The following is a 52,283-nucleotide window of genomic DNA, read 5'->3' on the forward strand; positions in this document are numbered from 1 at the left end:
AAGCTCACACCTCTCGATAGTAGACTGGCATTTAATAGAGGGATGTGGAGAAGAAGGGGATGCTGAGATGAAGCCATATATACACAGCCAAGAAGAATGAACAGCTGAATTTAAAAACTGTCAACAATTTCCAGAATTTAAAATCCTGAATCATGACAGGACACTAGTGGAATTCAGGTGTTTCTGGTACGTGGACTGCTCTCACCCAATGTGAGGTTGAACTGTTGACTTTGTGTACATCCTACATCACAAATGAGTCTGTCAGATACACTAAGCCTATAGGCTGAAGATGATGTCCCAACACTGTGGAGAAACCTCAGGTGACTGCCCAGGCAGCTGGCTGTTTCTGTCAACTCACAAATTTTTTGGAAGTTGCTTGCATGCACTTCCTGTTTTTATTTTTGTTAGCTAATATTATTCCCTTCTTGGGTCTCTGAGGGAGTTGAAGATTAGTTAGTTATGGTTGAAGATTAGTTAGTTATAGTTGAAAATTAATTAGGATAGAAAGTACATTAGATACATCTTGGAATTACCAAAATAGGATAGATAATGGAATTATTTTCTCTGATTTGTCAAATACCTGTTTAGGTATTTATTACTTGTATATTTTGTATATAGTTATTGTACTTTTGTATATAGTTTTTCTTTTGTTAGTTATAACCTTTTTCTTTTTTTCTTTTTATTAAAATAGAAAAGGGAAAATGTGGTGGTAATCTAATTGTACTGAAATATTATTTTGATTGTATGTTAATAAATAAAGTTGTCCGGGGGTCAGAGCTATTAGAGCCATAGCAAGAGTGTGGCAGTGGTGGCACATGCCTTTAATCCCATAGATCTCTGTGTGTTCAGGGATACAGCCAGCATTGGAGACATATACTTTTAAGACCTAGGGGGCTGTACATTCACACAGTGACGAGGCAGTCACATGTTAGGGTTTACAACCAATGAGAAGGCAGAACAAAATACTATAAATAGACGATCAGACAGGAAATAGGTCTCTTTCGGGAAGCTGGGAAACCGCAGGCAGAAGGGTGAGATTTTAGCTCTGAGCTCTGACCTCTCGGCTTTCTCTTTTACATTGTTTCTGTGTTTCTTATTTAATAAGATGGTTGGTTACATCTATATCTGGCGCCCAACGTTCGTGTTACGAATTCATGAAAAAGCTGTTTGCCTGTGGCCTTGTGAGCCCCAGCTCAGGCCCAAGTTACACTCAGCCGGTTGTGGTGGCGCACGCCGGTAGGATTTGCTGAAGGAGACAGAGGCAGGAGGATCCCGAGTTTGAGGCCGGCCTAGGAGGTTTGGGAGAAGCTTTGGCCCAGACTGAGCCACAAACAGTGGTGGGACCATGGAAGCAGTGGCTACTGCTCCACATTGCCAGCTCCTTCTCATCATGTTGGTGACTGCGGTGATGCTGCTACCTGGGACGAAGGGTTTACCGCTGCGTTTTCAGAGAAGAATTGCCAGGACCATCGTGTTACAAGAAAGCATCAGCAAAGGTCAGTTTGGAAAAGTTTGGCAAGAAAAATGGTGGGGAGAAATAACTGTGAAGATTTCCTGTACTAGGGAAGAATGTTCATGGTTCCGAGAGAGAGACATTTATCAGACTGTGATTGCTCCAAACCACAGAGGAGGCAAAAAAAAAAAAAAAAAAAAAGTTTGCATGAAACCATGACCATGCCTAACAGTGACTTTGAAATCTTCAAAAAGATGACAGGATCCTACAACGATGATTCTACATGGACTGTGGTAAAGCCATTAAGCGATTAACACCATGGAAAAATCGACTTTGGACTACAAACTGGTCAGGACAATTTCGAGAGGACTAGTTGAGATGATCCAGCCTGACAGACTACTCAAACAAGGACTTGAAACAAGCCCTGAACTTTCCTATTATGCAGAGACTGGACAAACGATACAGGACTTGATGATTAACCCCAAAATTTTCTTTTCAAGATTCCCTAAAGATATCTTCACCCCTAGAGAGCAAAAAGAAAAAGAAAATATAGATATGAGATAGATTATCGAATCTACTCTGAGAAAAAAGATAAAGAAATAATAGGATAAATAGATAGATCACTGAATCTACACTGAAGAAAAAGGGGAAGATATAAAAATGACAAAAGGTAGACTAATGAATCTATTATGAAAAGAAAAAAGAGAAAATATGGATATGATAAGATAAAAGGGAGATTATGGAATCTACTTTTAAAAAGGAACTACTTGTTTTAAATAAGATAAGTAATGAAAATTTTTTGGTCTGAGTTTATCAGATGTTACTGGACTGGACATTGTTAATATATATAATGGAGTTTTTATCTGAATCTGTCAAATGTTAATGGACTAGACATCATTAATGTAATTTTTGACTGTATATATTGTATATACTTATTGGATAGTTTTTCTTGTATTAGTTATAAGCTTTCTTTAATTTTAGACAAAAAGAGAGGAAATGTGGTAGTATTGTGTTCCCCAAAATATTGTGTATTCTAATAAATTTATCTGGGGTCAGAGAACAGACAGCCACTAGATACAAAGGCTAGAAAATGGTGGCACTCACTCCTAGCATTCCAGAGATAGAAATCCCTCTGGATCTCTGTGAGTTCAAGGCCACACTGGAAATAGCCAAGCATGGTGACACACGCCTTTAATCCCAGAAAGCCAGCCTTTAATCCCAGGGAGTGGTGGTAGAAAGCAGAAAGATATATAAGGCGTGAGAACCAGAAACTAGAAGATTTGGCCTGGTTGGGCTTCAGGCTTTTGAGCATCAATTCAGCTGAGACCCATTCCGGATGAGAACTCAGAGGCCTCCAGTCTGAGGAGACAAGACCAGCTGAGGATCCGGCGAGGTGAGATAGCTGTGGCTTGTTCTGTCTCTCTGATCTACCAGCATGGACCCCAATAACTCGCCTCAGGTTTGATTTTATTAATAAGAACTTTTAAGATTCCTGCAACAGTTCTTAATATTCTTTCTTGATTCTGTATGTTTAATGGTTTGAATATTATGTGGCAAGGGGACTTTTTTGGGGGCGGCTAGTCTTTTTGGTATTCTATAGGCTTCTTGTATCTTCATAGGTATTACCTTCTTTATGTTGGGAAAGTTTTCTTCTATGATTTTGTTAAAATTATTTTCTGTGCCTTTGAGTTGTTATTCTCTTTCTTCTATCCCTATTATTCTTAGGTTCAGCCTTTTCATGGTGTCCCAGATTTCCTGGACATTTTGTGTTAGGATTTTTTTGGCTTTGGTATTTTCTTTGACTGACGAATCTATTTCCTCTATTGTATCCTCTACACCAGAGATTCTCTCTTCTATTTTTTGTATTCTTTTGGTTAAGCTTGCATCTGTGTTTCCTGTTCATTTAATCAGATTTTCTATTTCTAGCATTCCCTCTGTTTGTGCCTTCTTCATTGTTTCTATTTCCCTTTTCAAGCCTTGAACTGTTTCCCTCACACATTTAACTGCTTTTTCATGGTTTTCTTGGCTTCTTGGGATTTATTGATCTTTTCCCCCACTTTTTGTTTTTCTTTTCCTCAATTTCTTTAAAGGAATTTTTCATTTGCTTTTTAAAGGCCTCTAGTATCTTCATGAAGTTATTTTTAAGGTCGCTTTTTTCTGCTTCTACATTGTGATGTGCAGGTCTTGCTGTTGTAGAAGGGTTAGGTTCTGGTGATGCCATATTGCTCTTTATGTTGTTGTATGCATTTTTACACTGGTATTTACCCATCTCTTCCTCCAATAGGTGTAAGAGGTGCCTATGTCTGAGCGAGGTGCTATTGTTCTAGTCTGTGCTTACTGTGTCTGTGTCTCCAGGGGCCTCTCTGGGTCCAGTCTTAGCTCTCGATCTAATTGGAGCTGGGAGATTCTGTTTTTCTGGGAGATGCTCTTGGTCCAATCCAAGCTAGCTGAATCTGTGACTCGGAGAACTGCTCTTGGTCTTATTAGGGCTCTTGGTCCAGTCAGAGCTGACAGATTCTGTGTCTCAGGAAACCTCTCTTGGTCCAATGAGAGCTACAAGATTCTGTCCAAGAAAGTCACTCTTGGTCCACCTAGAGCTGGCAATTTAGTTTCTGTGTCTCAGGAAGTTCCTGGGGTCACAGTCATATGGGTATTGGGGTAGGGCATGGAACTTGTAGATTGCGGGGTCCGATGGAGGGTGTTTTGTTGGGAGGGCCTTCCTGCAGGAGTCTCCCTGCTGGCTGGCAACTGGGGCAGAGTTGGGTGGGGGTTTCTGGGGACTGGATGTGTCCCAGGGCTTGGGTCCTGGAGGCAGGACTCTCTGGGTGGGAGAAGAGTCACTCACCTCTTGGTCCAATCAGAACTGGAGGCTTGGTTTCTATGTCTCAGGAAGTTACTGGTGTCACAGATGGATGGGTATTGGGGTAGGATGTGGAACTTGTAGATTGCTTGGTCTGATGGGGGGTTTTGGTGGGTGGGGCTTCCTGCAGAAGTTTTCCCTGCTGGCCATCAACTGGGGCAGAGTCAACTGGGTCCTAGAGTGATAAGTATTCTTTAAATCTGGTTTTATCATGGAATATTTTGTTTATTCCATTTATGGTGATTGAGAGATTTGCTGGATATAATAGTCTGGGTTGGCATCCATGGTCTCTCTCTCTCTCTTTTTTTTGCAACTAACTTTTTATTCTTTTATGAATTAATGAAATACAGACCATCATAAACAATGGTAAACAGAAGTTCTAATTTTGTTCCTTGGCCATCCATGGTCTCTTAGTGTCTGCATAACATCTGTCCAGGACCTTCTGACTTTCAGAGTCTCCATTGAGAAGTCAGTTGTTATTCTGATGGGTCTACCTTTATATGTAACTTGGCCTTTTTCCTTTGCTGTTCTTAATGCTTTTTCTTTATTCTATATGTTTAGAGGTTTGATTATTATGTGGTAAGGGGACTGGTTTTTTTTTTTTTGATCCAGTATATTTGGTGTTCTGTAAGCTTCTTATATCTTCATAGGTATTTCCTTCTTTATGTTGGGAAAGTTTTCTTCTATGGTTTCATTGAATATATTTTCTGTGCCTTTGAGTTGGTATTCTTCTCCTTCTACTATCCCTATTATTCTTAGGTTCGGCCTTTTCATGGTGTCCCAAATTTCCTGGGTGTTTTGTGTTATGATTTTGTTGGCTTTAGTGTTTTCCTTGACTGACAAATCTATTTCCTCTATTGTATCTTCAATGCCAGAGATTCTCTCTTCCATCTCTTATATTCTGTTGGTTATGCTTGTATCTGCAGTTCATGTTCATCTACTCAAATTTTCCATTTCCAGCATTCCCTCTGTTTGTGTCTTCTTCATTGTTTCTATTTCAGTTTTCAAATCTTGAACTGTTTTCTTCACCTGTTTAATTGCTTTTTCTTGGCTTTCTTTAAGGGATTTATTTATTTCTTCCAAATTTTTGTTTGTCTTTTCCTCAATTTCTTAAGGAAATTTTTCAATTCCTCTATAAAGAGCCCTATCATGTTCTTAAAAATCATTTTTAAGGTCGATCTCTTCTGCTTCTTCAGCATTGGCATGTTCAGGTCTTGCTGATGTAGAACCAGTAGGTTCTGATGATGCCATATTGCTCTTTATGTTGTTGACTGTATTTTTGCACTGGCATCTACCCATCTCTTCCTCCACTCAGTGCAAGCAGTGTCTGTGTCTGAGGGAGCCCTTCTTAGTCTGATGGGTTCAATGAGAGTTCTTGGTCTAATCAGGGCCCTTGGTCCAATCGGTGCTGATGGATTCTGTGTCTCAGGGATCAGCTCTTAGCCAATTGGCACTGGCAGGTTCTCTTAGTCCAATCGGTGCTAGAGAGCTCTGTCTCAGTGAGTAGCTGCAGTCTCAGAGGATGGGTTGGTTTTGGGGGAGGTGGAGCTTGTGGGTTACAGGGTCTGGTGGGGGATGGTGGTAGTCTGACCTGCCAGCAGGATACCTGTCTGCTGTCCTGAAACTGGGGTTGCAGAGGATGGTGGTATAGGGGTGCAGGGTTGTGTCTTTGGGCCCAAAACCTAGAGGCTGGGGTGTTGGCTACGAGAACAAAAACTCACCTCTTAGTACAATCAGTGCTGGTGGGGTCTCTGTTGTCTGACTTCTATGTCTAACCTAGTGGCTGTTCTGTTCTCTGATCCCCTGAGTCCCAAAACTAGCCAAGGTACAGTGAATAAGCAGAATGCTCACCCCTAAATGGGACATATACAACACAACTCCCTTCCCCGCAAACCTCAGGGAACATTGTGGAAGAGGGAACAGAAAGTTTAAGAGCCAAAGGTGATGGATGATTGTAAGAAAACAGTGTCTTCTGGATAGAGCAGGACACTTGAATATATGGACTAACAGTGGGTGTTACAGAATGCATAAGACCAAGTCATACCAAATCCTATCATGGGAGACACCCTGTTGCTAGGTTCTGACTATTACAAATAACACTGCTATGAATATAGTTGAGCAAGAGTCCTTGTGGGATGATTGATATTCCTTTGGGTATATGCCCACGATTCTTCCAGGGAATCTTGTCTCCACTTCATTTTCACTAGTGTGAGATGGAATCTCAAAAATGTTTAAATTTTTGTTTCCTTTATGGCTAAGTATTTTGAATACATTTTAACCCATCTATTGGCCATCTGTATTTCATCCTATGAGAACTGTCTGTTCAGTTCATGAGTCCTATTGGGGAAGACTTTTTCCCCCCTATCCTATAAGCTGACTCTCCATCCTGTTAATTGTTTCTTTTTCTGTTTATACCATATTTTTTTGAGGATGCTTTTAGCAATCCTTTAGCTAGATAATGTAAAGTGATTAGAAGTTGATCAAGTGTGTTTGCATAATTCTCTGTGGAAGGATTAAACTTTGATGCTTTTGACACATTTTCTGTGGTACCTACAGTGTAGGTAGTCTGGCTTTCTACTTATTTATAGGTTTGTGCAAGTTGCTGCCATTGACCAATACTATAATAGTAATTTTTAATAATCACTATATTACTCTCTCTCTCTCTCTCTCTCTCTCTCTCTCTCTCTCTCTCTCTTTCTCTCTGTGTGTGGGTGTATGTAGATGGACATGGAATTTCAGACAATCTGTAGGATATGTTTCTCTCTTACCATGTTCAGAGATTGAACTTGGGTGGTCACTCTTGTTAGCAAACATCTATCCTGGCCAAGCTATATCACTAGCCCTGACCACCATATTAAAATAGCAGAGTACATTGCATGCTCAACTACTCTGTGGTCGTGGCTCCAGAATGAGGAAATGCACGGATGGATCTAACAGAATTAGTCATCATTAAGCAGACCCTAAGCACAAATAAAATGTGATTAAAAAACAAGTGTTTGATGTTGTAAGCCAGTTAGGTACTGGAATGGTTGTTGACACAGTATACATAATTCGGGCACAATGTGATTTTCTACCTAGGGAGAGAGAGGTAACTTTAGAACTCAATTTTGTATAAGGAGTTTGGATGATACAGACTCTGGAATAAGTGGTTACAGTGGGTTACAGTCTGTGCATGAATCACAGGGACCCTCAACCATATAATGAAGAACTATTAATTCTCTTGTTCTTCTTCTATCCTTTAAAAATACTATTTTCCTTTTCCTTACTAAATAATGCAATTTTGAGTAAAGTATTATACAGGACAAGGCAGGGTAGGCGTCCATGGTAGGGTGGGGTGTGGGGAAGCAATGATCTGTCTGTGCAGAGGGCTGGCTTGACAGCAGAATTGGAGCCTGAGAAGTGAGGGGAAATGTGTCTTGAATGGGGAGCGAGTCCACAAGCAGCAGCCTGATGTGAGACTTCAGAGCCTGAGAGGTGACAAGGTCAGCTGTGTCTGAGAGTGGGCAGGAGCAGAGCCTCTGAGCTGAAGCAGGGGGAGAAGGCATCCATGCTTGAGGCCCCTTCTTGTGGGAAGTCATAACCCTGAATGAGTGAGTGAGCTGAAGGTCCTCAAGGTCAGCCTGGTGTGACACCTCAGCACTTGAAGGAGGAGAGTGTGGGTTCCAGTGCAGTGTTAGCTGAAAGTCAAGTTGGGGTCAGGAGACTCAGCAGACTGAGGGGAAGTTCCTCACAGAGGGTAAAACAGGCATGGATTCCAGGAACCAGGCAAGGTACAGAATGTGGGAGTGAAAAACACAAGGTGGGAACTTAGTTACTTTCAAGAGATCGAGGAAATCCTTGCTAGGGTGTGGAAGAACTGGGCTGTCAGAGTTCAGGCAGGTTAAGGGGAGTATCCATGCATCAGATAGAGTTGTCGTGGGTTCCACACACTGAGCAGGGTGAAGACAATGTCCCCATGAGGTGGGACAGTCTAGGGTATATACTAGGTACCTTTGGGTTGAAGAACTCTTCTGTGCATGGGGCTACTTGAGAGTGGTCTTAAAGCCTCAGGGAGGTCAGGAGGCAGCTCTACAGGGACCAGGCAGGAGTAGGAATCACAGCACAAGACGGAAATGGAGGCTTTATTGTAGAGGTCAGCTCAGACCGAGTGTCAGAATCTCAACTCTGTGAGGAGTTTGACTTCTCTAATGGTCAGGTTCCTCTTTTCCATTCCTTCCTGTTTTCTTCTCTCCCCCATTGAGTTCTTGGTGTTTCTATGATTGTATAAAGATCCTGGGTGCATTCTACACCTGCAGTTCTCCATTTGCAGGTCAGGGGACGGCACCTCATGGTGTATGCTCAGGGCAGCTGTCTGTTGCTGCCTCTCATCTCTAGCTGGTATCAGGACAATTGCTGCCACGTTTGTTTCTCGTTCAGGATCTATTTTAAAGAAGGGATGACACACATCTTCTAAGGCCAGGGGAAGATTTTCAGAAAACATTTATATTAACAAGAATCTCAAAAATAAATTTGATTCCTCAGACATGGATGCAGACTCTCCTCCAGGTAAGAAAGCATTTTCTGCTGCCCCTAATGAGTGATGATGTAAAGGACAAAGATGATGTTAGCCACTGGCCAAACCTATGGATCACTGGAGTCTCAACCAAGTGTGTTGCCTGTAGACAGATGTGAAAGGTTGTGGGATTGTACAATGGAGAAGGAAGGTGTTGTCTTCTACCATGTAGAGAAAATCCCACCACCCACATTATTGTATCTTTTCTACATATAAACACACATAAATATGTGTAACAAATTGTTTAAAAGTTAAACCATGGCATTCTGATTTCCCCCTCTCTATCTGGTGACATGTCATAGTCTGTTGGCATCTAGGTGTTGAGTAGTTTCTTTCATTCTCTCCCTCCTGTGATGGAGACAGAACCCAGGACCTCACCCATGGTTGGGAAGTATTGTAACTCTTTTACAAGTTGTGACTAAAAATGTGGTGACTCTGTTATAAAATATGACTTCTTGACTATTGCATCTTTGAAGTTGGAAGCAAGCTGGAAGACTTAAAAAGTATATAATAAAATACTATCCAATCATAATAAAACTGATAAAGGAGATATGATGATATAGAATAATGTTCATTGAGATGTGCTGGCACAAGCCTGTAGTCACAAAACTCAGGAGTTAGAAACATAGTATTTCCTGTGAGTTTGAGGCCAGGTTGGACTACATAATGCATTCAAAGTCTGCCTGGGGTACATACCAGAACCCTGCTTCAAAAACAAAACAAAAACTCATAGGAAAAAATCGTGATATAATGTAAAAGAAAATGATAGTTACAAATCAGTGTTTATGATGTTGCAATTGTGGAAAGTATACATTTATATGTAAAGGTTTAAACCTAATTGAAATATTTTCCCGAAATACTGACAACAATTATTCTCAGTGGAATGAGTGATTTTGTGCATATTGTAATGTTTCTGTAATTAACCTGATGTTTTCTGTTTTCATTTTTTCTATTATTTCGAACATCATGTTTTATTGTTAATCATGCACAAAAAGAGTAGAATAGGAGAAAGAAGAGGAAATAGGAACAGAGCTGAAGACATGAATTTGGTTTGTCTTTCAGCTCCTGAAAAGAAGACCATGAATCATGAAAGTTTTCACAGATTCTCCAAGTTGCTCCTCACCTCAATCATAATATTTTTACTGCTATTGAAAATCTTATTATCTGTTGCTATGATCAGTAAGTATGTCCCTGGGAGAAGTAAACAAAGACTAGGAAAGAGACCCATTAGATGGTAACCCAGAAACCTAAGACAGACACTCTCTGGAGAGATGGATGGCATTGTGAATTTCTCTCTGTTTCAGAATAACTCTTCTGTAAAAGTCATTCATTCTGACTAGAAAAGCATGTGTGTGTTTGTTGGTGTCACAGAGTGAAATCCTGGGGCATCTGTGTTAATTTCCAGTACTGAGGATGAATCTGTATTTTCTCAGCAGCAACATTTGAAAGCATAGACATGTATATTTTGAATGAGTAGAGAGAATAGAAGACATGGACAGAGCTATTCCAGGGACAGTGTTCCAGTGGAGTTCCTTCTAATCATTTATTTTTTGTTCCAGATTGTTTTATCCTTGAAAGCTAATTTAGAAAATAGTGGATTTCTTTGTTAATTGGCCTCAAATTTATCAAAAATTGAAAACAATACCCTTTTTGTATATGTTATAATCAGTCATTCAATAATTAAATAATACCCATTTACTGTATATTGGGAGTATGTCAAGGTGTCCAGAAAGATCTACAGTCTCCAGTCACAGGAAATTTAGAGAACAGTCAAGTGAACCAGTGCTTTAAAAAATTGCATGTGAAATTCTCTGCAGATGAGAAGTATGGAGTAAGCACAGAGGGCTAAGAAAAGCTTGGAGCAGATGACATCTAGACCTGTGTGTGCCAGCAATGTTATAGACATGTGGAGGCATGGAAAATATAGGCAAATATAAGTACACATTACTGTCATGTATAGTGCTACATGGAGAACTAAGTATGAAACTGTAGGAGCAGACAAAACTGGATTCAGATCACAAAATAGTGCATACCCTATTACACGTGCATCCCCTCTTAATGTTATTTTATTTAGAAGCTGTTGCTCAACCACTAACCAACTTAAAACTTAGTAGGTTAATTGAACTGTTTATTTAATTCTTGCTTGGTGGCTTCACAGAGACTGGTCTCTCTTGGGAGATTCCCATGGTCCTAGGTGAACATACTCATTCTCATGGAGTCATGCATCAGTTCAACTCAGCTTTCCATGGCAACTTAGGACTTGCAGGACAGATAGTGGTAGTAAGCCAAGCCCAACATGGAGCACACACATTTGCCTTTGTGTTTTTTAGTAGCCAAAGAACTCTTAACAGCAGCTCAGATGAGGTGATGTAGACATAGAGCAGTCTCTTGAGTAGGGAACTACAAAGGCATAGTCTAAATGGATATTCTTATAGGGAAGGTTGAGAAGTGTGTCCACTTTTTCTGTGTGCAACAGTCATGAAGATCCCCTGATGAATCTGAAGCAGGACATGATAAAATTAAAACTGTCTTAGAGAAGTTTGCTCTTACAAAGGTGTGAAAATGAAGAGAAGCAGAAATTAGGATGTTGATTCAGAATCCATTTGTGTAGCCTAGGTGATTCATCCAAGGATCATGCTAGTGATGCACAGGAGAGGAGATAAGTTGGACCAAAAGGAGGTGACATTTTGGTCAATACAAATAGCTGAGAATTAGAGGACACAGGAGTGAGATATGACTTTAATATTCTGATTTCATAAAGTCAGAAATCATGAAGTTATTTGAAGAGGAAGTAGATGAGTAGCAGGTTTGAGTTGGAATATAATGGTTTCAGTTTTGTTTATGTACACCTAAATCTCAGATGCACAGATTAGTTGATGCATATTAACATGATTTAGGAAAAAGGTGTACATTTTAGAAGACCTTCGCTTGTAGGCAGCAGATAACAAAAACAGACTAAAAAACACAACAACCACTTCTACCCCCAGCCCCAATAACCCAGGACAATGAATATCACTAAAAAAGAGGAAATTGCAGGAGAAGGAAAAATACAGAAGAAACTGGATGCAATGTTCCATTTTAAGAGAGGTGGGTGTAGAAGGAAACAGGTAGGAAAGACAGGAAACAGCAGCAAGCAGGACAAGGCAAACCAGATGGAGTCACTATCTCCCAACAGTTAAGGAGGAAGAGAAGGGGGCAGGGTTATGTGAGAAGTCCCACAGGAAGATGACTGATCAGTGGACATGAGGAGCCATTGACATCTAGTTCAGGAATGTTTGGTAAATGAGCAGAAGGGAAAGCCAGAATCTAGTGACTCCAGGAACAAGTGGGAGATGAGGAAGAGAAGAAAGAAATTTCAATTTCTTGAGGAAAGTGAGTTAGTTTTAAGTTAGGAACTCTGTGAACTTGTGGGGACCCTGAGAACTCAGAGCTAGCTGTGGTGGAGGGAGATACAGGAAAGAAGAGGCTGAAAACAAAGTCCTTTTGATCAGTGTCAGGCTTTTATAACTTCTGTGCTCAGGTAACCTGGAACTGCTCTGGATTAGCTCATTTCTCCATCACCTTTCCTGGGGTGCTAACATACTTAACGGAACTTATCACCTAAGATGTAGTCTTCAGTGTGTCCTCCATGAAATGTTGAAGAGTACCCAGGGTCATGGATCTGTCCTGTCCTTCCAGCTCTTCCTGAAGATAGCTGTGGTCATAAATCACTAGGAGCTTCATAATACTAGCTGTGGGGTGATGGAAAATTGTCTTTTTTTTCTGATAAGGGCTTATATAGCCCAGGCTAGCTGTGAACTAACTAAATAACTACCCAACCAACCAATTAAGTTAACCAACCAGCCAACCTAATTAAACTAACTAACCAACTAAACCAACTTGTATAGTTAAGGTACCTGAAAGTTCCATTCTTCCTCATTCTAATTCCCAAGTGCTAGGGCCACAGCCTCCACAATCTTTGGTGATGGGAATCTGTCCCAGCAGGCTCTAATGACTCAGGCAATTGGATAATTATGGGTTCTGTTTCTACAAAGAATATAAGAATGTAAAAGTGAAGAGTTGAGTCTTAGCACTACCAGGAAAATGAATTGTTTTTATTCTGTTTTACAGCTTTGTTTAAAAATCATTCTCAGCTTCTTGATGAAAAAGCAATTACAAAAGAACTGAATTACACTGACTTGGAGTGTACAAAACAGCATCCACTCTTGAAAGGTAAAACTTAATGTACCTAAAATCAGCATTTCCAACAAGATTCTTGGGTAGATCCAGCAGCATTCGGGATATGGGGACACAACTTCAAACCCAACACTCAGTACCAGCTGCCTGTGGAGTCCTTTTTAGAAGTCTCCCATCAGGTGTAATTGCGATGTGTGGCAGCCTATTGTGATACACTTTTAACAACTGAGCCATTTCTGTAGTCCCTCAAGTGTTTTCATAAATGTGTGTGTGTGTGTACATGTGTGTGCACATGTTCATGCGTGGTTTGTGTCCGTGTGTGTTGATCTTGTTGCATTCTCAGTACAGTGTCTTTTACTCAAGATTTGAATAAAGAATTTGTTTTTCTCACAAACTAACCCTGAGGGTGGAAGGTGAACATGTATTACATAGATTTAGGAAAGAGAGTGGAGTGCTTAACACTATCCATCACTTTGGCCCTGAGTAAGCAAATATTCTTGATTGTCCTTGACATCTGTAACTGAGATGTCTTTGGAATTCACCATCTGGCCCTAAATACACAATTTGTTTATTGTCTTTGTCAACAGACCTTTTGGGAAACACGTGTTTTCCTAGACCATTTGAGCTTGTCTGGGGTTCCTGTCTCTCTCAGCAGATCTCTCTCTCTCTCCTCACTCACTGGATCCTTTGCTGTAAAGAAGCCTGCAGTCCTATCAGGGAGTCGTTGCCTATGCCTACATCTTGAACTGTTGTCTTTGTTTTTTTTCCTGTAACAATTTCAGGGTTTCAGGCCTCACAGTAAGGTGTTCAATCCATTTAGAGTCTATTTTGAGTCAATTTTTACACAGAATGGCTATAGACCTAGTTTCATTCTTCTGCACATCGGTACCTAGTTTTCCCACTACAATTTTTTGAAGAGCCTATTTTCCTCCAATATATAGTTTTGGTGAAAATTTCAGTGACAGTAGCTGTGTGGGTTCATGTTTGTGGTTCTCTTTTGTGTTCATTGATCAATGTGTGTACTTTTGTTGTGGTACCATGCTCTATAGTGTAGCCTGAAGTCAGGTCTGGTGATACCTCCAACATCATTCTTTTTCCTTCAGGGTTGCTCTGGCTATCCAGCATTTTTTGCACTTCTATATGATTTTTGACATTGTTTTGTTTATTTATCTTATGAATAATCTCAGAATTTCTATGAAGATTGTATCCCTCTGCAGACATTTAGGGTCTTTACATGAGACTATTTTTCTGTTTCATTTAGTTTTTCTTCCTTGAGGGATCATGATATCTCTGTTGCCTTTAGGATGCAATATGCACCCTGGAATACTTCAAATATATTTTTCGGATATAAAATTTCCATTCAGCTCTTTATATCTTTCTTTGTTGATTATTTACATATTTTTAATACTTGTTTCCAGAAAGTTTTTGTTTTCTTCTTGAAACATCTATCATGGACATTTTAAAGTTTTTAGATAAACCTATAGTTTTTTTTTTTAATCTTGCTTGTTGTAATACATCGACTTCTACTTTTATCATCACTAATTAAAAATGTCTGTCTGCTAACTCTGAAATTTTGCTGCCTTGGTTAATAACATCTATTGTTTTCATGTATAAATATGTATATATTTATGTAATATGAGAACTTTCTGGTTCTTGGTATGATGAGTTCTATTCTTTGGAAACCCAGACTGTTTGGAATTATGTCCTCAGGGTCTGAGTGTACTTACAGTCTGTTTTCCTGACAGCATCCCAGTATGACAAAGGGGCCCTGACATTGGTATCGGCAGCGGTAGACTGGGGTTGTTTGGCACCTGACAAAGAGGGTTGTATCTGGAGAAGTCCGGAGCCCCAGCTTCCATGTGGTCTCCACATCAAGCAGATTTTAAAATGGCTTTATGACATTGCACTTACATTTCCTTCTTCCCCCCAAAACAAAGTCTGGAGCTGTTGCCCAAAGGATTGGAAGCCATTTAGTTCCCACTGCTACTTTCCTACGATTGACACTGCATCTTGGAGAGAGAGTGAGGAGAAGTGCTCCAGCATGGGTGCTCATCTGATGGTGATCCACAGCCAGGAAGAGCAGGTGCATCAGGAAGAGAGAGTGGGGCCTGGGTCTGGCCTGCTGTCTGCCTCTTTTTACTAAGAGGGAGTTTTGTTGACATGAGTGTTGCTGATGTGGCAGAAGGCTTTCCATCAGGAAGCTGGAAAGGTTGCTTCAGCCTTGGCATTCTACACCTTGCCCCTGCTTCAGTGAAGCTGAACAACCCACAAGGAACCATGGCAACAGAAATGCAATGCTGAGGGTGGAGGGAAGGATGAAATGTTTCTGTTGGAAAGAGCAGTTTGTGATTTCAGCACTCTAATGCTTCTTGTAGTACCCACTGCCTAACAGAGGAGGGCTCAGAGCTGACTAGGGAAAGGGGATCAAATCAGGAGAGTCACAGCCAACCATCAGAAATGAAATATATGAGGTTATGAATGGAGAATGATTTAATCTGCTAAATTCTCTCATGCACAACATTCAAGAATGGTGTTGGGGAAGAAAAGAGGGGAGTGAGTCTGAGATGAGAATTCATTATGATCATGGACAGAGATTGTTTCCAGTGTCATGGAAATCAGGCCTCTGAGTGATGACTTTGTGTCCTGGTCAGCCAGAGAAGATGGCACTCCTGGGGGTGGGGGTGGCTCTTCTATTCCTTGATCCTTTCTTTGTCTTCTCATCTCATTGTGACGAGAAAAAAGTCAGTCAAAATATCACAGTGTACCTCTAAAATGTATAATTAATGTGTATTAATCTATAATTTTAGAATTATTTAATGGGCTAGAGAGATGAATAGGATTTGATTATTATGTATTTCCATAGGTGCATCGTACAAAACACTATAATTTTGTGTAGTTAAAATACTTTTTAAAAGATCTTATAAAAATTCTGTAACAGAAAAAGAAGCACTCCCTCCAGGCTGAATGCTGTATCTTTCTTTCCTCTTAGGATTTCATCACCAAGATCCTGGATCCTAAAGCTGCTTATTATATTGGCCTTTTGGATCCAGGTCATCGACAGTGGCGCTGGGTTGACCAGACACCATACAATGAAAGTGCCACGTGAGTCCAGAGTTACCTATAGGAGTCCTGGATCCGGTAGTATGAGAAGACTTTAGGGTGTTCCAGCTGTTGGTTATGAAACTAAAACAGCTCACTCCTGGTGTGAGTGCTGGGGATGGAGTTACTTTATACCCATTTCCCCATCAAGGAGTCCTGTGTGACACATGTCACTGATACTCTAGGAGAGATGAGGAAACTGAGTTTGAAGAGTGTAGCATGATAAGTACCCAGGGCACCCAACCAGGTGCTACATCATGGTGAATTTTCTTATGCTTTCAGTCTCTCTATATATTTAACAATAGGATTTAATTTATTATTATTTGTGTGTATATCCGTGTCTCTCTGTGAGTGGGTGCCATGTGTATTTGGGTGCCCATGGAGCCCCGGAGAGGGTGTTGGATTCCCCAGAGCTGAGGTCACAGGTTTTATGACCATGTCAATATATTTGCTGGGAATAGAACTCTCACATTTTCTGGAAAAGCAGCAAGTGCTCTTAATATCTGAGCCATCTCTCCAGCTTTCATTTATAGAGTTACAATAAAAAATTAATGTCAAGATAATAACTGATTATTTCCCATAATTCAAATGTCCACATTCTGATATTGTTAAGTGTTGTATCAATCTAATTTTTGAAAACTCTAATATCTTAGTATATTCCCATGTTCTATTCTGATTTCTTTTGTGAGAAATAGGTGGTAATGTTATTCTCATTCTCAGTCTTCAGAAGGAGAAGTAGGAATCCAGAATATTAAGTCACATGTCCTAGATGATAGAAAAAAGTAGATTATCTAGATATATTTAATAGGTATTCAGTCTCTAAAATAAGATTGCTGTAAAATGGAAAATAAAAACTTCATTATGTCATGTGAATAAGGAGAGACCTTTTCATCATGTAAGTAAGCACATGGAAGGACAGTGCCTGGGTACTAAGACCTAGGGATGAAGTAGAATAAAGTAGACTCTGGGATGTGTTCTGGGAGACCAGTTTAATAACAAACTAAGAGAATATTGAGTGCGGTGGCCCTGTTTCCAGGGACACGTCAGACATGGGTGGAGAAGAACGGTTGTTTTGTACACACCTGAATCTGATTTCCACAAATTCCCACCACATCCTCAGGCTTGCCTACTCTTGTTTTCTCTTTCCCATCTTTACTGTGGGAAACATCCTGATGCTCTTTCTTCCCTTCCAGGTTCTGGCACCCAAGTGAACCCAACAACGACAAGAACAACGAAAAATGTGTTGTAGTAAATCATCCTTCTTCTAGTTGGGGCTGGAATGACATCCCTTGCAGTAGTAAAGAGAATTCAGTTTGTCAGATGAAGAAAATATATTTATGAATCAAGCTTGTTCCATGGACATGGATTGCATTTTTGTCCAGCATTACACAGATACCTGCAAATATCTTCTTGTGGAAGAGATGTCCATAGAAATTTAGGCAGGCAGCCAACAGTTATCCATATGATTATACTGGTCCCCATGTATACATATTTTTCATCCTTAACTCTTTACATAATGAGAATTTCCTATATTCTACAGACTCTACATGATTCATTTGTGCATATGTTGTAGCACCCCAGGTTCTCCTCCCATTCTTAATATCCTTAAGTCTTATTTGATGATAGAATTGTATGGTATGGACCCTCTACCCATTTTTCTCTCTCCTTGTATCACTGTGTTTATATTTATTAATGTATAATTGACAAATAAAGTATATATATATATATATATATATATATATATTTACATTACAGTGTCTTGACTTGATATGGAAATGAATTATGCAGTGGTTACCACAGGTTAATAGCACCCTCTATTACCTAACATAGTTGTCTGTTTTGTGTGTGTGGTGTTAGAACATTTAGATCTTCTTTAGCAAATTCAGACAGACAGGGTGACATTGTTACCTATTGTCACTTTGATCCTCAGTGCTTACTCACATTTTCTCTGGCAGTTGTGTCCTTGCATCAGCATTTTCTCATGTGTCCCCCAATACCTGCACTATCAGGAACCATTCAGGATCTTGGTCCCCATGGCTAGTATGTCAGGTGCTGTGGGTGCCGTGAGGCTGATGTGGGCCTCTGATGGTGGCTGATCCTGGCTGGGTGACCTTCCTAAGAGCAAGTCTAAGAAGATGACAGCCAACCTTCTACTGGCACCGCCTGTTGTTCTTGGTGTCCCACCCTGTGCCTGCCGTGCACTAGGGACAGCCTCTGCCCTGTGGATGGACATTGAGGAGAGCCACATGTCCCATGGAGCCTGCATGCTGCTTAACACTTTGGAGGCCCTTTCAACTTCTTCCTATTAATATTTTGAAACAAAAGTTGACTGGATGGTATCAATTGTTGACATTTTAATAACTTGATGTAGATACATATTTGTATATGCATATATATGCACATGTTACTTGATAAGGCACTTGAGAGTTAGTTTGATACATAACACTTCAATCAATATTTCAGTATATATCATCTCAAATTGTCATTGCACAAGAAAACAATACCACTATCACTCTTAGAAAATTTAACAATTCTTTTCTCATATGATATGTGATCTTGCCTGTATTTCCTCAGCTATCCTCAAAATTTTTCTTATGGATGTTCTGCTAAGCCATAGCCAAAAACATTTCATTTACTAATTAAATTATTCTACATGTTCAGGCCATTCCTCCACAAGACTGCCCTTATTTCAGACTTGAGCTTCAAGTTCAGGAGTTCCCAAGGATGCCATTACTTCAAGTCATCTGTCTGCAGAGTCCCAGTGTCTCATGATACCTTCAGATTTATAAGTTGCTAGGATGACACAGTGAACTAATGATTCTGCTCTATTAGGATTGTAGTGTTTTTTGAAGATACAAAGCAGAATAATTGGGAGGGACAAATCAGGCAAGGTCAGGGAGGTCCCTTAAAAGGAACTTCCATTGACCCCATGTACACATCTCCTTCCCAGAATGTTATGAGTGGCAGTATACAGAGTAAGCCAACTAGGGTACACCCATCTGAGCTCTGATCTTCAAAGACTTATCAGGGTTTATTACATAGGTTTGAGTGTTTGGCTGATAAGAGAGTGAACTCAAATTTCAGTACCACTTCCCTGGTAGGTTGAGCATCTCATGGCTCAAAGACTTAACTTTTATCACATGGTCAGTGTTTCTGAAATGATGAATTTCCTACATGACTCATCTTGTTAGCATGAACTATGAAAGAACTGAGCAGCATAAGGCTTCATCACCTACCATGATAAAACAGACTTCCCAGTAGCTCCAGGAATTCCAAAGAATTAGAGTGGTCACCATCCATGACCTGTTTAAAAGTCTGGAGAAAATCTTTCTTTGGCAGGTCAGGTGTAAAAAATGCATCCCAAGGATCTCACAATGACTACAGGTTGCATGACCCAGCCACTGAGTACATAATAGTTGACACTGCATTCTTCAACCTTTAACTTAAACTTAATTTAAATATCCCTTACTTCCATTGCCAGCAGTCTTTTGTGGGGGTATCTTTGTGGATTTCTGTGGGCCTCTTTAGCACTTTGTTTCTTCCTTTTCTCATGTGGTCTTCATTTACCATGGTCTCCTATACCTTTTTCTCCCTCTCTGTTCTTGATCCAGGTGGGATCTCCCGCTCTCTTTCCCTCGACCCTCGCCGTTCATTGCTCCCACTCATGTCCAGGTTGTTCATGTAGATCTCATCCATTTCTCCGTCATTGGGTGAGAGACAGCCGGGACTGACCTACTCTGGTGATGGGATGGCCAAGCACCTTAATAGTTGTGCCAGAAACCCCATCCAAGTACTGAGGAATCCGGATGCAGACATCCATGGCTAGGCCCCGGGTGGAGCGCTGGGAGTCTAATTATCGAGAAAGAGGAGCGTTTATATGAGCGAGAATTGTTGAAACCAAGGTTGGATAAAGCACAGGGACAAATAGCCAAACGAATGGAAACACATGAACTATGAACCAAAGGCTGAGAGGCCCCCAACTGGATCAGGCCCTCTGAATAGGTGAGGCTTGATCTGTTTGGGAGGCATCTAGGCAGTGGTACCAGGTCCTGGGCTCGCTGCATGAGATAGCTGTTTGAAACCTGGGACTTATACAGGGACGCTTGGCTCAATCTGGGAGGAGGGGACTGGACCTGCCTGGACTGAGTCTATCAGGTCGATCTCAGTCCTCGGGGGTGGCCTTGATCTGGAGGTGGTGGGAAAGGGGGGGGCTGGGGGAAAGGGGAGGGGGGCAGGAAGGGGGAGAACAAGGAAATCTGTGGCTGTTATGTAGAACTGAATAGTATTGTAAAATAAAATAAAAAAATCACACCCAATCATGTTAGCCCCTCTATTTGAATTATGAAAGTAACTAAACACAAAATGCTTCCTTGCCAAAAAAAAATCCCGTACTTCATAGAAATTCTCAATATTGATTTTATCTCATGGCACATATAACATACCTATTTCAAACTGTAAATCTGGAAGAAAAAACTCCTATACATTGAGCTCCATGCACTTACTACTTCTTTGTATTTTTCAATATATACATATCATATCTCTTGGTATTGTCATTGCATTCCATCAACTATGAACTATTGCCTGAAATGCTTGATGGCCTGTTAACAGTTTATCAGAGGGCAGTTACTTCTGCTCTGCAAGGCACCTGAGGGCTCCAATACTCTTCAGTCACCTAAATCCATTTTCACAAGCTTAGATGATTCAAGTAGAGCTGCTGGATCTGGAACTGTCCGTCTGTTTCTGGTTGGACTTTATGTCTAGGCTGTAAGGATCCAATTCAATACTAGGACAAATAATAGTGATTGGTGAGGTTATTTGAGATCAAAATGATTGTTCTTTTCTTTTACAAAGGGTTTTAATATTTACAGAAAAATAGAAAAGAGATTCATTTTGGGAGAGGTGCAAGACCAAATCACACTGTTTATATTAAGGAACTAAATCTTTCAAAAGTACTATTTATAATTTTTGCTTTAAAGTATTTATGAAAGAAAATCCATCAGAGTTCAGAGCTTACATTAGAACATGAAGAGGGTCTGCAGCCCCTGACAGCCTAGGCATATCATCTTGACTGGCTTCAGCTTCCCACACCATGGCTACAATTTTCCAGCCTCTGAGAAGGGTAAAGAAGAACAATCAAGATCACACATTACACTGTTCTTCCTCCTGTTATGTTAGGTCTGTCTTTTCTACACCAATCATCCTATGAAGAGCAGGATAAATCTGGTTTCAAAGTCCTTCAGAGGGATCATGCATTAAGGACTCAGTTTTACATCTAGCTCCCTGGAAAGGCTAAAATGTTTTCCGTTCATCTGCACACCTGAGTTGGACCAACTCATGACCCGCCTGTTGCCCAAGCTTTCCATTTTTTCTTACCACTTACTCTGTTTGATTTTGTATTTTATCTGGGGCTGTTCTTCTGTTGGACTTTGTTCTATCACTTCATTCCTTTATCAAGGTGATGTGGAGCATAATCTAGAAACACAGCACAGAAGGATGGAAGGAAGCAGACAGTGGAGTTCAGGGTTCCCAGTGAGCCTGAGCAGACAGCACAGGCAGAGCTCATACAGATGAGGAAAAGCAAAGGCAGCCTTAAGCTGCTTCTCTGGTGCAGCTGAGGGGAGTGTTTTCTCTCTCTGCACAATCAGATGATCCAGTCTTCAGTGTGCATCTCTTCCTCTCTGAGGAAGGAAGTGGAAACACATGGTAATGTGTTATAACCGTATCTCCCTTCCCGCTAAATTTATGACTAAATCACCCATGCACTCAAACCAGCCCTGGCTGAACTGCTCTGACCTTAAAAACTTGTTTCTTAATGTCTGTTTCAAAACTTTAAGACACTAAAGAAAGAAGTAGAAGAAGAAACCAGAAGATAGAAAGATCTCTCCTGCTTGAGGATTAGCAGGGTTAATGTTGTGAAAAAGGTCAGCCTATCAAGAGCAATCTCCCAAGTCAATGTGTAACCCTTAATGTTTTAACACAGTTTTCTCAGAAGTTGAATAAATAATCTTAACTTTCATCTGCAGATACAGAAGACCCAGGATAGCCAAAACAATCTTGAACATCAATGATAAAAACCAAACCAAACCAAACCCTGCAGGAGACATCACTGTCCAAGATTTAAAGTTATACCACAGAGTTACAGTAAAAAAGACAATATAATACTGGAATAAAAACAGACTAAAAAGGCCACCTCAGTTCTGACAAAGAGGCCAACAACACAGGTTGGAGAAAGGACAGCATTTCTAACACACGGTGCTGATCACACTGGATGCAAAAGAACAAAACTAGATCCTTATTACTGATCCTGCACAAAACTCAACTGCAAGTGGATCAAGGACTTTCACATAAGATTTCAGACCCTGAATGGGATGGGGCAGAAAATGGGGATATGCTTGACTTCAGTGGCACAGGAAAAAGATTTTGTGAACCACTCCAATGGTCCAGGCATTAAGAATAACAATTAGTAAATGGGACTTCATGAAACCAAAGGCTTCTGAACAGCAAAGGCTGTCCATGAATGAGAAAAAAATTCTCTACCAGCTATACATCTGACACAGAGTCACTATCTAGAATATACAAAGAGCGTTAGAAAAAGGAAAGTATTCTCTCAAAAGGAAATGAACAACTCAATAAGAAAGAAAGAAAACAACTTAAAAATCCTTAGCCACACAATTGAAAAATTCTTTGAGATTTTTATCTCACTCAAGTCATAGTGATTAATACAAAATAAAACAAACAAACAAAAAAAGAATGAATCCCAGCAGCAACAAATGCTGAGATGAATGTGGGAAAAGGGAACACTTATTCACTGCCAGCAGGAGTGCAAACTGAAATAATGACTATAAATATCAGTGTGTAAGTTCCTCAGTAAGCTAAAAATACTATTTACCACATGATCAAGCTGTACCTCTTTTGAGTATTTATCCAAAGGAATCCATATCCTAATCTAGAGACACATGCTCATCCATGTTTATTTATGCTCTGCTCACAGTAGCCAAGAGAGGGAAAAAGCCTAGATGTCCGTCAGCTGATGAATGAATAAGGAAAATATATATTTACACAATGGAATAGTATTTAGCTGTTAAAAAAGATGAAATTATGTAATTTTCAGGTAAATGAATGGAGCAGAAAACATTCATTCTGAATGAGGTAATTCAGACCCAGAAAGACAAATGTTGCATAATTTTTTCTCAGTCGTAGTTGTTAGCTTTGAATCTTCAGATATGTGTTTTATTTGTAGCACCCATAGAGGCCAGGAAATTTCTAAGGTGTCAGGAGGAGGGGCTTCCAGAGGAGAAGCAATAAAATGTAATGGTATAAAGGGTTAAAGGGAATAATGAAACCAGAAGGGTTCTATTGGGGTCAGGAAGAGGAGGGTAGGGTAAGTGAAATAATATAGGATGGATAAATAATACTAAAGACCTTTGGAAAAAGTCATATGGAAACATATTACCATAGAGGATTTCTAAAATATAGCTATGCATACACACACACACACACACACACAGAGAGAGAGAGAGAGAGAGAGAGAGAGAGAGAGAGAGAGAGAGAGAGAGAGAGAGAGAGAGAGAGAGAAAATGGAGTTATCCTATAATAGGGAAACAATGTAGGTCTGGTAGACTCCCAAACATCATAGGTTATTGCTATCATTCTTGAATACTCTTCAGAATGTTTTTCTTAGTTTTAATTTACTTTATTATTTGGGAAAAGTTTCACTGTGCTATTCATTGACATGGCACAATTGCATAGGACATTTTCATGTACCTACAGAATACACACTGAGCTCATTTCCCACATACTCCCTGACTTTGCCCTTTCTCTGCCTGGTGCCTCCCATCGATCCCTCTTTCCTCTAGAAGATTTTACTTCTATTTTCATGTCCTGTGTGCAACCAGAGTTTATCCATCTGTCTAAATTCTTGGAAATTACAAATGAGAAACATATGCAATATTTCATGGTGAGATTGGTTTAATCCAGTTCATATAATTATCCCTCCTAGTACACATTTTCCTGCAAATGCCATAACTTTGACTTCTTTATGGGTGAAAAATTCCATTATACACATATACCACTGTTTGTTTATCCATTTCTCTGCTGTTGGATATCTAGGTTTGTTCTAACTGAGCTATTGTGAATTATGCTCCAGATTTTCATAAAACCCTATTGCTGCAGGCCACATATTTGATCAGAGGACATAAAAAAATCAAGTTGTCATTGACCTAGAAACTTCATCCCTCCTGTCTAGCTATCATAATGCTGGAAGGTGCAATCTATGCTACTGAAGAAGAAAAGTAATCATCAATCTTATCCAGGTCTGAACCCTGGGAGCTACAGTTATGATTGACCTGGCAGGACCTGCCTGCTGGTGCAATAGTGGCTGCAACATCACGACAGCAACCAACAACTCTCTGATTAGATTTAAGTTTTGCTCCATAAGATGAAGCACACACCTGAAACCATTGTTGGGCTAAGAACCTATGGCTAGACAGATCATAGGCCATAGGGGAGAATCTATTACTGTTATTTACCTCAAGGGGCATAGTATATTGACTTTTAAAGACTTATCGTTAAACCTATATCAATGTATCAACCTTCTACTGAGAAGCTTCAATATGATGTAAAACGATGATTAACACTGAGACCCACAACTAGCCAAGGTACAGAATGCTCACCCCTAAATGGAACTATATACCACAACTTTCTTCACCCCAAACTCTGGAAACATTGTGAAACTGAGAAGATAAAGTTTAGGAGTCATATGTGATGGATGACCAATAGGAAACAGTGTCTTTTGGATAGAGCAGGGCACTATATGAATATATGGACACACAGTGGTTGTTACAGAATGCACAAGCCCTAGTCTTACCAAAGACTTACCTATCATGGGAGAAACCCTGTCTCTAGGTTCTTTCCAGGTTCTGACTATTATGAATAACACTGCTATAAACATAGTTGAGCAAGTGTCATTGTGGGATGATTGAGCATCCTTTGGGTATATGCTGAAGATTCTTCAAGGGAATCTTGTCTCCATCTCATTTTCACTGGTGTGAGATGGAATCTCAAAAATGTTTAAATTTTTATTTCCCTTATGGCTAAGTATTTTGAACACATTTTAACGTATCTATTGGCCATCTGTATTACATCCTTTGAAAACTCTCTGTTCATTTCATGATTCCTGTTGGGAAAGATTTTTTCCCCATCTTGTAAGCTGTTTCTCCATCCCAATAATTATTTGGGTAATTCTCTGTGGAAGGATTAAACTTTAATGCTCTCGACACATTTTCCTATGGGAACTACAGTGTAGGTAGTGTATCTTTCTACCTATTTATAGGTTTGTGCAAGTGACTGCCATTGAAAAGTATTATAAGAGTGACTTTTTAATGACCTCTACATTATTATTTGTGTGTGTGTGTGTGTGTGTGTGTGTGTGTGTGTGTGTGTGTGTGTGTAGTGGACATGGACGTTAGGACAACCTGTAGGATATGATTCTCTCTTACGTTCAGGGATTGAACTTGGGTGGTCAGGCTTGGTAGCAAACACCTATACCTGCTAAGCCATATTACTAGCCCTGACAACCATATTAAAATAGCAGAGTACATTGCATGCTCAACTACTCTGTGGTATTGGCTCCAGAATGAGGAAATGCACGAAAGGATCTAAGCATAATTAGTCACCCTTAGGCAGACCCTAAGCACAAAAAAAATGTGACTAAAAAGTAAGTGTTTGATGTTGTAAGCCAGTTAGGTACTGGAATGGTTGTTGACACAGTATACATAATTCATGCACAATGTAATTTTTTCCCTAGGGACATAGTAGTAACTTTAGAACTCAATTTCATATAAGGAGTTTGGATAATAGAGACTGTGCAATAAGTGGTTACAGTTGGGAGGGTGTGTGTGATTGAATCATTGGGTCCCTAAACCATATAATGGAGAACTACTAATTCTCTTGTTCTTCTATCCTTTAAAAATCCTATTTTCCATTTCCTTATTAAATAATTCAATTTTGAGTAAAGTATTATACAGGACAGGGCAGGGTAGGCGTTCATGGTAGGGTGGGGTGTGGGGAAGCAATGACCTGTCTGTGCGGAGGGCTGGCTTGACAGCAGAATTGGAGCCTGAGCAGTGAGGGGAAATGTGTCTTGAATGGGGAGTGAGTCTACAAGCAGCAGCCTGATGTGAGACTTCAGAGCCTGAGAGGTGACAAGGTCAGCTGTGTCTGAGAGTGGGCAGGTGCAGAGCCTCTGAGCTGAAGTAGGGGGAGAAGGCATCCATGCTTGAGGCCCCTTCTTGTGGGAAGTCAGAACCCTGAATGAATGAGTGAGCAGAGGGTCCTCAAGGTCAGCCTGGTGTGACACCTCAGCACTTGGAAGAGGTGAGGTTGGGCCCCAGTGCAGTGTTAGCTGAAAGTCAGGTTGGGGTCAGGAGACTCAGCAGACTGAGGGGAAGTTCCTCACAGAGGGTAAACAAAGCATGGGTTTCAGGAATCAGGCAAGGTAGAGAGTGTGGGAGTGGAAAACACGAGGCGGGAACTCACTGACTTTCAAGAGAATGAGGAAATCCTTGCTGCGGTGTGGAAGAACTGGGTGTCAGAGTTCAGGAAGGTTTAGGGGAGTATCCACACCTCAGATGGAGCTGCCATGGGTTCCACACACTGAGCAGGGTGAAGACACTCTCCCCATGAGGTAGGACAGTCTAGGGTGTATACTAGGTGTGTTCTTGTTTAAGAATGCTTCTGTGCATGGGGGCGACTTGAGTGTGGTGTTAAAGCCCCAGAGAGTCCAAGAGGCGGCTCTATAGTGATAAGGAGTAGGAATCACAGCACAAGACGGAAATGGAGGCTTTATTGTAGAGTTCAGCTCAGACCGAGTGTCAGAATCTCAACTCTGTGAGAAGTTTGACTTCTCTAATGGCCTGGTTCCTCTTTTCCATTCCTTCCTGTTTTCTTCTCTCCCCCATTGAGTTCTTGGTGTTTCTATGATTGTATAAAGATCCTGGGTGCATTCTACACTTGTGACTCTCCTTTTGCAGGCCAAGGGACGGCACCTCATGGTGTATGCTCAGGGCAGCTGTCTGTTACTGCCTCTCATCTCTTGCTAGTATCGGAATTTGTTTCTTTTTCAGGACCTATTTTAAAGAAGGGATGACATACATCTGAGGGCAGGGGAAGATTTCTTCTCAATATATTTTCAGAAAACATTTATATTAACAAGAATCTCATGAATGAACTTGATTCTGCACACATGGATGTAGACTCTCCTCTAGGTAAGAAAGCATTTTTTGCTGCTCCTAGTGAGTAATGATGTAAAGGACAAAGATGATCTTAGCTGCTGGCCAAGCCTCTGGGTCACTGGAGTGTCCACCAAGTGTGTTGCCTGTAGGCAGATGTGAAAGGTTGTGGGATTGTACAATGGAGAAGAGAAGGTGTTACCCATTACCTTGTAGAGAAAATCCCACCACCCACGTTATTGTATCTTTTCTACAGATAAACACACATACATATGTGTAACAAATTGTTTCAAAGTTAAACCATGTCATACTGATTTCCCCCTCTCTATCTGGTGACATGTCATAGTCTGTTGGCATTCAGGTGTTGAATAGTTTCTTTCATTCTCTCCTTCCTGTGATGGGGACAGAACCCAGGACCTCACCTATGATTGGGAAGTGTTGTAACTCTTTTAGAAGTGGTGACTAAAAACGTGGTGACTGTATCACAAAATATGACTTCTTGACTATTGCATATTTGAAGTTGAAAGCAAGCTGGACGACTTTAAGAGTATATAATTAAATACTATGCAATCAATATAAAACTGATAAAGAAGACATGATAACCTAGAATAATGTTCATTGAGATGTGCTGGCACAAGCCTGTAGTCACAAAACTCAGGAGTTAGAAACATGGTGTTTCCTGTGAGTTTGAATCCCACTTGACTACATAATGCATTCAAAGTCTGCCTGGTGTACATACTAAGACCCTGTCTCTAAAATAAAACAAAAAATTCATAAGGGAAATAAGTCTTGATATAATGTAAAAAAATGATGGTTGCAAATCAGTGTTCAATATTTTCCAATTGTGGAAAATAAACATTTGTATGTAAAAGCTTTAAACTTGTTGGAAAGATACACACCAAAATATGACAACAATCATTTTCAATGTCAGAAATGAGTAATTTTGTACATATTATAATGTTTCCATAATTAACCTGTTGTTTTCTACTTGCATTTTCCTATTATTTCGAACATCATGTTTTAGTGTTTATCATGCACAAAAAGAGAAGAATAGGAGAAAGAAGAGGAAATAGGAACAAAGCTGAAGACATGAATTTGGTTTGTCTTTCAGCTCCTCAAAAGAAGACCATGAGTCATGAAAGTTTTCACAGATTCTTCAAGTTGCTCCTTCATAATATTTTACTGATGTTGAAAATTTTATTCTCTATTGCTCTGATCAGTAAGTATGCCCTTGGGAGAAATTAACACAGGGAAGGAAAGGGACTCATTAGACGGATGGTGACCCAGAAACCTGAGACAAACACTCTCTGGAGAGATGTATTACATTGGGAATTACCCTGTTTCAGAATAACTCTTCTGTAAAAGTCCTTCATTATCACTGGAGAAGCATGAATTTGTTTGTTGGTATCACAGAGTGAAATCCTGGGGTGTCTATGTTAGGATCCAATAATGAGAATGAACCTGTATTTCCTCATCAACAGCATTTGGACACATAGACATCTATATTTTGTAAGGAGTAGAGGGATTAGAAGACATGGGCAGAGCTATTCCAGGGACAGTGCTCCAGTGGAGTTCCTTCTAACCATTTATTTTTTGTTCCATATTGTGTGATAACTGAAAGCTAATTTAGAAATAGTGGATTCTTTGTAGATTATCCTTCAAGTTTATCAAAAATTTAAAAAACATAGACTATATCTTCATGTAGATGTTTTATTCATTTACACAATAATTTGTAATATCCATTTACTATATATTGGGCAGCATGTCAGAGAGTCCAGAAATAGCTACAATCCCCAGTCTCAGGAAATTTGGAGAACAGTCAAGTGAAGCAGTGCTTAGAAATTGCATGGGAAATGCTGTGCAGGTGAGAAGTAAGAAGTAAGCACAGGGGGCTAAGAAAAGCTTGGAGCAGATGACACCTAGTCCTGTGTGTGCCAGCAATGTCCTAGACATGTGGGGGCGTGGGAAATTCGGGCACATATATGTACATATTACTGTCATGTATAGTGCTACATGGAGTGTGGGGGTCATCACACCCCCACATTTCCCCAGTGTACTCTTGAGTAGAAGCAGCAGGAAATATTAGGATAGAGGGGAGAGAAAAAGATAGAAAATATAGGATATCCTCCAGTGGGCCTGGATCTTAATCCATTTCCCCCCCCCCCCCCCCCGAGCTGTCCTGCCCTAGGGTTTTTAAAGGAATGCCAATAGGTGGAGCAAAAGATCTCCCCTAGCACACCCAAGTGCAGACCATCTCAGACACCTGGTACTCAGGCCTGTGATCCAATCATCCTCTTTATGCAGACCTGCTGGGTAAAGCTGCTAGGAAACCTACATGGGCTCCAACAATAGAGTACTAAGCATGAAACTGTAGGGGCAGACAAAACTGGACTCAGATCACAAAACAGTGCATACCATATTACACAGGCATCCACTCTTAATGTTATTTTATTTAGTAGCTGTTGCTGAACCACTAACCAACTTAAAACTAGTAGGTTAATTGAACTATTTGTTTAATTTTTTTCTTGGTGGCATCACTGAGACTGAACTCTCTTAGGAGATTCCCATGGTCCTAGGTGAAGTTACTCATTCTCATGGAGTTATAAATCAGTAAGAGACAACCCAGTTTCCCATGGTAACTTCAAACTTTCAGGATGGATGGTGGCAGTAAGCCAAGCCCAACATGGACCGCTCATACATTTGCCTTTGTGTGTTTTAGTGGCCAAAGAACTCTTAAAGGCAATTCAGATGAAGTGATGTAGAAATAGACCTTTTTCTTGAGTAGGGAACTGCAAAGGCATAGTCTAAATGGATATTCACATAGGGAAGGTTAGGAAGTGTGTCCAGTTTTTCAGTGTGCCACAGTCATGGAGATCCCCTGCAGAATGAAAAGCAGGACATGATAAAGTTAAAACTGACTTGGAGAAGTGTGCTCTTACAGAGGTGTAAAAATGAAGGGAAGCATAAATTAGGCCACTAATTCAGAATCCATTTGAGCAGCAGTAAGGGTTTGATCCAAGGATCATGCTAGTGATACACAGGAGAGGAGATAAGTTGGACCAAAAGGAGGTGACGTTTTGGTCAATATATTCACCATTTCAGAGTGAGGGGCTGTGGATCAAAAAACAGAGACAAGAACAGTGGATCATTCATCTCAGCAGAATGCCGAATGTCATTTATTGAAGGAGGGAGGAAACCTTAAATACAGACTTACAGCACAGTGGATGAACCCCAGAGGGCAGAAGTTTGCCACAGATGTTCTACATACTTGCCTCTAAGCTGTTTACACCAAATGCAGGATACAAAAACAAAGAATCTCCCGTGAGTGGTGAGCATTCAGGAAGAAGCAAACGGCAGGGAATCAGTATAGGTCAAGGTCAGCAGGCAAGGCAACAGCTACCCAAAATGGGGTGCCAGGTCCCTATGGTTCCCCCCTTTTTACTAAAAAAATTGAGCCTCTGACTTAGGTTGCATGGGACATCAGCAGGTCACCTTACCCATCATGGAGACACCTTCCCAGACCACACAGGCTCTCTGTCTTAGGTTGGTGAGTGCCCCCAGGAATTACCCGTCTCTGAGTACTGATTATCATACAGGCTCAACCATGTGTGAGCTGTAGAGTTAACAACTGTCTAAGATCTCAAAGTGCCACAGGACTTGCAATCTGTAAGTCTGACACAGAAAAGACCAACAAAAGTCCTAACCCACCCATAGCCAGTAGTCTAAAGGCAATTGAGCCATTCCCTTCCTTAAGGAGCCTTGCTGCAAATTGGAGTCTTCGTAAGATGGGAACCCAAAAGCAAGTGGAACTTGAGTTTATAAATTTTATAACTTTCAAAGCCAATCAAAATGTATATAACTGCTGAATTAAATTTATCATGCCAAATAGAATAAAAGATTAATTAACTGTAGTAGCCAGGGTCTCCACTGTGCTAGCTGTAGTAAAGAATTATGAAATGGCAATCCCAGAAACAGTAGCAACAGTGGCCCCACTGCTATAATAGCAACAACAGCAATAGCAATGTCAAATTCTCTTCTGGAGCATGTGAGCACCATCTGTGTCCACTGGCATGGACACAACTCTAGAAACACAAACCACCAAGGCCCATTTTTCTTGATCCCAGCATGACTTAAGCTGGCAGCTCTGCAAAAGAACAACTAAGAACCATAAAGAAAAAACAGACAGCACACAAGGAGCAGAACTAATGGTCTCATAACAGCTACATCCAGGCTCACAAATTTTAAGGTATCTTCAAAGGAGTCTAGATGAATTTCAGGAGGTCGATAAATGTTGCACCTAGCCACTTCTGAAAAGGTAGGTACTATACCAGCTTGAAGAGGATTGTAAAAATGAAGAGGCTTAGCTGGCATGGTACTGTTAACAAATGGAGGTCAGTGACCTTCAGGGTTATCCTTAATCTCCAAGGTGCCTAGGTGACACATTCTCAAACAAACTTGAAAAAGCGGTTACCAAACCTGGTGTTCAGGCTCTAGTGCTGGCATCCACCCAGGCCATACTTCATTGTGGGTCCACCTCCTGCCATCACCTACCTGCCTGCCCTCTCTGGTCTGGACCTTCTCTGCCTTTGTTGCCTTCTGAAGTATCCAATCTCATGGCTACAGCTCCTAGGCTTACATTAATGCTTGCCAAGGCTGGTTGTATTGGGGTTTCAATACCCATTGGCATCAGAAGTGGAGAGTTTTTCACCAAGGTCCAATAGGTCTCTGCCATGTTGGGATTTGGCAACAGCCACAGGGCGCACACAGCACTCAGGAACCCAAAGAGGAACCTCATTGTCCTGCAGAAAGACACAAACAGAACCCCAGGCCCACACCAACACCAGATTGGGTCCCCTCCAAGTGCCAGTAGAAAAATCCTTCCATCACACCAGAGGATGATTTGCAACAGGAGCCCTCCAATGCTTATCTGCAGCAGATATTCCAGTAGAATCCACCGATAAAATTTTTTAAATATATAAAACAAAGGAAAGAATAGAATGTAGAGAGGAGAGATGAGCCCCTAGCTCCCCCGCTTTTTACTTTAGCAAAATATGTTTTTAAGGTACGATGGCAGAGTTCTACTATAGCCTGTTCTTGAGGATTATAAGGAATACCAGTCTTATTAACAATTTGAAAATCACGTACTACTGTAGGTGGGACCATTATCAGTCTTTATGCATTTTGGCAGTCCCATGTAAGCAAAAGCGTAAGGCACATGTGTGATGTCCATTTGCCACACATGATTAGGTAAAAGTCCTTGGGATTAACTCCCAAATGAGAAACAGGTAAAAATTTTAATGCAAATAGGACATGACATCATGGAGTGGTCCAGGTAACCACGTGTGGGCCTGTCTCCCAGCCCCCAGGGCCCAGCTTTTTCGCTGCTAGCTGACCCCTGGGAACACTGAGCCAATTTAGGGCACTGCAGGACCTGCCACCCGGGATGCCTGTCCCTCCCTGAGCCTCTGTTTTGGCCTGGTGCAGGCTGAGGCTGCGGCTTCAGCTCTGCCTGGTGTTCAGGCTCTAGTGCTGGCATCCACCCAGGCCATACTCCATTGTGGGTCCACCTCCTGCCATCACCTACCTGCCTGCCCTCTCTGGTCTGGACCTTCTCTGCCTTTGTCAGCTGGGCCCACTCCCACCGTGCATGCCTGCTGGGTGCCTCAGGCCAGGACAGTTTTATCTTTAGTTAATTGTTCTTGAACTTTGACATTATCACTAAACAATGCATCTTTAACCAAGCACCACAAAGAGAAAGTAGCCAAGGGTATGGAATCAGGCCCTTCTCTATGCAAGCATACAGAAGTTAGGCCCGTTTAAACTTCCTCTTTCTCCCATGAAGGGACCACTAATAAAGAGTTATTCCCACCATAAGGAAAAACAGAAAACATTTCCCATGAAGGGATCCTAAATATTGAATTATTCCCACTCTGAGGGGGAAAAAACATTTAAACCAAAGTTAAGCAAACAGACAACAAAATCTTCAACCTCTGGGCCTGCTTGCTTGTTCAGCCAGCAATAGTGAGGCCCACCTGCTGACTCTTTGTAATTCAGATGCTGCTGCTCTGTGCTGGCAGGCAGAAAGAGCTCAGAGCTTCAGCCAGCCTGAAGCTTCTATATCGGAAAGAGCCCCCTCTTCCTCCATTACCACTGGGAAGAGGCTTTTCTCTTTCCTTCATCCTTCCTCTACAGGGCCCCAAAATCTTTAGGGCTAGTTTCAAAAATTTTGCCCTATTTACCGGAAAAATCCTTTTTTCTTGATTAAATTTTTTCTCCCCTTTCTAATGGGAAATTTCCTTTCCTTCCCTCTTCTCTATTGGGAAGATTTCCTTTTTTTTAATTTCTCTCTTTCCCTTTAATCTGGCATATTAAATGCCCAGAGACCAGAAGCCAAGGACTAACATTATGGAGGATTTGAATGAAAATCGTTAGCTGTTCTGCTCTTAACGACGGTGCCCTGCTGCTTCAGCAGTCCAGTTACCTGTTCCTCGAGGAGTGACTGCGAGCTAGCTGCACCCATACCTAACAATTCACCTCACCTTTTCTTCTCTTTAACACGCTGGCCAGCCTTACTTCCAGGTGTCCATCAGCAGTGTCTTTTCGTTCTCGGATCTCGGTGAAACCTCCACTTGTAGCAGTAATGCCTGCCCTACCACCACCTGTTCACCATGTCCGAGCGAGGGGCTGTGGATCAAAAAACAGAGACAAGAACAGTGGGTCATTCTTCTCAGCAGAATGCTGAATACCATTTATTGAAGGAGGGAGGAAACCTTAAATGCAGGCTTACAGCACAATGGGAGAAACCCAGAGGGCAGAAGTTTGCTACAGATGTTCTATATTCTTGCAGCTAAGCTGTTTACACCAAATGCAGGATACAAAAACAAAGAACCTCCTGTGAGTGGTGAGCATTCAGGAGGAAGCAAACGGGCAGGACATCTGTATAGGGAGGACATCTGGTCAAGGTCAGCAAGCAAGGCAACAGCTACACAAATGGGTGGCCAGGGCCCTACACAGCAGTCATGAAGTAATTTGAAGAGGAAGAAGATGAGCAGCAGGTTTGAGTTGTAATATGATGACTTAAGTTTTGATTATATTCACCTAAATCTCATTTGCACAGTTTTGTTGGATGCATATTAACATGGTTTAGTAAAGAGGCATATATTTTAGAAGACCTCTCCTTATAGGCAGCAGATAACAAAAACAGACTAAAAAAATCACTTCTACTCCCCACCCACATCAACCCAGGACAATGAATATCACTAAGGACAAGGAATTTGAAGGAGAAAGAGAGATGCAGAAGGAATTAGATGCAATGTTCCGTTTTAAGAGAGGTGGGTGTAGAAGGAAACAGGTAGGAAAGAGCACAGGAAATATCAGCAAGCAGGACAAGGCAAAACCAGATGGAGCCACTGTTTCCCAACAGTTAAGGAGGAAGAGAAGTGGGCAGGGTTATGTGAGAAGTCCCACAGGAAGATGACTGATCAATGGACATGAGGAGCCATTGACATCTAGTTCAGGGATGTTTGGTAAATTAGCAGAAGGGAAAGCCGGAATCTAGTGACTCCAGGAACAAGTGGGAGATGAAGAAGAGAAGAAAGAAAATTCAATTTCTCGAGGAAAGGTGAGTTATTTTTAAGTTAGGAACTCCATGAACGTGTGGGGACACTGGGAAGTCAGAGCTAGCTGGGGGGAGGGAGATACAGGAAAGAAGAGGACAAAAACAAAGTCCTTTTGATCAGTGTCTGGCTTTTATAACTTCCGTGCTCAGGTAACCTGAAACTGCTCTGGATTAGCTCATTTCTCCCTCATGTTTCCTGGGCTATGCACATACTTAATAGAACTTATCACCTAAGATGTGGTCTTCAGTGTGTCCTCCATGAAATGTTGAAGAGTCCCCAGGGTCATGGTTCTGTCCTGTCCTTCCAGCTCTTCCTGAAAATAGCCGTGGTCATAAATCACTAGGAGTAGGGAAATACTGACTGTTTGGCAATGTAAAATTGTCTCTCTTTGTGGTAAGGTCTCATGTAGCCCAGACTAGCTATGAACAAACAAACCAACTAACTAACTAACTAACTAAGTTACCAACTAAGTTAACCAACCAGAAAACTAAACTAAACTAACTAGGTAGCTAAACCAACCAACCAACTATACTAACTTGCATAGTTAAGGATGACCTGAAACTTCCATTCTTCCTCATTCTAATACCCAAGTGCTAGGGCCACAGCCTCCACACTGTAGTGATGGGGAATCTGCCCCAGGCAAACTCTAATGACTCTGGTAACTGGACATTTAAAGGTTTTGTTTCTACAAAGAATGTAAGAAGGTAAAAGTAAAAAAAAAAAAAAAAAAAAAAAAAGTCTTAGCACCACCAGGAAAATGAATTGTTTCTATTCTGTTTCACAGCTTTGTTTAAAAATCACTCTCAGCTTCTTGATGAAAACACAATTACAAAAGAACTGAATCACCCTGACTTGGAGTGTACAAAACAGCATTCACTATTGAAAGGTAAAACTTAATGTGCCTAAAATCAGCATTTCCAACATGATTCTAGGGATGATCCATCAGCAATGGGTACTATGGAAACACACTCAGTACCAGCTTCCTGGGGAGTCCTTTTTAGAGGTCTCCAAAGGGCATAATTGGGATATGTGGCAGCCTTGTGTCAATGAAGAAGAGTTTTAGGGAGGGAAAGGAAATACCAGACTGAGTAGAATTTTATTAGAAACAGAAAGGAGTTCCAGAAAGAATAAAGCATATCTGATGATGTGAATGTGAGCGTCTCCAGGAAGTCATACTCAAGGGTGTGTGTTTAAGATTTCATTTTTAATTAATATACATATATATGCACGTGCCTGTGTGTGGGTTGGTGTACATGAGTGCAGTGTCTGCAGGGGCAGAAGAGGGGGTCAGAACCCTTGAGCTGGAGTTAGATGAGGTTGTGAGTCACAGGTTGTGGGTCCTGGGAACTGAACTCAAGTCCTCTGTAAGAGCAGTACACACTCTTAACCACTGAGCCATTTCCATAGTCCCTCAAGTGTTTTTGTAAGTGTGTGTGTGTGTGTGTGTGTGTGTGTGTGTGTGTGTGTGTGTGTTCACGTGCCTGTCTGTGTGTAATCTTGTGGCTTTCTCAGTTACAGTGTCTACAAAGTGTAATTTACAATCGAAATACAAGATTTGAATAGAGAATTTGTTTTTCTCATAAACTAAAGTGGAAGGTGAACTGATGAATGTGTATTACTTAGATTTAAGAAAAAGAGGGGAGTGCTTAAGCCTATCTATCCATCACTTTGGCCCCGTGTAAGCAGTTTCTCAACTGTCTTTGACATCTGTAACTGAGATGTCATTGGAATACTCAATCTGGCCCTAAATAGGTACAGTTTGTTTATTGTCTTTGACAAGATACCTTTTGGAAAATACACGTTTCCCTAGACCATTTGAGCTTGTCTGGGCTTCCTGCCTTTCTCAGCAGATCTCTCTCTCCTCACTCACTGGATCCTTTGCTGTAAAGAAGCCTTCAGTCCTATTCAGGGAGTCTTGGCCTATGCCTACAACTTGAAATATTGTCTTTATTTTTTTCCTGTAACAATTTCAGAGTTCCATGTCTCACAGTAAGGTATTTAATCAATTTAGAATCTATTTTAGAGTCAATGTTCACACAGAATGGCTATGGATCTAGATTCATTCTTCTACACATTGGTACCTAATTTTCACAGTACAGTTTATTGAAGAGCCTATCTTCCTCTGATATGTATTTCTGGCGAAAATTCCTGTAGCTGTAGCTGTGTGTGTTTATGTTTGTGGCTCTCTTTTGTGTTCATTGGTCAATGTGTCTACTTTTGTTGTGGTACCATGTTCTATAGTGTAGCATGAAGTGAGGTCTGGAGACACAGCCAACTTTATTCTTTTTCCTTGATGGGTGCTCTGACTCTCCATAGTATTTTGTACTTCTATATGATTTTTGAGATTGTTTTGTTCATTTATCTTATGAAGAAATTGGAATTTCTATGGGGATTGCATTCATCTGTAGACATTCAGGATCTTTACATTTTTCTTTATTTTTCTGTTTCATTTCAGTTTTTCCTCCTTGAGGGTTCACTGATATCTCTGTTGCTTTCAGGATGCAATTCACACCCTGGAATACTTGAAATATATTTTTCAGATATAAACTTTCCATTCAGCTCTTTATATCTTTTTTTTTTTTTGTTGATTATTTACATGTTTTTAAAACTTGTTTCCAGAATGATTTTATTTTCTTCTTGAAACATCTATCATGGACATTTTAAAGTTTTTAGATAAACCTATAGTTTTGTTATCTTGCTTGCTGTAATATATTGTCTCCCACTTTTATCATCACTAATTAAAATATCTGTCTGCTAACTCTGAAATTTTGCTGCCTTGGTTAATGTCATCTATTATTTTCATGTATAAATATGTACATATTTATGTAATATGAAAACTTTCTGGTTCTTGGTATGATGAGTTCTATTCTTTAGAGAACAGACTGTTTGGCATTATGTCCTCAGGGTCTGAATGTCCTTGGGCTCTGTTTTCCTCATAGCACCCCAGTAGGACAAAGGGGCCTTGAAGTTGGTGTCCACAGAGGTAGACTGGAGTTGCTTGGCCTCTGAGGGGAGAGGAACTCCTTATTGTATCTGGAGACATGGGGAGTCCCAGCTTCCATGTGGCTTCCACATCATGCAGGTTTTAAAATGACTTTATGACATTGCACTTACATTTCCTTCTTCCCCCAAAGTCTGGAGCTGTTGCCCAAAGGATTGGAAGCCATTTAGTTCCCACTGCTACTTCATTTCCACTGACTCAGCATCTTGGAGTGAGAGTGAGAAGAAGTGCTCCAGCATGGGTGCTCATCTGATGGTGATCCACAGCCAGGAAGAGCAGGTGCATTCTGGGAGAGAGTGGGGCCTGGGCCTGGCCTGCTGTCTGCCTCCTTTTACTAAGAGGGAGTTTTGTTGACATGGGTGTTGCTGATGTGGCAGAAGGCTTTCCATTAGGAAGCTGGAAAGGTTGCTTCAGCCTTGGCATTCTACACCTTGTCCCTGCTTCAGTGAAACTGAACAACCCACAAGGAACCATGGCAACAGAAATGCAACCTCTGAAGGTGGAGGGAAGGATGAAATGTTTCTGTTGGAAAGAGCAGTTTGTGATTTCAGCACTCTAATGCTTCCTGTAGTACCCACTGCCTAACAGAGGAGGGCGCAGAGCTGACTAGGGAAAGGGATCGAATCAGGAGATCACAGCCAACCATCAGAAATGAAATATCTGAGGTTATGAATGGAGAATGCTTACATCTGCTAAATTCTCTCATGCACAACTTTTAAGAATGGTGCTCAGGAAGAAAAGACAGGAGTGAGTCTGAGATGAGAATTCATTATGATCATGGACAGAGATTGTTTCCAGTGTCATGGAAATCAGGCCTCTGAGTGATGACTTTGTGTCCTGGTCAGCCAGAGAAGATGGCACTCCTGGGGGTGGGGTGGCTCCTCTATTCCTTGATCCTTTCTTTGTCTTCTCATCTCTGTGTGACCAGAAAAAAGTCAGTCAAATATTACAATGTACCTCTAAATTGTATAATTAATGACTATTAAGCTATAATTTGAAAACTACAGAAGGGCCTAGAGAGATGAAATAGGATTTGATTATTAAATATTTGTATGTGTGCATCATATTGAAAGTATAATTTTGTATAGTTAAAATAATTTTCAAAAGATCTTATAAAAATTCTGTAACAGAAAAAGAAGCACTCCATCTAGGCTGAATGCTGTATTTTTTTTTTCCTCTTAGGATTTCATCACCAAGATCCTGGATCCTAAAGCTGCTTATTATATTAGCCTTTCAGATCCAGGTCATCGACAATAGCGCTGGGTTGATCAGACACCATACAATGAAAGTGCCACGTGAGTCCAGAGTTTCCTAGAGGAGTCCTGGGTCCTGTAGCATGAGAAGACTTTAGGGTGTTCCAGCTGTTGGTTATGAAACTAAAAGAGCTCATTCCTGGTGTGACTGCTGCGGATGGAGTTACTTTATCCCTATTTCCTCTTCAAGGAGTCCTGTGACACATGTCACTGATACTCCAGGAGAGATGAGGAAATTGAGTTTGAAGAGTGTAGGACGATAAGTACCCAGGGCACCCAAACAAGGTGCTACATCATGGTGAATTTTCTTTTGATACCAGTCTCTCTCTATGTTTAACAATAGGATTTATTTTATTTTCATTTGTGTGTATATCTGTGTCTCTCTTGAGTGTGTGCCATGTGTATGTGTTGCCCATGGAGCCCAGGAGAGGTTGTTGGATTCCCCAGAGCTCAGGTCACAGGCGGTGTGACTGTGCCATTATGTGTGCTGGGAACAGAACTCGCCCATTTTCTGCAAAAGCACAGCACTCTTAATTTCTGAGTCCTCTCCCCAGCTTTCATTTATAGTGTTATTAAAAAATTAATGTCAAGACCATAACTGATTATTTGTCATAAATCAAAAAACCTAATTCTGTTATTGTTATGTTTCATATTTATATAATTAAATGAAACTGTAATATCTTATAGAAATATAGAAATGTTACCATTTTCTATCCTGCTATCTGTTGTGATATATAGGCAGTAATGTTATTTTCATTCTTAGTCTTCAGAGAAGAAAAGTAGGAATTGAAGATATTAACTTACTTTACTAGATATTAGAAATAAGTAGATTATCTAGATATTGTAAACAGTTCTTCAGTCTGTAAAATAAGACTTTTGTAAAGTGGAAAATAATCCCTTTATTAAAACACAAGAATAAGGAGAGACCTTTTCATCATACAAATAATCACATGGAATGACAGTCTCTGGGTACCAAGACCTAAGGATGAAGTAGGCTCAGGGATGCGTTCTGGGAGAACAGTTGAGTAACAAGCTAAGAGAATATTGAGAGAGGTGTCCCTGTTTCCAGGGACATGTCAGACATGGGTGGTGGAGAACGGTTGATTTGTACACACCTGAATCTGATTTCCACAAATTCTCACCACATCCTGAGGCTTGTTTACTCTTGTTTTCTCTTTCCCAGCATCACTCTGGGAAATGCTCTGATGCTCTCTTCTCCCTTCCAGGTCCTGCCACCCAGGTGAACCCAACAATAGCAACAACAATGAAGAATGGGTTGTAATACGTCATCCTTCTTCTAGTTGGGGCTGGAATGACATCCCTTGCAGTTTTATGTGGAAGTCAGTTTGTCAGATGAAGAAGATATATTTAAGAATCAAGCTTTTTCCATGGACATGGATTGCATTTTTATCCAGTATTACGCAGACACCTGCAAATATCTTCTTGTGGAAGAGATGACCACAGAAATTTAGGTAGGCAGCCATAAGTTATCCATATGATTATACTGGTTCCCATATATACTTATTTATTCATCCTTAACCCTATATACAAAATGAGAATTTCCCATATATCAGAGACTCCACAGGATCCTTTTGTACATATGTGGAAGCCCTCCAGCCTTTGTGTCCATTCTTAGATTCCTAAAGTCTCATTTGATGATAGAATTTTATGGTGTGGACCCTCTACCAAATTCTCTCCCCTTATCTCTCTGTCTTCAGATTAATGATGTATAATTGACAAATAAGTCATGTATATTTACATTATACTGTCTTGACTTGATATGGAAATGTATTGGGCAATGGCTACCACAATCAGATTAACAACACCCTCTATTACCTAACATAGTTGTCTGTTTTTTGTGTGTGTGGTGTTAGAACATTTAAGATCTTCTTTAGCAAATTCAGACAGACAGGGTGACATTGTTACCTATTGTCACTTTGATCCTCAGTGCTTACTCACATTTTCTCTGGCAGTTTGTGCCCTTCCATCAGCATTTTCTCGTGTCTCCCAATATCTGCACTGCCAGGAACCATTCAGGATCTTGGTCCCCATGGCTAGTGTGTCAGGTGCTGTGGGTGCCGTGAGGCTGATGTGGGCCTCTAATGGTGGCTGATCCTGGCTGGGTGACCTTCCTCAGAGCAAGTCTAAGAAGATGACAACCAACCTTCTACTGGCACCGCCTGTTGTTCTTGGTGTCCCACCCTGTACCTGCCACATTAGGGACAGCCTGTGCCCTGTGGATGACATTGAGGAGAGCCACATGTCCCATGGAGCCTGCATGCTGCTTAACACTTTGGAGGCCCTTTCAACTTCTTCCTAAGAGTATTTTGAAACAGAATTTGACTAGATGGTAATGTCAATTGTTGACATTTTGATAATTATATTTATATATACATATATATTTGTGTATGCATATATATGTACATGTTATTTGATAGGGTAGTGGAGGGAGTATATATTATCTGAAATTGTCATTGCACAACAAAACAATGCAACTATCTCTCTTAGAAAATTTAATAATTCTTTTCTGATATGATGTGTGATCTTGCCTGTATTTCCTCAGCCATCTCCAAAATGTTTATGGCTATTTTTCTAAGCCATTGACAAAACCATTTCATTACTAATTCAATTATTTTACAAGTTCAGGCCATGCCTTCACAAGACTGTCATAATTTCAGACTCAAGCTTCATGTTCAGGATTTCCCAAGGAATGCCTTACTTCAAGTCAACTGTCTGCAGAGTTCCAGGATCCCATGATACCTGCAGATTTATGAGTTGCTAGGATGACACAGTGAACTAATGATTTTGCTCTATTAGAATTATAGTTTTTTTTTAATATAGAATGATACAAATCTGAATTAAAGGGAGGGACATATCACTTGAGGTCAGGGAGGGCTCATAAAGGGAACTTCCATTGACCCTCATGGAAGCATCTCCTTCCCAGAATGTTATGAGTGGCAGTATACAGAATAAAACAATCAGGAGGCACTCATCTGAGTTCTGGTGTTCAGAGTATTACCATGGTTCATTATGTAGGTGTGAGCATTTGGTTGATAAGAGAGTGAAACCAGTCTTCAGCATTACTTCCCTGCCAGGGTGAGTTCTCATGGCTCAAAGCTCCACACTTTAATCACATGGTCAGTGTTTCTGAAATGATGAGCTCCCACCATGAATTATCTTGTTAGCATGAACTATAAAAGAGCTGAGGAGCATAAAGTTTCATGGCCTATCATGATAAAATAGACTTTCCAATAGCTCCAGGGATTCCAAAAAATTAGAGAGGTAACCTCCCATGACTGGGTTAGAAGTTCAGAGAAAGTCTTTCTTTATCACCATCCCGGGCATAACCACACTGCTTCCTGACAGACCCCATGGTGTACATGACAGACACCTAACACTAAACCCATATGACACTGATTTAGTTCAATATCAGAGATCAGTAAAGCACAAGTTTGAGTATTTTATTTATTTATTTTAATATGTATGAAGTGCTCTATCTGCATGCATGACTTTATGCCAGAAGATTGCATCAGTTCCCACTAGAGATGGTTGTGAGCCACAGTGAGGTTGCTGGGAATTGAATCAGGACTTTTGGAAGAAAAGTAAGTGCTCGTAACTACTGAGCCATCTCTCCAGCAAGTTTTAGTATTTCATACTTTTGTTGCAATGGTACCTCTTTTCTACCAATGGGACTAATGTTACATTTTAAAACCCAATAACATACAATTCATGAGTAAATAGTAAAGGGATTAGGTGTAGATGTTATGCTTGTTCCCACAAGTACTTTCATACCCCACTGTAAAAGGATTGTTTCAATGCCTTTGATCCATCTTCCTTTATAATGAGTATGCTTGCAACTTGATTTGGCTGGTTTGTCCAGGTGACTTTCAGTGGCCCATAGAATGAGAATGAATCTGATTCTCTAAATACAGTAGGCTACTACATGTACAAGAAGTTGTGATTCTCTCTGACATTGCTCCCAAATGATAAATGTGGAAAGAAGCTGAACAGCATTTCAGTGACCCATAATCAAACCCTTAGGACATATGCAAATGAGAAATACTTGTTATTGGATACTTGAATATTGTGCATGACTTATTCTAGTATATGGGGGATATGATAACTTCAGAAATATATTTTGCTGAGAGTTGAAAACCCCTGAGCTTCTGTGACTGGAGTGAAGTGGTGTGTATGCATATTTATTACCATGGAAATACTTGATAGGTTCAATAATCACACAAGAGTTCATATTCTGTCATATCTGGTTTCTTTCCTTGCAGCACCTCAGCTACTTAGTAACTTACTAAATAAAGAATGGTGTAGGGAGGGCAAGGCAGGTGTCTGTGGAAGGGTCAGGTGTGGGGCAGCAATGGTCTGGTCCAGGGTCTAGGTGACCATGCTGAGGGCTGACTTGACAGCAGAACTGGAGCCCAAGCAGTGAGGGGAATGTCAGCATGCTGGTGAGAAAGTGTCTGGATTCAGGAGAGAGTCTCCAAGCAGCAGTCTGGTGTGAGACCTCAGAGTCTGAGAGGTGAGGAGGGCAGCTATGCTATGGAATGGTCACTTGTAGGGAGTCTGTGCTCCAGCATGGTGAGGAGAGTATCAACTCACTAGGTCACTTCCTGTGGGGAGTCAGACCTGCAAATAGGAGAGGAGAGGGTCCTAATGGAGGAACTGGGTATTTGGAGAGGTGAGCAGGGCACCTGTGTAGAGTGAGGAGTGCACCTGTGCAGAGTTAGGAGTGCACCTGTGTATAGTGAGGAGGGCACCTGTGTATAGTGAGGAGAGCATCTGTGTATAGTGAGGAGTGCACCTGTGTATAGTGAGGAGTGCACCTGTGTAGAGTGAGGAGGGCACCTGTATAGAGTGAGGAGTGCACCTTTGTAGAGCGAGGAGTGCACCTGTGTAAAGTGAGGAGTGCACCTGTGTAGTGAGGAGGGCACCTGTGTATAGTGAGGAGTGCACCTGTGTAAAGTGAGGAGTGCACCTGTGTAGAGTGAGGAGGGCACCTGTGTATAGTGAGGAGGGCACCTGTGTAGAGTGAGGAGGGCACCTGTGTAGAGTGAGGAGTGCACCTGTGTAGAGTGAGGAGTGCACCTGTGCAGAGTTAGGAGTGCACCTGTGTAGAGTGAGGAGGGCACCTGTGTAGAGTGAGGAGTGCACCTGTGTATAGTGAGGAGGGCACCTGTGTAGAGTGAGGAGTGCACCTGTGTAGAGTGAGGAGTGCACCTGTGTATAGTGAGGAGGACACCTGTGTAGAGTGAGGAGGGCACCTGTGCAGAGTGAGGAGTGCACCTGTGCATAGTGAGGAGTGCACCTGTGCAGAGTGAGGAGTGCACCTGTGTATAGTGAGGAGTGCACCTGTGTATAGTTTGGAGGGCACCTGTGCATAGTGAGGAGTGCACCTGTGCATAGTAAGGAGTGCACCTGTGCATAGTGAGGAGTGCACCTGTGTAGAGTGAGGAGTGCACCTGTGTATAGTGAGGAGGGCACTTGTGTATAGTGAGGAGTGCACCTGTGTATAGTGAGGAGTGCACCTGTGTAGAGTGAGGAGTGCACCTGTGTAGAGTGAGGAGTGCACCTGTGTAAAGTGAGGAGTGCACCTGTGTAGTGAGGAGTGCACCTGTGTATAGTGAGGAGTGCACCTGTGTATAGTTTGGAGGGCACCTGTGCATAGTGAGGAGTGCACCTGTGCATAGTAAGGAGTGCACCTGTGTATAGTGAGGAGTGCACCTGTGTAGAGTGAGGAGTGCACCTGTGTAAAGTGAGGAGTGCACCTGTGTAGTGAGGAGGGCACCTGTGTATAGTGAGGAGTGCACCTGTGTAGAGTGAGGAGCGCACCTGTGTAGAGTGAAGAGCGCACCTGTGTAGAGTGAGGAGAGCACCTGTGTAGAGTGAGGAGTGCACCTGTGTAGAGTGAGGAGTGCACCTGTGTAGAGTGAAGAGTGCACCTGTGTATAGTGAGGAGTGCACCTGTGTAGAGTGAAGAGTGCACCTGTGTAGAGTGAGGAGTGCACCTGTGTATAGTGTTGGCTCTATACTAGGTTGGATTCAGAGACACAGAAGGTTGAAAGGATCTTCCTTGCAGAGGGCAGACCAGGCATGGGTAAACGGTGTCTCTATGGTGAACATCAACATGGGACCTGAGTGTCTAGTAGGGTAAGGAGAGCATCCTTGCCTGGTTGTGGATGTCCTGGCATTGGGTGTAGTGGTCAAATAGGCCGATGAGAGTGTCTGTGCAGAAGGCAGAGCTGGTATGGGTTTCAGAGACTGGCAAGGTAAGGATGCTGAATACCTGGTGGGATAGCTCTGTGTGGCCACTCAGTACCGTCCAGGGGGATGAGGGCTTCTATGCAAGAAGATGATGTTGGTGGAGTTCCAGTGCCTCAAGGGTAAGTGAAGACTCCTCAAGGATTAGCACCAGGAATCAGAGCACCAGCTTTGTGTAGGAGTCCTTCCTTATTCATGACATGAGAACTTCAGCAAGGTGTCTGTCCCTGAGAGGGAACATCCAACTAAAGGGATGAAGGCATCAGTTCAGGGCACACAGGAATGACCTGAGGGCTGGAGCCCATCCTGGAGAGACAGGCAGCTTAGTGATGGGCAGCACCCAAGAGATTACTATCACTTGAGAGCTTTTAATAAGATAAAGAACACAGATTTTTCACCCACAGAACTAGGTTAGAAATGCTGAAATTTGGGAAAGAAATGAGACCAGTGGTGGCATTACATTAAAATAAGGTAATAGTGTGAACCCTCGGTTTTCAGTATGTTTGAATACAAAAGCAAGAGAATATCTAGAAACACGAACAAAGTGTGCGTGTGTGTGTTTGTGTGTTTGTGTGTGTGTGTGTGTCGTGTCTATTTCTGTGCATGTATGTTTTCTTCTCTAGCAGGCTCCAGAGAGTTAAATTTTAACCTCAGATAAAAAGGTCCAAGTCCGTTGATTCGGCAGGCTCCCCCCCCCCAAGCCCTGTGCTGCTGGAGCCTGGTCCTCACGGCAGCAAACCACGGGCCGTTTTTCTTGTTATGTGTATGAACATGGGAGTAACATGAGGAGATCTGAAGAAGAGCTGAAGCCTGAGCATGTGGGAGTCAGCAGGAACACATCTGCAGGAGGGACTCAAACGATCCCATTATTAGCAACTAGTTTAAGTTCCCCTCTGGTATATTGTGATCCATTAATTCTCCCAACTGTTCCCACAGTGCTGTGAACCCACAAGGCTCCAGCTGAGCAGTGCAGGGATCAAGGGAAGACAGGCATGAGGAGAGAGACAGCCTCCTCCCACAGCTGCTAACCAGAGCTGTGTCAGGATGTGGTCAGTGGCCCAGTGAGTGGAGAGAGCCCATGACTGAGTTGTGAAGACAGTGGGAAGCAGAGAGCTCAGAGGAGCAGCTTCAGAAGGACCAGGATGTGAGCTTTGCCTTCCCACCTGCTGGAGGCAGCTGAGTGGGAAGTGGGAGCCCACACAATGGTGAGGGGCCAATGGTCCTTTAGAATGTGGTGTCAGAACTCGCCTGTTCAGTCAAAATGGATGTTGTCATGTAGCTAGAGTTTTCCTGCCTTGCCCACAGTCAGGACAAATCTTTGTCACCCGCCAGTCCCACAGCCGCTCAGACCCAACCAAGTAAACACAGAGACTTATATTGCATACAAACTGTATGGCCGTGGCAGGCTTCTTGCTAACTGTTCTTATAGCTTAAATTAATCCATTTCCATAAATCTATACCTTGCCACATGGCTGGTGGCTTACCAGCGTCTTCACATGCTGCTGGTCATGGTGGCAACTGGCAGTGTCTCTTTGCCTCAGCCTTCTGCTTCCCAGAATTATCTTCTCTCCTTGTCCCACCTACTTCCTGCCTGGCCACCTACTTCCTGCCTGGCCACTGGCCAATCAGTGTTTTATTTATTGACCAATCAGAACAACATGACATACAGACCATCCCACAGCACTTCCCCTTTTCTTTTTTTAAAAAGGAAGGTTTTAACTTTTACACATCTCCAAAGCCAGCTATATTTGGGAATTTGGGCGTAGCTTCTCTTACTACTTCCTGCTGGAGGGGGGCGCTGTATCTTATGGGGACACAAAGAAAATTTAAGAATCATGGAGTAGTCTGTGAAGCTGTATCATCTGAGCCAGTTGCCTTGAAATGATTCTGGATGTTGGATCATCTGGGCCATGGTGTCATCACAGACCTTTCAGGGGGTCTTGGCTCGTCAAACCTGATGTATCTTAATCTGGAACAAATCCATAGCCTCTGGCTTTCTGTGGAAACAAAAGCAGAACCTCTTTTCCAAAGTAACATATCCTTATATCCAAATTTTGAACTCAAGGTACCTTTAAAATTTACATTTTGGCATAAGTGAACCGCTTTTACAATCAAATGTTTTTCTTTAGTTACGAATATCAAAGACAACATAATCCAGATTTTTTGTGTGATAGCCATCTTTACATGGCTTATTACCTTCACTGTTTTTTTAAACACTTTATTTTTAGATACTATTTGTTTATATAAAGGTATATTTTTTTTCTTTTAAGCCTATGTACATTTTTACATGCATTATAAACTATTTCATCTGAATCAGTCTTATTGTGAACTTATTGCTTTAAACTGTAGCCTTTTGAGCCTGAAACGGAGCTGTGGCTGCTGGCTCCACCCACTTCAGCTTCCCAACATGGCGGTGGTACGTTTTCTGCCAGCTCTGGGAGCCATCAATTCTCAGAAATAGTGGGTCTATGCTTCTTATCAAAGCAGCGTGTAGCCCAGAAACCTCTTTTTGTTTTTAATACTAGTAAAGACTAAATGTACCACACAGCGTAATGTGCCACTGGCAGACACCTCATTACCGCCATACTGTTGGTCAAATGCAAATGCCAGGAACCCTCCAGTAGTTCAAACCTGCTTTTTGTGGTATCTAGCTGCCCTTATGAGACATGAAGCAGGAACCTGGTTTTGGCTCTGTTTAGAATTGGTTATTAAACATTCTCAGGTTTAAGGTGGAAATTTGAGCCGTTGGGTGCCATTTGTTGCTGGAGGGCTTCTCTCCAGGTTCCACCAAGCCCCACAGTCCCACAATCCATGTATAAAATAATCACTCAGACAGTTATATTACTTATAAACTGTATGGCCGTGGCAGGCTTCTTGCTAACTGTTCTTATATCTTAAATTAACCCATTTCTATAAATCTATACCTTGCTACATGGCTGGTGGCTTACTGGTGTCTTTACATGCTGCTTGTCCTGGCGGTGGCTGCAGTGTCTCTCCCTCCTTCTTCCTGTTTCCCTGCGGGGCTTGGGGAACCTGGAGAGAAGCCCTCCAGCAACATTGTCATGCCTTAAGTGTTTGCTCACGTTGTCTGGTTTGCCAGAAACCACTTTTGCATACAGAAGCGCATGAATTTATGTTTGCTGCAGAGTGTCTTAGGACAGAGTTCTCTCACAACGTGGTTCCTCTTCCCCCTCTTTCCTATGACTTTCCATCCTATTTGAGTTCCCTCTTTATAATACTTACATATTGTGCTGAGTACGTTTGAACCCTACAATTCTTATTTTCTTGTTTTAAGATGTTGCATCTCTGTATGTGACCTGAGTGATTCTGTGTTGTGGTTTCTCATTCTCATGTGATATATCCCAGCAGGAAATCTCTCATCTCTTACACAATTGTTTGATATGACAAATTATTGCCATGGTGCTATAGTCCCAAATTTTAAGATGGGGAACTGAGAGTACCAGAGATGTTAAATTAGTTGCCCAAGGTATAATAAGTAGAAGGTGTGTATATTTTAGTTAGTTTCTCAGGTTCTAAATCATTCTATTAAGAAGGGCAGATGCACACATGAGCTCACAGAGACTGTGACAGCATACATTAGGCCTGCACAAGCTTAAGCCAGACCAAATCCCAGCATGGAGGAGGGGACCTGGGCACAGAGTCCCACCCCTAACAGAGATGCTCTTCCCAATTGATAGCTTCTGGAAGAGGGAAGCCAGCTTTCCCTAGTGGAGTGTCACTAGGTATATCAACCACATTCCAGGGCAGGCCCCATGCTCAGGAGCAGTCGACAAACACAAATGGGCTCCATGTTTTTGTTCTTTTAATGAGAGAAAATAAACATGAAGTTGGGTGGGTAGGGATCTTCGGGAAGATCCTGAAGAAGGTGAGGACGGGAAAGAATATGATCAAAATATATTGTATTAAGGTCTCAAAGAGTAAATAAAAATGTTATTTAGAAAAGGATAGAACTATAGGCCCATAGTACTGACGGGAAATATTTTCATCAGATATGAAAGCCTTAGAAAGGATGTAGGAATGATCAAATAAAGGTGAGCCTTTGGGATACTTGCCTGCATATTACATAAAACAATAAGGTGCTGTGGGCTCAGTTTTCAAGGGAAAGCCAAGATTCAAGTGGAGGAGAAGCTGCATGCGTAGTTGGGGAGGGATAACTTGGGCACACATGACCTTGATTCCACAAAGTTTACTCTCTGCTTTCAGACCCCTATTGTCTCTATCTCTTTTCAAAGTATTGTTGTGAGAATTACCCTCATCCTTTTCTCTTTTAGACTCTGGCACTCAGAGGAACCCAGTGGCAAGAAGGGATTTTGTGTTGTGCTAAATTATCACCCAAACGTTAAAGGATGGGGCTTGAGTGACATCTCTTATGATGGTTATTATAGGTCAGTTTGTGAGATGATGCAGCTGTCTTATGAATCAAACATTCTCTATGGACACATGACATGGTTGGAGTAGAATCCATAATCATGGAGATAGCTATAGAGGTCCTCCTTTGGTCCTCTTAGGGATCAAACGTAAGTGCTTGGCATTGTAAGCCAGTGTCTTAATAATCTCTGTCTCTGTCTCTGTCTCTGTCTGTCTGTCTCTCTCCATTTATCTCTCTCTCTCTCTGGAGTCAGGGTCTCACTATGTAGCTCTAGCTGTTCTAGAACTCACTATGTAGACCAGGCGGGTCTCATACTCACAACGATCCTCCTCCCTTTCCTTCTTGAATGCTGGGATTAAAAGCATCTGACTCTGCACCCAGACCCTAGTAAATTCTCCATGTCTGCAGAATTTTAGGCAGCTGTGTCAGAGATTCTTCCACTTATGAGAACATTGGCTCACATTTGCTCTTATTCATCCATTTTCTCATTCATAAAAGAAGCTTTTTTTCCCTGCCAGCCACTATGCTAGAAAGCCTTTTGTGCCCACACAGAATGCACTTGTGTCTCTCTGCTAAGGTCTGTCTGATGCTAAGCATTTACTCATTGATTGGATGCTGTGGTTCTGCCCCCATCTGCTGCTTGTCTTTCCCCTTTGGCTTTGTTGATGTATAACTGACTAATAAACTTTTGTATGCTTAAGATACCGATGTGCTGATCTGATGTACATATATACTAGGAAATGATTACCAGTTAGCCAACACATGCATTACTGAAGGCAGTGGCCATTTATTTGTGTTTGTGCAGAAAGAACACTTAAGGTCTTCCTAAACAAATTCCTGTCACGCTGTGACTGTTGTCACCACAGTGCACACTGGTCTCCAGAACTTCTCTTGGATATGAATTTTCAGTTCACCATCATCATCCTATTTCTCCCAGCACTCAGCTCCTTGAAATTGCTATTGACTTGCTTCCTGTGAGATTTACTTGTGAAGATCCCACATAAGTGGGATCTTATCTACACATGGCCATCCCAATGTGACCCCAGAGTTCCTGCAGCTGTGCCTTTCATTAGCTGCTCATTTCCTCACCACAATCAAACTTAAGTTCTTTTTATTCAGGTTTCGGTTTCATGGTTTCATGTGTTTTCAGATTTACAAGTTCACTTCCCAGAGAAGAAGTTGCACAATAATTCTGGGGTGGAGAAGGGCGTGGTCACCCTCCTCCCCAGCAGAACTCAGATCTTCTGGTCTGTGTAGGGCATGGCTTCTCAACTTGTGGGTCATGATCACTAGGAGGCTTGAATGATCCTTCGGCAGGGTTAGCCTAAGAACATTGGAAAATACAGACATTTACGTTACGATTAGTAACAGTGGCAAAATTACAGCTATGAATTAGCAACCAAAATAATTTTGCAGTTTGGCGTCACCACAAGATGAAGAACTGTATTAAAGTGTGGCAGCATTAGGAAGGTTTAGAACAGCTGGTGTAGCGCCCTCAGGGAGATGTTGAGCAGAGGAGGGCAAAGGCATCTGCATGCCTGAAGCCCTTCCGTCTGTCTAGGCCCGGCTCCTGTGGCCATGTGTGCCTGCTCTCACTTGCACCTGTTGTGGCCTTAGGGACTGTGTACACTGCCCCTCACCCTGCTGGCCCTCTGCACCCAGCTCAGGGTTCGCTGGATCTCTGCTGCAGTCTGTACTGGCATCCCAACAGCTCTTCCTGTGCAGGAAGGTGCAGCCTCTTCCTCCAAGGACCTCTGACTGACATAGGTCTGAGCATGGAATCTAGATCCAGTGCTTTCCACCCGGTGTTGCTGTGCTCACAGGAAAGCACCGCTCAGAACCCGGAGTCTGCAAAGCCTGCGGGCTCTGGCCTCTCCACACTTGGCAGATGTGTCCCAAGGATCTCACGATGACTGCAGGTTGCATGACCCAGCCACTGAGTACTAGATAACAGACTCCGCATTCTTCAATCTTAACTTTCACTATTTGCTTTTAAAGAATTTCCAGTACTTCACAGAAATTCTCAAAATTGATTTTATCTTATGCCACATTAAACATACTTCTTTCAAATTGTAGATCTGAAAAAAAAAAAAACCAACACCATGTATTTTAAAACTTTGTGTTGTGGTTTCATTCTGCTAACTTTGAGTCTTGCAGGAGGAGTTTGATGCCTACTGATCTTTTTCAGAGGGGAGTTACCTATCCTCCCCAAGGCAGCTGAGGGCTCCAGTGCTCCTCAGCCACCTAAACCATTTTCACAAGCTTAGATGATGCAAATTGAGCTGCTGGATCTGGAACTGCCCATCTGATTCTGGTTGGCCTTTATGTCTAGGTTGTAAGGTTCCAATTCAACCTTAGGACAAATAATAGTGATTAGTGAGG

The 52,283-nt window shown here is 41.6% G+C and overlaps 1 protein-coding gene and 1 pseudogene across 1 annotated transcript; both read left to right on the forward strand.

The window, feature by feature from the left end:
* Positions 1–8,594: 8,594 nt before the first annotated feature.
* Positions 8,595–51,848, forward strand: LOC143272246 (C-type lectin domain family 4 member A-like). Its single transcript, XM_076566112.1, has 7 exons — positions 8,595–8,858; positions 9,928–10,044; positions 12,976–13,063; positions 14,959–15,124; positions 16,031–16,143; positions 49,804–49,980; positions 51,725–51,848. The coding sequence occupies exons 1-7, from the start codon at positions 8,837–8,839 to the stop codon at positions 51,846–51,848; spliced, it is 807 nt and encodes a 268-aa protein (XP_076422227.1). The 5' UTR covers positions 8,595–8,836.
* On the forward strand, positions 26,820–41,551 carry LOC143272114 (C-type lectin domain family 4 member A-like; annotated as a pseudogene).
* Positions 51,849–52,283: the final 435 nt, after the last annotated feature.

The sequence above is a fragment of the Peromyscus maniculatus genome, chromosome 3 (genome assembly GCF_049852395.1).
Source record: "Peromyscus maniculatus bairdii isolate BWxNUB_F1_BW_parent chromosome 3, HU_Pman_BW_mat_3.1, whole genome shotgun sequence".
Classification (NCBI taxonomy): Eukaryota; Metazoa; Chordata; class Mammalia; order Rodentia; family Cricetidae; genus Peromyscus; species Peromyscus maniculatus.

Bases quoted from the DNA above. Each gene is read 5' to 3' on its own strand.
- LOC143272246 (XM_076566112.1), top strand. From the start codon at position 8,837: ATGGATGCAGACTCTCCTCCAG. The intron at 15,125-16,030 runs GTGCATCAGGAA...CTTTCCTCTTAG, and splicing joins TCCACAGCCAGGAAGAGCAG to GATTTCATCACCAAGATCCT. The intron at 49,981-51,724 runs GTTGGAGTAGAA...CTGTGCTCACAG, and splicing joins CTCTATGGACACATGACATG to GAAAGCACCGCTCAGAACCC.